This window comes from Tachypleus tridentatus, chromosome 5 (assembly GCF_004210375.1).
Source record: "Tachypleus tridentatus isolate NWPU-2018 chromosome 5, ASM421037v1, whole genome shotgun sequence".
Taxonomy (NCBI): Eukaryota; Metazoa; Arthropoda; class Merostomata; order Xiphosura; family Limulidae; genus Tachypleus; species Tachypleus tridentatus.
In genome coordinates this window covers 16,297,468-16,369,556 of record NC_134829.1, presented here as the reverse complement: position 1 = coordinate 16,369,556, position 72,089 = coordinate 16,297,468, and the positions used below count along the sequence as shown (strand labels likewise).

At 33.6% G+C, this 72,089-nt stretch overlaps 2 protein-coding genes across 2 annotated transcripts in view; one reads left to right on the top strand and one right to left on the bottom strand.

Annotated features, from left to right (window-relative positions):
* The window catches only part of LOC143250601 (carbohydrate sulfotransferase 11), a 20,340-nt gene extending 5,110 nt beyond the window's left edge, over positions 1-15,230 (top strand). The window contains exons 2-4 of the mRNA XM_076501411.1: positions 6,925-6,965; positions 7,257-7,424; positions 12,355-15,230. Coding sequence (XP_076357526.1) covers positions 6,925-6,965; positions 7,257-7,424; positions 12,355-13,023 — 878 coding nt within the window. The 3' untranslated portion in view covers positions 13,024-15,230. The remainder of the gene's footprint in view (positions 1-6,924; positions 6,966-7,256; positions 7,425-12,354) is intronic.
* A 32,023-nt stretch (positions 15,231-47,253) lies between these two features.
* On the bottom strand, positions 47,254-55,317 carry LOC143250600 (F-box/LRR-repeat protein 14-like). The gene has a single exon (XM_076501410.1). It carries the CDS (start codon positions 55,146-55,148, stop codon positions 53,886-53,888), a length of 1,263 nt encoding a protein of 420 aa, XP_076357525.1. The 5' UTR covers positions 55,149-55,317; the 3' UTR covers positions 47,254-53,885.
* Positions 55,318-72,089: the final 16,772 nt, after the last annotated feature.

Below are 72,089 nucleotides of genomic sequence, written 5' to 3'. Positions count from 1 at the left end.
AATGTAATGGGCAATCACCAACAGTACTAAGAGGCTAACCAGTGGGTTCCAGTCTGGTGAGAGCTTGACTGTGTGATTTGTTACCTTTTGGCAATCTTTCACTACAGGTTCTTTGGGTTTTATCAGAAGGACTTGTCCTACTATTTCTTTCCCCACCTTTTTGTCTTTGGTACCATTTTCTTTTGCCATAATTTAGGATCCTGTCATCAGCCACCATCGGCTCAAGGAAGTACAAGATCCTCTGTCTTAATAACGAATGCACTTGTTCATCATTATTTTCCAGACTGTTTGTTGTCATCACAAAGAATTAGACTGGCAGCCTCTAGTAGGTTTGTCCTGCCTTATTTTACCTTGGAGTTGTTTCTCCTTCTAGGGGTGAGTTTTTTCTCCAGGTTTACAGATGACCAAGAGCATTGTCATGTATTTTTATTTGTCTATCCTGATAATTCATCACTCACATCCCTCTCAGGGTTGTTTATCTGTTTTTGGCACTGCCCCTCAGACATTACTTGGCCCTGTATGTTTGTCAGGTGGTCAGAGCATTCATTTATTACTTATATTTTCCAGGTTGCACTTTCTCTACTCCTTTGGATGACTGGCTACTATTAACTTGTTTCAAACAGGGGTCTGCCTGTTACTCTTAACAGCTGCTTCTGGAGGTAGCTGTAGTGGGTTGATTAATCAAGTTGGAGAAATCTTTACTACAGCCTATCTAATATCTTGTCTATTTTAATGTTTTTCTTTTCCAACACCCTTTTCTTCAGCTTCATTTGATGGATTTTTAGTTCTGTTACAACTCCCAAGGTTATATCACTTTTGGAGATGTGATCTTCCATGGCAGCTTTTATATCCTTCAGTCAGACTCATATGCAAGCTTTTTTTTATGAGCTTTTTAGAACCAGTGGAATCTTTTTAGGGATTTTTCTATTGGCTCCTGTTATCCTTCCTCCTACCCATGTCACTGATTGGTATTGGTGATTAGACATGGCTTGCACATCAGCAGGAGTCCTGCTTCTTCTTCCACATTTGGATCTACACATTTCATGGATGCATCTCTTTTGTGGATGAAGGGCACAGGTTAGTGAAAAGGAAGCTGTGGAGTTTTGATCTGTGGCTGAGAGGTCTAATCAACATTCTGGAGCTTCTTGCTGTCAGTCGTGTTTTGATTCATTTTCTTTATCTGGCCAGATATCATCTGATAATGATCCATTCTGACTTTTCCTCGGTGGTTGATTATTGCAATACAAATGAAACTATTTCTGCCATTGATTTCTGGGTACAGAATTTTCCCTTATCAAACCACTGTTCTTTGTAATGTGTCACATGACATTTATATTGGGAGTTCTTTTGTCTTCTCAGCCTTGGACTTTCAGGCAGCCTTGTCTCATGCCTTTAGTTTTTTTTTCTAATACCACAAGTATTTTCTCTCCTACACTTTATCTGTTAATATGTTCTTTCTGGATTTTTCATCCACTATGGTGGAATTCCAGTTGGGGATATTAATGTGATTCTGTACTGCCTCACTTTGCCTATATTCAATACACTTTCCCAGTGCTCTTTGTTCCATCTTCCCTTATGTCTTCCATTCTTTTCCTTTTTGCTATGGATGACAGTGGTCTGTTTATTTGCCATCAATGTATCATGTACTCTTTATCCTTCCACAAATCTTCTCCTTTCTCTGAATTGTCTTTCCTACCTAACTCTTTGGTGGTTCTTGCAGATAGCTCTTCCATTTAGCTGCTTTCTCTCCTTTTTGTTTCATACCTTTATCCACTACCTCATCTGGATAAGCTTCTATGTGTTGTACATTCTCATCTCTGTTATATACCTCTTTCTTCCTTGGAAGCCATCCTCTTTTTGTGATTTTTCTCATTTCACTTATGTCAGTTGGGTTTGACTTTTAATTTAATTGGCTTCTTCTTTTTAATCATTTTTCTCCTGTGCTTTGTTCTGGAAGGTACTTTTTCAATCAGGTATGTGGATCACCAATAATATGTTCATCTCACTTTTTGCATTGGATTGGGGTATTTTCCTCCCATCTGTAACAGTTCTTTAGAATTCAGAGAAACTTTGACTATTAAGTTATAATTTCTTTTTCAGGGGCTTTTTTCCTTTATATTATTGCTCATTGTTTGATACCTCTCTGTGACAAGTGGTGCCTGATCAGGTATTCTTTAACATGTCAAATCCACACTGTAAGACCATATGCAGACATTTTCAGTTCTAAATGTCTTTCTAAATCTTGTATCTCCAAGTCCTAATATTTTTACCATTAAACATGAAAAATGATCTTGCATCAATCCTATCAATGCCTTATTAATTCCGAACACTAATGAAATCTTCACTAGCTTCTCCTTTTCCATGATAAAATAATTTTAAGGACTGTTAAGTTCTTGTATGACACTCTTCATACTAGTAGCCATCTTTTGAATCCTTTCTAAACAATGGTATCCTCAAAGCAAGGAGCCCATGACCAAACAAATACTGTAATTGAGGCTATTTTTTTTTACTGGTATTCTGTATTCCTATAGAATAGTATAGATGAACAAAGTAAAATGATATTTGTTTTCCCACTTGCAGTAACACTGTCTAGAAGAATTAAGAGCATGATTACCACAGTGTATAGAACCTTCTCTTTTGTAATACTATTGAGCTGATTTCTAAAATGTTGGTAACTGCAGTTGAAAATAGCTCACACACATTACTTTGTACTTCGCATAATGCCATATATTTGACAAGTGATCCAAATCCATCTATACATAAAACAACACCTTCCTCCTCACAGGTAAACACATCCAAAAGTAATGTCATTGGCAAACATAATTTGACCAATTTTTTTTTACCATTTCTTTGTCAGTACTGTTAATTTATTTACTCTTATATCTTATGATGTTTAAGTACTAAATGTAACATAATATTAAAACCACAATTATTTATTATTGCAAAAACAAAAATATTTTGCTACATGTTTTGGGCACATTCAGATACAATTGTAGGAAAAAATAGCAAATTAGGAGTAGGAATCAAGTAAGCAAGAAGTAAGAAAAAAAAAAGATATAAAAAGAACCTAACTTTAGAACTTAATGGCAAAAGTAATATATCACTTATAAAATCTAATTATAAATTGCAATACTTTTCAACCAAGAAGCAAGGAATATCCAGTCTATGCTGTATGCATTTGAGCATCAACATTTTAGTATTTGGTACTCTTTGCTTTAATATTTTATTATGCTGATTACAAATCAGTATACACAGAGTGATATACTAATTGACCAATGGTCATATCACTATAACTATTGTAACCATGAAGTAAGCCCCATTTCTGAATTGGCATGGTACATTATTGAACTCAGGAGAAAGCAATGATATGATAAAAGGAAAAGTGTATAATTATAAAGACAGAAACTATTAGCAAGGTGGTATTCTTTCATTTATGTTAAATACCATCATTTTTTATGACCCAACCTCCAATTTAACATTTTGTTTCACTATTACATACTGTAAAAAAAAACTTGCTGGTTTAACATTATTGGCCAGCTGTTTCTCATATGTCCATCTTGATTTCCCAATTCTTGTTTTTTAATCAAGTCTGCAGCTTTCGTACAGTTTTATAGATCGTCTATCCTGTTGTAAATGTAAACTGTGTTGACTTACAGGTTTTATTCCTGGTTTTGTTCTTCATATTCTTGGTAAGTAAGGCGTGATCTTTCAAATTCTTTTTTTTTTTTTTTTTTGGAGCATGTCTATTTATAATATAGCTTTGAAAAATTTCTTTTTATTCAACATATAGTTACTAAATGTCAGACCTGAACTTGTAGTGACCACTCTTCACCAAATGTTCCCCCACTTCATCATGTGTATAAACCATAAAGATAATTATCTAACTTGTTATATTTTACGGTATGCTTAATCAAATATCCTTTTATAAATAAAACTGCAACATATTGTCTGCTAACATGCTGGGTATATTCTTGTTTCAGACTCTTTTTCCATAGCATCATAGATTGCAGTAATTATGAATATTCTTTGAAGTTTTTAGTTTATTACCCTTTATAACAGGGCTCAATTTTAAGGAAATTCCCAGGTTCTCCTCTCAACAATGTAACCCATATCAGAACTTATTTGGATGTCTGTACTGAGTATCTGAAAAAAAAACCAAACAATATAGACCCTCAAAAGAAGATCCAACTTCAACAATATAGATATACAAAGGCATCAAAAAAAGATCCATTTACAATAATTTTGATGTTTTTACATTATTTCCAAAAAGTATAAATAATGTTTATTTGGCAATTTTGTATCTTTATTAAACTGAATATGCCTTCTTCTCTCCCGACGTGGAATTCCTGGAAGGGCTGTCTTGCTTGCTCTGAAGACAGTTGCCACAGATATGCAGCACTGGTGGAGTCAAAATCTCCCCAGCAGTCATAATGGAGGGCAACTCCTCGCTTCCCTAACCCATTCATAACAGATAAAATGTCTAATTTTTGACACCTTATTTTCTGGGAAGTTTTGATCATTGGAAAAAATAAGCCCAGTTGAAGTTAATGCTATATACTATCTTATGAAAACAAACAGTCAATGACTTATAGAACTTTTAAACAGAATAGTAATCTTAACCAGTCATGTTAAATGTTTTTATTCTATTCAGCTTTGTCTGATACCAAGAACAGTAAAGTGTGACTTATATTAGGACTTGGATCAGAACTTTCATACATACTGTACCATAATACGTACACAATGTCCAAGTCTATATATGTACACACACACGTATTGTTGTTCATATTCATAACTTGTACTGACATGGAGAGAGGTTATTTATTGTTATTCTTGTTTGCAGTTATCATTATTATGCCCTGTTATTTTATGGACTTTCCTGCTCTTCTATGCCTTCCATATTTGCATTGATCCTGTCTGTATGATGTTAGTCTTAGGCCTGTACATGTATAATTGAAAATGGATTGGTATTTCAACTGGAAAATTAATGATGAAAATTAGGAGTTTGATTTTATAATTTTTTTGTTGTTGTTGTTTATTTTAGTAGCCTGCCAAAGGTTTATTGGTAAGATACTGAGACAGCCATGTTAGTTTTATTATCATAAGTATCTATTGTAGAAATTAATCTTACTAAATATTTATGCTATTGGCATTTATTTTGATTGAAAATTCTTTCCAACTCATATGCATACAAACATCACACAATGCAGTTTGTGGTAATGTAACTGAGTTGTATATACTACTGTGTTACAACACACAGCTATCCATACTCAGTTGAACACTATAAACAATATATGCACATAAAACAACACAAAGGTGAATCTTGCCCACAATAGAAAGTTTAGTGATTAAACAGCATTATTAGCCATTCACAAAAGAAAATGTTTCCTAATGTTTGCAGCATCTTTTGGTGAATTATACCAACATTTATCTTATAAAAAAGTACAATCATTTTTAAACTAAGAAATGAAACAATAGATATTTTTTGCAGGTGGTTTATATTTTTGAGCTTGTATTTGAAAATTTGCTTATGATTTTGGTTGAGGTACAGAGTCAGCATTACGTTCTACTGTACAGTTATCATGTGTGGACATGATAAGTGTACAGTAGACTGTGATGCTGTCTTGAGTAGTCTGTTCATGGATGCTAGTTGTTTAAAGATGTGTTTAGTAATCATGGATGACCGTTAGAAAAATCAAACTTTTCTTTACAATCAGACTACAAAGTAAAATGCTGTTTATCTATCCATCTATATATATAGACACACACACATATAAGTCTGTCTTTCTCTTTCTATGACTCTGTTCTTTGCACTAGAAACTCCAAACTGGGATACAACTTAAAGCAGAAGTATGGCAGCTATGTGGCTTTGGCTACAAATAGAGGCCAAATTGATTAATTTGTCATTAATTGAAAAGGCTATATATATATATTTTGTGAGGTGTAATCTTCTCTGAGTGATGACTTCTCCTTATCATTATATTCTTGATCAGTTCTATGTTAAAATGATTTTAAAACTTCACAGAGTCTTCATTTGTGTTCTTTCCCTCCCTCGCTCTTTCTTTTACACATACATTACTACTTTACAACTCTCATTAACTGAGAAAGGCTGATGTTTTTTCTCAAATGTGTGTACACTTCCTCAGCTAAATAGGCTTGCTTCAGCCATATATTTTGCTTTGCTTGCATATAATTGCAAGAATCAGATGTACAGTGATGTTACAAGTATATTTAGTATCAACAAGCTTTCATTTATGTTGTGCTGCCAAAAGAAGGGAATAAATTACTTCTTCATTAAGTGGAATGATAAAAAATCTGAATATTCTGCAAACAACACTTGACCACACAGCAGAAATCAGGATGCTAAAAAGTTTTATAAAGCAATAGATCACTTTAATTAAAATAGCTTTAGCAAATTTTATATTTTATTCATTTGTACATATTTATTTTTTATTGATTTTAATCAAAGTACTTAGATGAATAAATCATTTTGATTTTTTTTTGCAAAAAAATCATGATTAATATGGTTGATTTAATCAAAACAACTCAGGATATCTGAAGCCATTTGCATCCCAACAATGCCTGTTAGGTGCAATTTGGAGGATATGTTGAAATATGAGTGTTTTATATGCACGAATGTGTAGGTATGGCTAATTTATAGTAGTATTGGATAGAGCTATGTGATTAAGGAAACTGGATAGTTAACTTACCATTGGACTGATTGCATTATTACATTCAGTTTATTTATTATTCTTGCATGAGACATGGATTGTTGGAATAATTAAATATAGTTGATAATCTTACATTATACCAATTGATCAATTTGATGCAGTAGGTAGTTTGTTATATATATTGAAATCTGGTATTGAACCTATTACATATAGTTGGACAAAACTGCACTTAATTTTTGTATTTTTCTTCTCATAGAACCTGGTAGAAAGAAAAATCTATGGTTGTTTCAAGAAAAGGTAAGTTATAGAATAATTTGAAGTGAAACTTCTATAAAGTTTTATTTTTATACAAACTTTTTTCTGATAGTTGATACATTTTTACACTTAATTTAGAATTCTAATTGAAGAAGTAACAATTTCTTTGTAATCATAATATAATTTGTTATAAGGTAGAACTTTATTAAATATGCAAAGTAAAAATGGTGAAGTTAATTGAAGTTATTTTTGTATTTTTAGTTATATAGTACTGCATAGTATCATTTTATGTGTATTTATTTATCTATAAGTTTCTCATTTCCTGAAACACAGATTCTTCCAAAAGTTGAGCAGGAACAAATTCAAAGACACCAGAACTTGATACAAATCTGCCAAAAGATGGGCTATAATGATACATCTCTGGAGAATATTAATCAGGATCAGCTTAGTCATCTGATAGTAGATCAAAATTATAAACTAATTTACTGCTATGTTCCAAAGGTAAAATTTTTTATTTCTTTGATAGTCTCCAAGCACTTTTAATTAGAGTAAAAAAAAGTGTAGTAGTTTAATACTTTAGATGAAATTGTAGATTAGTTTAATAACTCATCAATGAGGAGTGGCTCAACCTTAAACTGAAGCTGAGGCCAATCAGTGGGAAGTTGATTGAGGCTTTAACAGAAGTTCTATAACAGTTCAATAACTAGTCAGTATCAAGCATATCAAGACTTTCATTGAAGCTGTAGAGCTGTATAATAGCTATTCAATACGGAGCGGCTCAAGCATTTAACTGAAGCTTTAGAATATTTACTAAATATTCAAGTAGATCAAGGATTTAGCTGAAGTTGAAGAATAATTAAACACTAGTTGTCATTTGGGATCAGATCATGGGAGAGAATGGATCAACATTTAACAGCAGCTGTAAAAACATTTAGTAACTAAACAATATGAAATGGATAAAGCATTTAACAAAAGCTGTAGAAACTGTTAATTTGGATAGTTAATCAGTAGGAGGTGGAAAAAGCATTTAACAGTAGCTGTAGAACAGCGCAATGACTAGTCAGTACAGCATAGACCAAGCTTTTAATTGAAGCAGTTGGAGTGTTTAATAAGCAGTAAGCAGAATGTTGGCCAAGTCTTTTGTTGAATCACTTTAAATGTTTATCGACTTATCAGTAGGAAGTACCAAGCCTTTAACTGAGGTAATTGAACTGTTTAATAAGTTATCAATTGGAAATTACTTCTTTTAGTGAAGCCGTGGAACAGTTAAAGGACTAAGTTGATGACGAGGAACCCGCTTCGAGATTGATAAAGTTTGGATATGACTTGTTGAATTGGTAACAAAGAAAACTTCATTAGAAGTGTCAAATATTAAAAAACGTTTGATAACACTTGTTGATGAAACTTTATCAAAACATTGTACAAGTTTCTTTTTTACCCATTTAAGACATCTCCAAAGTTTTTGAAACAAACTACTAATTTATAATAAGTCAACCAAATCTCTACTTAGAGCAACTAAACAGTTTAATAACTTATCAATAGGAAATTACTTCTTTTAGTGAAGCTGTGGAACAGTTAAACGACTAAGTTGATAATGAGGAACCTCCCTCGAATAAAGACAGTAAAGAAAAAATACGTGGTAGTAAGCAGAAGGGTTCTCCACCCATTTGGAGAAATGGGTCTGGGATACTTTTCATAGGTATCCCACATTCTTGCACTGCATCGCTTTCCAGCAGACCTGTGCACATGCTCGGTGGGTGAGACGTTAAAGCCAGATAGAATCTTGGATTAAGTTCACAACCAGCATATCATTTACCATCAGTTCCAAAGTCATATGGGACAAGATTTGAAAGGTCAGAGGGCAATATAATTCTGTCCCCTTCTTGATCTTGCTCTCCAATAGCCAGGAAGTGGCTGATACCCGGAGCATCGCCAATACTCTAAGTAAAATCGTTTGCCAGGTATCTAGCACTTGTGCTTCTTCCTCCATGTTCTCAGCCATCAAGACTCAAGCAGAGTGATCACCTCTTTCCTTTCGAGCTGATTGTACCTGTGACTATAATTGTCCCTTTACACTGGTGGAACTGAAATTGGACCTTCATTGGTCTGGCACTGAATCGGTTGGCACTGATGATGTACATTATGAAATGCTGCACCATTTATCTCTTGCTATTCTTCTGATTGTTTTTAACCAGATCTGGCAGGAGAAGGTTTTTCCTGATGCCTGGCACCAGGCTACTGTCCTACCTTTTCTAAGCCTGGGAAGGATCCCAAGATTCCTTCAAACTATCGTCCAATTGCTTTGACAAGCTGTCTCTCTAAAACCTTCGAGAGGATGGTTAATTGTCGTCGTGTTTGGTTCCTTGAATCAAACAATCTCCTCTCGCCCACCCAGTGTGGGTTCCAACAACAGCACTTCACTGTGGATCACCTAATTCGACTTGAAATGTCAATCAGAGAAGCCCTTCTCAAACTACATCTTGTATCAGTATTCTTTGACATTGAGAAGGCTTATGACACAACATGGAGGTAAGGCATTTTGTGAGACCTCCATATATATGGGTTACGTGGCCATTTACCCATTTTTATTAAAAAATTTTTAACGGACAGGAGATTCCAAGTTCGTGTGGGTTAGACACTTTCCTGTTCTTTCCAACAGGAACTTGGAGTCCCTCAGGGTTGTGTTTTGAGTGTCACACTTTTCAGTATAAAGACTGCGATCACTGAACAACTCAATCTTACTGTTGCAAAAGGGCTTTATGTTGACGACTTTCACATCTCATATCAGTTGTCGAACATGAGATATATTTAATGGCAGCTACAGACTGCCCTCATGCAAAGGACTTTAACTTCTCTCTCTCTAAAACAGTTTCCATGCACTTTTGCCACCAACAGAGTATTCACCCTGATCAAGAACTCTGTATTGGTGAAGTTGTGCTGTCTGTGGTCCGTAGGGGCTTATGTTTGACCATAAGCTGACCTTTATACCACACATCAAACAGCTATGGGTCAAATGTACAAAAGCACTGAAAATTCTCTGTGTCCTCTCTTCCATCACTTGAGGAGCAGATTGATGTTTTATGCTAAAGATATATCGTGCTCTTATTTGATCAAAACTCAACTATGGATAACTGGTCTATGGCTCTGCCAGGACCTTGGTCTTAAAGATGCTGGACCATATTCATGATCAAGGACTTTGGCTCTGCACTGGGGCTTTATGCACTTCCTCATTCCAGAGCTTATACACAGTCTCATGAGCCTTCTTTGCACCTTCAACATTTGCAACTCTCTTTACTATATGCTTTGAAACTTCATTCCTTATCAAAGCATCCCACCTGGGGTTGTGTTTTCCTTTATCGGTAGGCCATACTTTTTTCAGAACAGATGATCTGCCATTGTTCCTTTTAGTCTTCTTATCCCAGTGCAGTTGGATGAATTGAGTTTATCCTTGTTTAACATTGCTGTATCAAGTGATCAGCCCATCCCACCGTGGCTTCTTACAATCCCCAAATGTGACATATCTTTAAGTCATCTGAGAAAAGTAGACACTCCCAATTGGAAATACTGTCTGTTATTTGCTGAACATCTTTTGAACCATTCTTCCATTCCTATTTATACAGATGGTTCAAAATCAGGTGACTGTGTGGGCTCTGCCATGGTTTGTTGTGGTTTGGTGGTTGCACACAGAATCCCCTCTACAGCTTTTGTGTTCACTGCTGAACTGTATGCCATTTCTCTTGCCCTGGTTCACATAGAAGCTTAGCAGTACTCAAACTGCACTATTTACACTGACTTGCTTAGTTCTGTACTGGCCCTGGAATTGCTTTATGTTTGTTCACATCCCGTTATCGCTGATATTCAAAACCGACTAGCCAATTGCTCTTTAACATCTACTTCTTCCAGTTTTTCTGGATACCGGGCCATGTTGGTATTTGTGGGAACGAGCTCTCCGACACCACAGCTAAATCTATCTGCTCTGGCACCATCACTGCTGTGCCTGTTCCGTATATGGACTATGGTCCTGTATTCAAGGCTTGGCTCCCGTGCCAGTTGACAGTCGACTTGGAATAAGCAACGTGAAAACAAGCTTTTCCAAATAAAACCTTGACTGTCTTGTTTCTGTAAGGATTGGAAGGAGGAAGATTCCAAATTAGACTACACATTGGTCACAGTTTTTTAAGTCATTGTTTTCTTTTATCTGGGACTGATGCACCAATGTGTTGTCTGTGTAACATTCAGGTCACAATAAGCCACATTTTACATGTCTTGCCATCATTATGACTTTCAACAACGACACCATTTTAAACATGTTCTATCCCAAGGTTTATCCATAATGCTAGCCAGTGTTTATTGGTGATGGTGACACTGTCCATGTTTTCAGTTTTTTTAAAGGCCATTAATCTTTATAATGCTACTTAAGTTTTTTAATTTATACATTAGACCTTTTTTAATGTGATTCCCTTTTAAGAATCAAAGTCCATTTAGTTTGATTTGAAATTAGAGAATGGCCATGACGTCAAATAACTCGAAACCAGGACTGGAAAGACCAACTTCAGGTGACTAATGCTGCTGTTTGAACTACCCATTAGTCATCCTTGTGCATTACAATTAAAATTTTGCTGCAAGTCTTTTAAAACTTTTATTACTTTAGTTTCTGAAAATGGCCATAACATCAAATAACTTGGAACCAGGACTAGAAAGGCCAACTTCAGGTGACTGATGATGGTTTCTGGACTTACCTGTTAATCTTCCTGGCAAGTTATGATAATTACAATTATGCTACAGAAAGTCCTTTACAACTTGTATTACTGTAGTTTTTACAACTGTAGACTGGAAGTAAACATTGGTTTTAATGCTATTTATGTTTGTTTTTAAACTTTGTTTTGTTTTACCTTAATTTCCTTTTATGAATTTTACTAAATTTACTTTAATTTCAACTTTTTACTGAATGTTTGGCACAGATAGCCAACCTGCTTTGTGCCATAAAACACCAAACCAACCAACCAACCCATTTAAGCCATCTCCAAAGTTTTTGAAATAAACTACTAACCTTTAATAAGTCAATCAAATCTCTGCTTAGAGCAAGTAAAATGTTTAATAATTTATCAATAGGAACTGAGTATTCAGATGTAAAACAACCAAATTACTGCTCATTAGAAAGAAGCTTAAATGCTATAATTGCTATGAGTAGTGTTTTCAGTATAAATTCTTTTTGTTTATAATTAGTCTGTGTCAAAATGGAAAATCAACCTCGAAAGTAAGGGTGTAATGATATCATTTATTCTTGACACTAATTGAATTTCATAATTAGAAAACAGGGTAACTAAAAATGAGATAACCACGATATATGTTTTTGTTATTATCATACTCCATTGAGTGTTTGATACTTTAGATGTTCTGATACACAATGTGAAATGATTCTGACTTGCAGGTTGCTTGTACTAACTGGAAGAGGATATTGATGGTGTTAAAGGGTAATGAGGTAAAAAAACCATTAGACATTCTAGGAAATGAAACTCATGCACATAATTTCAAGACTCTTAACAAGGTATCTATACAAGAAGCTTGGAGCATGTTGAAAACGTACTTGAAATTCTTGTTTGTAAGACATCCTTATGAGAGGCTATTATCAGCCTACAGAAACAAGTTTGAAAATCGTTACAGTGATTACTTCACTAGTCGCTTTGGTCGCAAAATAATCCAAAGGTATCGAACTAATGCCTCTCAAGTGTCTCTCAAAAAGGGTCATGATGTAACATTTGAAGAATTTGTGCAGTATATTTCTGAATTGGATCCAGTTCAGAAGTCAACCTTTAATGAGCACTGGAGACCTATTTTCGACTTGTGTCTGCCATGTTCTTTGAATTACAAAGTCATAGGGAAATATGAAACTTTAAAAGATGATTCAGATTACGTGCTCTGGAAGGCTGGTCTGTTACAGAAGATTGATTTCCCTCAAAGAGAACAAAGCTACAAGATGGAGCCAACAGCTGTACTACTGAAGAAATACTTTAACCAAATTTCCCAAGATGTAAAAGATAAATTATATACTATCTACCAAGCAGATTTTACTATCTTTGGTTATAAAAATCCCTTTTAGAAATTTTAACATTTGGTAATTATGACCTCTGACTGATTTTGACAACGTGTTTTAAAAGTTTTCTTTCCAACTATATCTAACACTTTTCCCTTACCTTGGAAACTTAGAAATTATTCATTATGCACAAATTAAATATCCAAAAAGTATAAGATAGTAATTTGATTTGATTTTCTGAAAACTTTATTATGGTAATGGGTTGATAACTGGTTGATATAATAACACACCACAATAAGGCCTGTAGAAGATTTATCTACCTTATTTATCTGGTATAGAATGTTAATGTGACTAAGTTTATAGATGATGATTGTTACCATCATATATTCTCTGTTACTGTTTTAACATTGTCATGTAATTTGGCATTAGTTAGTTCAATAGTTAATTGAGTTCTAAAACCTAACTGAATATTTTCTAAACTTATGTTACTTGTAATTTAGTAATGTTAATATATTGTTGAAGCTACTTTTTATTGAAAAATATAAATTCTACAATGAGCATGTTGGTCTTTTTATAAAATTAAAATATTATACACTACAAGATTTTCTGCCAATATTACTAAAAAGAATAAGCCTAAACATGCCTGATGTACTTTCAAAGCCAAGAAAGTTGTAAACAACCACTGTTGCCTGTAACTTCCCTAACTCCATATATTGTAAAATGCAAAATTACCACTTCTAGCTGTTTTAAGTTGTTTAATCATATTTTTTTTATTAAAAACCATTTATAATATCCTTAAGTGTTGTGAACAATTGATATAGATATTTGCACTTGCAAGTATATCAAGTTTGCAAATGATAGTTTATTGTCTTAAGATATCTGAGAATGCTTTGGGCTTTAAGTATATTATTTAAACCTGTACTTTTTACACTTCAACTATTATGTACATACATATATTGATTGATTGAGCTTATTTTAGGAATATTTTTAGATAGTATAAGAATTTTTTGTTGTTGGATAAGAAAATAACCTGGTATATGTGGTTCCCAGAATTAAAATCTCAGTCAGTGTAAAAAAGTACAATTTTATATACACTTTGTAGTTTTTTATATATATAAACTAAAAACTTCATCTAAGAACTGTTAGTGTAAATTAGCATTTTGTATAAAAGAAATACTTTCATTTTAAAATTCTTAAAAAAGATATTGCATAAAAATGTAGGCTTGAAATATAAAGGTTAACAAATGATATTTCATTTGTTGAATGTTCAAATTTTTTAACATATATATATATGTATATTTTTATACCATAATGAAAATGAGTGTTTATGCTCTTGTAACCTGAAATTATTGTTTAATATTCAAACTTCTAGTGTAATAATATGTAAAAAGAACATCTTTTGAGAGCAAATATTAAGCCTATACTGTATTTAACCTGATTATTGAGGGGTACGTGGATAATATTCTGGAGTATGCATCTGTCTTGTGTGTTTTAAGTCTAGAAGATCAGAAAAACACAATGAGATATGAAATAACAACTGAATTTTGAATAAAAGATATCTTTGTAAAATAAACATACAAACATGAAATAACAATATCTAAATTTTAATATTTGTGTTTTAAGAGATTATTTAAATATTTTTTTTTTGGTGCAGTCATCTTACATTTAAATTCAGATTTTTTCTCACTTAGAAATTAACAATTTTCTGTTTCATTCTCTGTTAGATTTTTTTGCAATTTGTCATTCTATACATCTGATGTTGAAAGATGATAAATATATTTAGTTATGTAACATCTTTTTATATATCTGTTTTCTAAGGAAGAAGTGTGTGTGTGTGTGTAAATACATGCAACTGAAAACCATTTTTACATATTGTTTTGCCTTCATTCTTGTAACTTATAATAATAATAAATGCCAAGTTTATGATTCAAAGAGAGTAAAACAAGTGCTTGTTGTACTGAAGAAGTGTAGGGAAAGGAAAAAATTAAGTCCAATATTGAATAGTTTAATAATTTTGGAATTGTGAATTTCTAATTATTTAACCAAATATGTAAAATATGCTTTTCTTTGTTTCTTAAGACAAAGTTCATGACAGTACATAGTAACTCATTGGAGGTGTTGTGCTAAATCTCTCTTTTGTTGCAAAGGATATTTATATTTCCATTTTAAAATTGCAGGTACTACTAATTTGCTATAGTTATTATAGCTAGTTTATTATTGCTTCATTTGACAGCATATTTGTACATATTGTTAATAAAAAAAGCTGATCTGTCTGTATTGTGTATTGTTTGGAGGGCATTTGTGTTGGTGATTGTATGTAAATGCAATGTTTGAATTTATTCATGTAAACATAAACTAACATTTATCAATGTTTCACTTAGAAAAGACAAGTGGAAGGGTCCATATTGTTCAGCTCGGCACGGCCAGGTGGTTAAGGCACTCAACTCATAATCCAAGGGTCTCGGGTTCGAATTCCTGTCACATCAAACATGCTCACACTTTCAGCCGTGGGGTGTTATAATGTGATGGTCAATTCCACTTTTCGTTGGTAAATGAGTAGCCCAAGAGTTGGCAGTGGGTGGTAATGACTAGCTGCCTTCCCTCGAGTCTTACACTGCAAAATTAGGGATGGCTAGTGCAGATTGCCCTCATGTAGCTTTGCGCAGAATTCAAAACAAATGAAATCATATTGTTCATTTTCGTTTAATATTTGATATTATTAGGTGTGGGGAAGGTCACACTTTATCAAATTCTAAGTACTTGCCTGCTGTGCCTCATACCATATTTATATATATCAGTATTTTATATGAAATTTGAATTTATTTATTATTATTATTTGGAGAATTAGCCTGTTAATGAAAAAAACAACAAAACAAAACAGACAAAACTCCTAGAACAGTATAAAATGTAATAATAGGGCTAAATGGTTTGTATGATACTATAAGGCTATTTTACTGTGTATTTCCCTTTTTGAAGCATAGCAACTATAATTTTCTAAATTAAACCTTCAAGTCACTAAGTATGTGAATAATTATGATCAGTCATGCCAAGACATGAACAGATCATTCCAGCTATAAACTTTTATTTTTTCCCTTTTACAAGACTACTTGATGGTGTTTGTGCTAATTTTTGATCATTGTATACTAATCTAAATAATGTAAGGTAAACATTATTTTCTTATTACATTGTTTATACCATTAGTGAGCTAATAGTAAAATATCTAAGATATTCAGTTGTGTTTTAAGAGCATTGGATCAGAAGTAGCCAAATGTTTAGTGCAACCAATGCTTTGTATCTAAGGAGTTCATGGTTTGCAACCTTTTACTTTAAAAATGTGTTCTGTACACTGGAAACATGGTTGCACTGTAAGATTGACTGTCAAATTCCACTTTCTAGTTAGGAAAGAATTGACAGTGGGTACTGCCTTTGTCTAGTTGATGCACCCCGCTAGTACAGCGGTATGTCTCCGGATTTACAACGCTAAAATCAGGGGTTCGATTCCCCTCGGTGGGCTGAGCAGATAGCCCCATGTGGCTTTGCTAAAAGAAAAACACACACACACGTCTAGTTGATCAGTTGAAAAGTATGACCATGTGCACTTAATCCTTGTATAGTTTTCCTCAAGATATTTAAGGTCAATTTAATACAACAACCTCGATTTCAAAGTCACAATACTATGTAAAAAATAAAACATATATGTATAAAAAAATTGGGAAAATGCTGCGATTCTCATTCAGTAATCCCTTAAAAACGTGAAAGTTTTTTGAACGTGTAATATTTGCACTAAAAAGTACTTGTCTAGATTATTATTTTGTAAAGTAATACTTATTTTAATTTGGTGAGGCAGCTTGAAGTAAAGCCTTTTTGTAAAAGTTTTAAATACTTACAGTTGCATAATACGGAGGGTTGAGTACATTATATTACACGATCAAATATTCCAAGTAAGTTGTATGTTTTGGAAGATAAGTATCAGCCCTTTTTAGTGCAATCTGATAGTAAAGACATGTTCAGGTCCAGAATTTAGACCACAGTTCTTAATGTCACTGAAAAAATCAATTTGGGGCACCAGGCCTGCAACATGTCCAACCTTAGAATGCAAAGTGGCATCTCGTGACAGATGAGAATCCAAGAATACAAAAACCAGTGGTAAAAACTGGTCCACTTATCCCAGGTAACAGTACAACAACATAATCAAGAAAAAACTTCTGATATGAGAAAGCGACACAAGCTGCTTCCACAGCACATACATTCAATTATTGAATACTTTAAGTAGCTGGAGTATGAAGTGGGTATTCATGCTATTCCTCTATGTAAGTACGTATCGGTCAGAATGTATTCGGCTATTTTGTAATTCCTCTGAGTCGTGAAAATGCATAAGTTGTAAATACTTGATTATGTGTGTTAAAATAAACAAAACGATCTCCAACCACACTGTATTTATGTTATTTTACTTTTATGAGTTACAGGATCCAGGACTGATGATATTCATGAATTTAGGATTTGTATTTTCGATTATAACGTTTCTGACTGTACGCCTGATCATTATAGTTCCGACGAGGAATACACACATGCCCATTAAGACGCACGGTATCGTCTCGTGTGGTCAAAACATCACATAAGACATTAAATAAGAGAGAGATAAAATTTCCGATACTGAGTTTCTTCGTGTTTTTTTACACTGAAAGTGTGGAAACTTTATTTGATAGAAAAACATATTTACCTTTCGTGGATTTGTTTTCAAATTTGATACACTGGTAGATCTTTACAACCAATATTTAGGTGTCAAATATAATCTAAACATAAGCCACAAGTGCAGAGGTATTCAAGAACCAAGAAAGAATCCTCAATAGTCGAGGCTCTTGAAACCCTTTCAGGCAGGATTAGATTATTTAATAAGTCTTTTTTTTTTTCTCACTTTATATTCGCTATATTTTTGTTCGTTGTTAATACCAAGCGTATGGTGTGCGTATATTTGATTCACTTGTATTACTCATTAAGATCTATACCAGGCTACCCTCAAATTGAAATTCTTTTAAGCAGGATTAGAGTAAATTAATCTATGAGACTTTGGGTATAGTCACATGTATCAATCGAAAGGCTTTCAACCTACTGAGTCCAAAACTGTAATTAGATCTCAAATCATTCAAGAGATGATTGGTCTACGAGTTAAAAGTTTGTACTTGAAAAAAAAAATCTGAGCCATTCTACAAGTCGTGGCTAAAACCCGCTTAGCTTTGACCAAATTTTTTGTACAAAAAAAGTGACATAAGCTATCGGTATAAAATGTTTACTACGGCTTCATCTAACAGTAAAGATGGACTGTTTTCAGTTGTTGTTTTTTGTCATTCAATTAAAGATGGACGATTTAGAGCGCCAAAATTACAGGATGATGGGAAGTGAAGATACATTTGTATTCGTTATGCCAAGGAAATCAGATTAGCAGTTTCCAGCTCGAGTGTTCAAGAGTATCATACTGGTAAAGGTGGACTGTTTTCAGTTGTTGTTTTTTGTCATTCAATTAAAGATGGACGATTTAGAGCGTCAAAATTACAGGATGATGGGAAGTGAAGATACATTTGTATTCGTTATGCCAAGGAAATCAGATTAGCAGTTTCCAGCTCGAGTGTTCAAGAGGATCATACTGGTAGATGGTTATTAATCATTGCCACCTTTTTCGCATGCATCTGTTAAAAATGAAATCCGCCTAATTGAAGAGCTTTTAATATCATACGATATTAGCTTAAGAAAGAGCATAAGTAATTAAGATTGATATACCAAGTGCATGCGTGGATGAAAAGAAACTGTTAATCTAGATTCCAAAGCGTATGCATAAAGAAAGTTGTTGGACTGTTCTAGGTGGGGAAAATCTACCACCATATATTTTATAGAACCTAGTTCGTTTTGTAAGGTATAGGTTTATTCTGAATAATAGGGTTTCGATCCTAAGGATAATATTGGTTATTATCGAATATCACTAACTTTTTGATGCAGTTGGTTTGTTTGTATTAACAACAAATTTATGTAATCAAAAACATCTTGGGTGTGAAAAAAAGTTGCTGCCAAACTAGAAGTTACACCTATAATATTGATAAGAGTTTTACAGCAAATACTATTTTATTAATTAGCCAATCCGAGTATTATGTGTTACTCATCATCATGTCCCAAGTTAAATAAAAAATGCGGCCTGGCTAACTAAAGAATGAATATTTGCTGCTAAGTTATTATTAATGCTACAAGTTGTAGCTACCTGTTTGGCCACAAATTTTGATTTCATTCCGTTTATGACTGTACCGTTTGTTTGTTTTTTCGTGTTTTTTTTTTTCATACCAAAGGTGTTTTCGACTGCATATTACACACAACATTTTAAAACTTTAGCGATGTATCAACGTCTGTGTTATTAGTGATTATTACTATAGCAATTACATGCAGTTCGAAAAACTAGCAACCATTTTGTAACATGCTTTCCAACTCAACTATCCTCTGGCAGAAAATCAGTATCATACCATAACACTACTTAATAGTGTCGTATCATGTTCAACTGATTCAACAAACAATGCCTTGACAGGAAATCAGTATCATACCATAACACTACTTAATAGTGTCGTATCATGTTCAACTGATTCAACAAACAATGCCTTGACAGAAAATCAGTATCATACCATAACACTACTTAATAGTGTCGTATCATGTTCAACTGATTCAACAAACAATGCTTTGACAGGAAATCAGTATCATACTTATAGAGGTTTTGCGTGTGACGTCACTCTTACCTAGTTACTGCTGACCGCCATGATGGGTGGCACGCTCGGCGTGTTTATATTCCAACACAAGGGTGATTCATAGTCAAAAGTGCGCGATGGTACACTCGTGTTGTGCATTTAACTGTTCAAATCGACATGGACAGGTGGAAAATGTGTCATACTACAGATTTCTTAAAGATCCCGACCGAAGAAGACGATGGATTGCAGCTGTCAATAGGAAAAACTGGACACCCACAGAGCACACCAGACTTTGTAGTAAACATTTTGTGTCAGGTATGTATAATTCATCTATAGCCAGGCTGAATAAATTGAAACTTACATGCATATGTATAGCAGAACTGTTTCGAAGATGCTACTTTTGCAAATGACGGCGAGAAGGTCAAATACTGTACACGTCTGCCGTCATATGCAGTGATGATGATCATATTCAACCATATTTACAGATATTTCCGAGATACACATGGCGGGAGCATATACGGGTCTCCTACACCCAGTTCCTTCACTTTTTCCTCATACCTGGCCTTTTCAGCACCTGTCAGGTGTGCTACAATGATGAAAAGCCAGCGGCAGCCATTTACATGTGAATAGTACTGAATACAGCAGTTGTTAACTCGTTCAGTCATGCGGGACACTTGCCACCCAATATGGCGGTATGTTTACAAACCTAGTTGTGGTCACGTGACACTAATAGGTTCACGCAAAACCTCTATAGTATAAAAGCCCTTTAAAAATGAAGGGAAACCATTGTTGAATGATTAAAGAAAATCATATAATTTAACTAAAACGATTTTGTTTGTACTTCCAGGCCCGGCATGGCCAAGCGTGTTAAGGCGTGCGACTCGTAATCTGAGGGTCGCGCGTTCGCATCCCCATCGCGCCAAACATGCTCGCCCTTTCAGCGTGGGGGCGAAATAATGTTACGGTCAGTCCCACTATTCGTTGGTAAAAGAGTAGCCCAAGAATTGGCGGTGGGTGGTGATAACTAGCTGCCTTCCTTCTAGTCTTACACTGCTAAATTAGGGACGGCTAGTACAGATAGCCCTCGAGTAGCTTTATGCGAAATTCAAAAAAACAAACAAACATTGTACTTCCAAAATACACTTAATTAATCATTCTCGAAGTAATTATTTAGTCACCACATTTTTATTAAAATCTGCGCAGAAAAATGAAATGTTATCATGTTCAAAAATACGCGTGCGCTATGAAAGAAACTTAAAAACACTCTTGAAGTAGTAAACGTAGTGCGAACATTCCGTCCGACACAAATTTTTAACATTCTCGACTGTACAAAGGATGGAAGACATTTTGTAGTGATAAACGTAGCTTTTTTTCTTTGTTTTATTTAAACAATTTTGTTCTTCATTATTGCGTCATTTTCACTTTCATTGGTGATGCTTTTATTCTCCTGCTGGCCAAATCTTTGTTCATAAAATCACTAATGATGGAAGTCAGTTTCTTTCTTTATGAGACCTGGCATGGCCTAGCGCGTTAAGGCGTGCGCTTCGTAATCTGAGGGTCGCGGGTTCGCGCCCGAGTCGCACCAAACATGCTCGCCCTCCCAGCCGTGGGGGCGTTATAATGTGACGGTCAATCCCACTTTTCGTTGGTAAAAGAGTAGCCCAAGAGTTGGCGGTGGGTGGTGATGACTAGCTGCCTTCCCTCTAGTCTTACACTGCTAAATTAGGGACGGCTAGCACAGATAGCCTTCGAGTAGCTTTGTGCGAAATTCCAAAACAAAAAATTCTTTCTTTATCACGTAATAAAAACTCATAGACTACCTGGTGACAAAATGGTTAAAGTTCAGTTTTGATAATGAAGACAAAACGTCGTCTATGGTAGTAAAGTTTACTCAAGAAGAAAGTAGTAGCTGAATTTAAATAGAACAGCGAGCTTAATAAGCTAATTCAGTAGCTGTTTTCTTTAGCACGTGGTACTAATAAATATTGTATTGTATATTTTAAACTATTGTCAATAGATGACACTACATAAACTAGAGGTAATTGAATAATAATTATCTTGTTTAATCTCAGCTGTTAATGCAAACAGTTACTTATCTTGTCGGCCAATTCGAATGCAGACTAATTTCGATTTACAAAATTTATTTATATTGTGTTTAGTTTATAATACATATCAAGCGTGCACGTAATATATGCACATGAATTGTATATTAGAACCAACCAAATACATACGAAAATAACAGATGAGTTTAAGTGGATTTAAAGTGGAAATCTGGAGCCACCTACTAAACCTAACATTTCAAAATCAACTATGTAATACAACATAGAATGGAGAAAGAATGGTAATTATCAGTTCTGATGACAACCAGAGTAATACAATATTGGACAACTCTGCGTCGCAAGGTAAAATTTACGTCACCACGTCAATCGTTCCCAGATCCACATAAGTGTGGATAGTTAGCCCAAATTTTAACCATGTTTAGTGATACAAAATTTAGCGTATGACAGTAAGCCCATCATTGTAGTTCTTTCACAAAACTTAACTCTTTTTCATCTTTTCTCGAGCCCTTGTTTCATTCAAAATATGAGGCCAAGGTTGAGCCAACATTGGATGAATATCTTTTCTTCTTCATCTTTGGCACTCGTAAAGCTACATTAGCCCAACGTCTGCTAACTATTATGTGAACGACGTTTTGGTAACTGATAACTGAAACAGAAGTTGCATTAGCAACAACGGCAGTTGACGCGTTGATCCTTAGTTGGGAAAAGTTATCGATTCATCATTTGCACAGTGGTGGTAGGCATACAATTTTTATCAGCACCTAGTAGTGTAGTAACTGAACACAGTATGTGAAGGAATGAATTAATAAAGCAGTACAAATAAATTAAGTGATATATTGTTTCAAACTCTTTATATAGTGCCAGTTAAATCGTAAACAAATCTAATTTAATACGAAGTTCAGATACAGTTTTACAACACTTGAACAAATATTCTATCAATATTTCCATTATTTTTTACTCATATGCAAAGTGTGAAACCAAAGACTAAAAGAAGAACATCAACCTACGTGGAATATTACATTTGTTTTAGTAAAAATGTTATATCTAGTGTAGAAACTTTAAATTCAAGATTCCTCAACGTCAAACTTGCAAAATTCTACAAAGGTTTAATAGTTGTTTCAAACTAAAAACAAAACAAAAGCTACTTAACTATCAATGCTTAGACGAATTTACAACGCTAACATCAGTAGTTCGATTCCCCTCGGTAGACTTAGTAGATGGCTCGATGTGGCTTTGCTATAAGAAAACACACACACACACATCAATGCTTAGATTTCTGAATAATATTCCATTTAAGTGTCCATATTGTTTTAATCATGGAGTAGAATGTTCTCTTCAGTAACTGGTTGTAAAACCATCTACCATTTATATCTATACTTAATGAAACACTTAGATGCACATCTATGCCAAAGTTTCTTATGAGAAACCACGTTACAGCAGTGAAGGAGATGTGGTACAATAACATCCTTTAAATCATGCTTAACTTCATTCCCTCTAAATCTATTAAACTAGTGAAAAAAAAAACGTTTGAGGAAGGTTTATTTTAAAGTGGATATAAAACTACCAGAAACGTTTTCCTGACATTGTGGAACACTTGATACAGAATAGTCTGAGAAACAGTGATGTGAAGCAAATTGGTGGACGTTATTCATAAAAGGTAAAGAACTGCATATAATGATTTGTTTTTATTTTTTAAAAGCTAACACTTTTCTGTGTCAATTGTTTGGACTATCTTATCTTCAAAGACCACACACGTGGAGTACTTTTGCGATGTGTGAAACAGTTTTGGCGGAGAAGTATTTGTTAATGAAAGTATATAAAAAAGAACTAATATAACATCACGTACGAAATATTGTACCTTAGTAATTCACTCCATGGCTTTGCGAATGCAAATTAAATGACATGTTGCCAGAGTAAAATATTAAGGTTTTATAACTTATGGCAGAGCTGTGTCTAAACACGTTCAGGAACCTCCACTTCTCTTTCTATTTGTTGGTTTGACAAGGAACTGGAAGAAACCCACTGCTTGCTTCTTTGTTGAAGAACCTATAGTAGGGTTTCAATTCAGTCTATTAGAACATCATTAAACATTCTTCAAGAAGCAAGTTTCCCTACGTGGGGTCTCACACGTGATGGAGCTCCAGGATATATCATAAGCCTGAAAATTCTTTGAAAAACATTAATAAGTCATTTATTAATTCCCAGAATGGCATGTTAGGTGCAAGCTATGTGGTAAACCTTATTTAAAAATTCTTCATCAGATTTAACATTATTCATAAATCAAAGGATAAGAGTTAAATGTAGGTATTTACAAAACATATGAAATCCAAGAACAAGAAGGATTCAGTGGATTAAGTTTCAGGCACATACAGTGTCTCTCTTGCTTTCCAAACATCTAGTTCCTCAGTCGCTGAAATTATTGATTTTCTTATGTGTGATGTTACACATCCTTATTTTGATATATTTTCAGTAACTGAAGTTGACTTGTAAAGCAGATCTACCAATTGTATTACCAACATCATGATGTGATATATTTACTACACCTGCCTATTTCGATGTTCTTATTTGCAAGTAATAAATTTGTTGTAGTTTTTTATTGTTCACTTTAAAGATTTTAGCAATAAGTATCGAGTGATGGTTTTCGCTTGAGATTTTTGCTTTTCTTCTGATAATTACGGTTAAGACAGACAATTTCACCAACTTAGTTTTAGTTTCCCAATATGAAGTCGTATATTGTTTCATTTGACCTTGTTTTTCTTGTAAATAAGTTGCTAGTCACACACTTTTTTTTTCTGTATACCTTTAGTGCAAGATTACTGTTTAATGTGTGGAACATTTCTGACAAGATTAAATGTTTTCTAGCTCTATTGGCACTGAGCATTTCTTTTTGATGTCGCTTTTACTATATGTGAACTATCTGTACTTGAACATATATAAATATGCTTTAAACTGAAATAATAAACAATTTTTCATTTATATTAAACTTAAGTGTTGGTGACTGTTTCTGACAAATTCCTACCTGGGTCTGATTAAGGCACTATAAAGTACAAGTACACTACACAGTTCCACCTAGTGGCGAGTTATAACGAAATCATCTTTTTTCTTTACTGGTTAGATACACTGCTGGCCAAAATCTTAAGGCCAATGAACATAAAGAAAAATTATGCATTTTGCGCTGTTAGACTCAATCACTTATTTGAGTAGAGCTTTGAAATATGAAAATAAGAAAAGGGAAAATAAAAATTAAAACTTTTTTTAACATTTAATAGGTAAAATGTGAGCACTATGAAATTAGCCTAAATACGTACAAAACATTACGCTGGAAATAAATAAATAAAATATATGTTGTTAATGAGAACATATAAACAAATGTGTAATAGAGAATTGCACTCTAGTTATTTATTTACAGAATGTTTGTTTGTTTGTTTGTTTTTAATTTCGCGCAATGCTACACGAGGGCTATCTGCGCTAACCGTCCCTAATTTAGCAGTGTAAGACTAGAGGGAAGGCAGCTAGTCATCATCACCCACCGTCAACTCTTGGGCTACTCTTTTACCAACGAATAGTGGGATTGACCGTCACATCATAACGCCCCTACGGCTGAAAGTGCGAGCATGTTTGATTGAAGGGGATTCGAACCCGCGACCCTCGAATGCCTTATCCACCTGACCATGCCGGGTCAATTTACAGTAATATTAATGCGTATAAAAACTGACAAGCAATTCTTTGTTAAATGTTATTGTGAGGAACAGTCATTTCATCGTCATATAGCTACTCCTATAGCGACAGGTTACAGGTCAAAAGCCATGTCATCGCTTTTGTTGTCTTTCATTCAAAATATTATTGAACTACTATTTTATGACTTTATCTCTTTAAGTTTAGTGTCAAACTGTATAATTATAATTTTCATATTATTCATTATTTAATTTTTAATTTAAAATTAAATATTAAACAAATAAAAATTATACAGTTCTGTACGAAACAGGAACTCAAATTACCAATATTGACAAACTAGAATATCAAATAAAAATCTTTTATCTTTTCTCCTTGCTGAGCTATCACTGTGAATCAAACAGAGTGCCCACCCACCCCCGCGCACACCTCTTTCCATTTTTAGAAACGGTCCCTTATATATACTTACTTCTTTGTATGACATGTAAATAACTAGTCGAAAACTCAGAATGTCTATTTAGTGTTTTTCCTCATCCATTTTGAAATACAACGGCAACATCTCTTTCTTTAGAGATAAACCTTCGTGCTCGAAACGTTGTTTTGATAATTCATCAGTAAATTTATCTTAATTTGGCGAGAATTTCATCTTATTTGTTGTTGTTGTTCTATTAGATAATTTTTTTACTTTTCTTGCCCATGCAATTTTTTTACTAGAATCTCGTACAATAGTGGCTCAGCAGTAAGTCTCAGAACTTACAACACTAAAATCCGAGCTTCAATACTCAAAATAGTCATAGAACGGGTAGCCTGATACGTAGGTTTGTACTTAATAAATAATAAAAACAACATACAATGTAGACAAGGATATTTGTTCAATACGTATTAAATTAACATTTCATAAACTAACACCTTTTTAAAAATAAGTAGGCTGGTACATTTCAGCACTTTTTATGATGGGTCATTTACAAAAGTCCTATTATGTTTTCTTTATCATTATTATTATTAGTATGCGATCGTATTTAATGTCCATCACCTTGGCCATTTACCTTTATAGGTAAATTTTTATGAGCTTTGCCTTCTGGTTAAAGTTTTAAGACAGAAACCTCACTGAACAGTAAAGAAAACAGATGTTTTCTTCAAAAGTTGTTTCAACGTAAAATTGTAAATAATTAGTCTTATGGATTTGTGTTTTGTTGTTGTTTTTTCACAATATATTCTCTCCTAAAAGCAATTCATAAGTGACTTTATTGTCGGGCTTCACTAGATCGAAGTGATTAGCGTGCTCGACTTTGTAACGAAAATTGAATAGCTCGTGTCCTGTTGTAAATAGATAATTTCCCCAAAGGCACAACTGCATGTCTGCGGACTACAAACGCTAGGAACCGGGTTTTGATACCCGTGGTGGGCAGAGCACAAATAGCTCATTGTGTAGCTTTGCGCTAAACTACCACAAACAAAATAACTCTAATAAAAGACACTTTAGGTGTGAAAAAATGTAATCAAAATAAAATTCAGCATGCTATTTAATGGAAGGAAATAAAAAAATGGCAGCTATACTGGTATCTACACTTGTATACATAACCTTATTGTTAGATACAGATCTATACTTTACAGAACCAACCAAATACCTTAAAATATATGCTGGTAGTTTTTCCTCTCTAAAACAGTGTTAATAGCTTCTTACATGCTAACGCCACAGAATTTAGAATAACAGTTTATTGTTATCCCCCAATATTATTTATGCAAATTGATTAAGCTAATATCATGTGGCACTAAACACTCTTTATTTAGGATAACTGCATAAGATTATTAAATTTCAATTGAATAATTGGCAATGAATAATCAACAACAACTGTCCTCTCATATAAATGTTTTGAAAACTTGAGTTAGAAACTGCTAATTTAGTTTTCTCGGGCTAGCCAATAATTATGTATCTATCCGTCCTTTCACTTCACAGTTTTGCTACTTTAAATGACATGTCTTTAATGCGAATAACAAAAACTAAAATAGTCCGCTTTTACTTTTAGGTGAAGCTGTAGTAAAAATGTTATACTGGTAGCTCACGTGACGTTTTGCGTAGGCGTACACAAAAATGTTCGTTAAATTTGAGCGGTTTTTGTTGAATAACTTTGCACACGTGGCTTATATTTATACCAAACTAAACTCCTAATTATAGGTTGTATAGATCTATCTGTGTACAGAATCTGAAAACAAAATCAAAAATTAAATAGGTTTTTCTATCAATAATGTTTACGTAATTTTGGTGCAAAGAAAAAAAAACAGGAAGAAACTTAATCAAAATTTGGGATGCTATATCTCAGATCCTTTTTAATGGATTCCTTGAAATTTGGTGCGTGAAGTAAGAGTCCAATACACCACTCCCATTGAAAATACGTAAACATAGACTGAGAAATAGAGAATGAGAAATCGCTAGACTATCTCTCCTGTTAATAACACACTGTCATGCATGTTTTTTGTTGTTGTTGTTGCAAGACAAATTACAGCGTGTCTTGTCTTGATAAAATAACCAGTAATTCACATTATTTAATTAAAACTGGCGATAGGCTCTATTGATTAGTTGTCTTCACTTTAAAATTAGGAACAGTTAACACAAATCTTTCGACTAGCATTGTACCAACTTCAACAACAAACGAGTAGGTTTCTTATAACGGAACTCTTAACTACGAATGTACGTATGCTGACATAGTATAGAGATTAAGATTACATTGAATATTAATAATTTTCGTTGCATAAAGTACAACCAATATTACGATAATATTGCTGTGAAGCAATATTCACAGAACTAAACACAATAGTTTTGTTAATTTTAACATGTAAAAGGAAAACATTATAATGCAACAGCATTTCCATATTTCAATAATTTTATTTCAATTATCAAATTATCGACTGTTTTTTTGCCGTTAAATACCTGTCTGAACTACTTACTACACCATATTAGGTAATTTATGTTTTTGCTTGCTACAACAAATATTGGATGAAATCACATATTGTCTACCTAAAACACCTATGAGACCCTTATATAATAATTAGTGGGAATAATTGTAATCATTATAGTATTTTTTCTTACATTTTTTGTGAGACCCAATAATTATCAGGGCCAAAAACTTAACCAGAAAAGTCATAGATCCAAAAGTAAATTGGAGAGTAAAAAGCTTGGATGTTTATGTTGAAAAAATCAAATGGGGGCATTTCCGTGACTCTGAGTTTAGGAACTAAGGTAGATAACCTGCATGTTGGATGACATGTCTTGCTTCTTAACATCGCACAGTCAAGTTCCAATTTCACCTGTTTATCCACACAGTTGGTCGAATGTAAAAGGCATCTTTTCGTTCGTCTACGAGACGTTTCTTCATAATTATTAGTCCTAAGTATCTCCTTCGTTTTTATCACTTTAAAAGCTTAAATTGTACTAACCACTAGATAATGCAAGATCGAATCAAAAGTGAAACATAAATAAAGTGCCAAAGGCTTTGCAAAGAAATACATATTGTACATATTTGAAAACTACATTTCGTTTTCTTATAACCACTCAAGTTAAAGATTCATTTTATGAAATGGGTAAAACTGTTCAAACACATCATGAACACATAAAGTGCACGTATTCAATATAAACATGAAAAATATTAAAACATAATACATCCGTTTAGTTTTTAATGTAATAGCTTGTTTCATGTTAAGCACAAACAAGCACTACAGATTACATCCTTTGTATCAATCGCAGGAATTGAATCTTGAATTTTAGTATTGCTAGTTTTTTATCTTCTTGTTGAGCAACCGAGAGCAGAAAAACTATTAATAAATATAACTTCGTAACAGAATTATAAAATATTATGTAATAAGCTAATGTATAAGGATAATATGATTATCCTCAAGCACTCATATTGTGAAGGCAGAAAATTCAGCATAGTAACCAAATTGTCTTTCAAAACAGTCCAACAAACTTGAAAAAAGAAAGCAGGATAGAGTTTTAAACAATATCTAACAAATCCTGAAAATCTCTCTATGAATTTCAAAATGGTGTAAAAAAATGTTTATTGTTTTGAATTTCACGCAAAGGTACACGAGAGCTATCTGTGCTAGCCGTTCTTAATTTAGCAGTGTAAGATTAGAGGGAAGGCAGCTAGTCATTACCACCCACCGCCAACACTTGGGCTACTCTTTTACGAACGAATAGTGGGGTTGCTGTTACATTATAACGCTCCCACGGCTGAAAGGACGAGCATGTTTGGTGTGATGAGGATTTCAACCCGCGACTTTCAGATTACGAGTTGAACCCCATAACCCACCTGGCTATGCCGGCCGTAAAAAAGTTGAGGTCTGAAAAAGAGAAATGAAGTCAGCATAAAAACTAAATCGTTGCCCAAGAAATGAATTAGTCTAAAGAAGGAACCAACAAAGTACTTAAAACGTCATTCAAGAAATCTAGATAAATTGAAGAACTGAGCATGGAGGTCAAAACGCAAACAAAATATTCAGATTGAAAGAACGGGTTATTTCGCAATTTGAATCTTACTTGAAAAAACACAACCAAGATTTTAGAAAATAGTTGAACAGAGTCAGAAGTCCACCTGGTGTTGAGATGAGAATGTTTTCAACAAAGCTAGAAAAACTGAAGATGACCCAGTCGTAAAATATGAAATTCATCAGTTATACTGCTATTAACACAGCTTACGTTTTATAACTTCTCTTTACGATATACTTTCACTCTGGTACCACACATATACACACAGAGATATATATATATATATACATTATTTTACACATAATGTGTTGCCCTATGTATGATAAGTACAGCCATCTCTTTCATGTTATTTTAATCGAACGAATACATATCTATTTATTCTTGCAAACTTATAACGTGAGTATGAAAATTGGTAATAGATATATATATTAATATCTTGTAAAACAGCTTGTCATGTTTATTGAAATGAGATTGAAATATACCTTTATCCGACTTAAGGCCAGAATGTGATAATATTTAATAACTGAAATTAATAACTGGCTGAGTGTAAATATTTTAAAGTTTGTAATAATTAATACATTTTTTTCAATAAAATATTTAAGATTTAGGGTTAGCATATAAAATCACTGTTCTTAAAACTTTCAAGTTACTCGGTCCCAGGGCGGTGATCCAACCATGAACTCCCCTACTTGCATCAACATCCTGCAGTATATTACACTGGCGGGCTAAGCAAAAGAACATTATAGCACTCACGTAATATTTTATTGGGCTTACAAACAATTACATCCAATAAATAGCTTATCAACCTAAACAACCTGAATTGTCACTAGTTTACTAGTAATCTGTGGGCCCCTTCTTAGCCTCCCCGTCCGCCTCATCTCTTAATCCAACCCTGCTTGAAAGTATTTCCGTTCAAAACGAGACTTTAATCCTCGAAGTGAAGACGAATATCCAACATTGGTTTTAGCTGAGTGCAAGGGCAGTCCTTGAAATACGATCTTAAATAACCTTTATTGTTCGATAAACATTACAGGTAATTGAAAATTACTCATCATTTAATCTCAGGGATATTGGTTCATGTTTCTTGCAATTCACATACAGATTAATTAATGAGACTGTAATGTAATAACAATTTCGCCAACGAATCAAACGAAATTTTAAGACTGTCTAGTCACACTAGAGTGTACTAACTTGGCGAGCTTTATATGAAATAACATTAAGCATACGTCATTTATAAGTACGCACAAGTATACCAATTATAGAAATCAATTCTTATCTTATTCATGGCCCAACGATTAAGGTATTTTTCTCGCAACTTGTGAGCCACGAAGTCGAATCTTATCTGGAACATACTCTCCGTTTTCAGTTGCGCGGTCATTGTAACGTAACGGTCAATCCCACTTTTCGTTGTTAAGACAGTAACCCAAGTGTTGGTGTTGATGACTAGCTAATTTTTATCTACTCTGTCCTTCAAGCGGTTATTAGCGAAATTTCAAAACCAAACTTATCCTTTTTTTTAACATAAACGTCCAGACATCGTTTAAGATGTTTTTCATAGCACAAAACGGACAGTATATTGACGTACCGCTGATTTGTTTTGTGTTTTTTTTTAATTTCGCGCAAAGTTACACGAGGGCTATCTGCGCTAGTCGTCCTTAATTTAGCAGTGTAAGATTAGAGGGAATGCAGCTAGTCATTACCACCCACCGACAACTCTTGGACTACTCTTTTACCAACGAATAGTGGGATTGACCGTCACATTATAACGCTCCACGGCTGAAAGGGCGAACATGTTTGGTGTGACGGGGATACGAACCTGCAACCCCTCGGATTACGAGTCGAGTGCCTTAACCACCTGGCCATGCTGGGCCAACAAACAACAAATAAACAAAGTTGAAGCAGGGCAGCAACTACTTTGTTTAGAGTGACACTCATAGGAAAAGTCTTGGAGAAGTAAGTTAAAAAAGTAACTTGTATAAAGGAAGCTGTTTCTTCCATCTTCAGGTCGGCTTACAACTTTCTGAAATTGAAATTCTGTTTACCTGTCTTGCCTGAAAGATGTAGTACAGAGTCTTTGTGAAAAAAGAAACAATAAAAGGGATCAAAGAATCCAACCAAATTTTAAGAAGATAAAAAATCCAGTACTAAAAATCTAATGTGTGTGTAGTGGTGAAACAATAGGAGTATTCTGAGAAAAACCCACTTTCGATGGTCGTTAACTGACTATTGTACTGGATCAGTCAGCGTCCAAATTTTGAAAATAGATTGGGAAAAAATTCCACATTAATGAGAAGAAACCTACATGTATTACTATGTTGGTGACTCAAATGGTTATAATCAATTTATTAATAAAAACGAAAAGTGTTTTTGGTAGTGGGATCGTCATAGGAATCATCACTCAGGGTACATGCTAAGCAGTTGTGTGATCGAAGGGGTTAACACAATCAAAGTATTGTCTTTAGAGTCTTCTTAGTTGTTGTCAGAAACATATATGTTAAGCTTAGGCTTACATTACCCCTTCTCCAGTTTTTGCATTTTTTTTTAATAATTGTGTTTGTCATGGACTTCTGGCTCTGGACCTGTATGCATGAGGGTTGGGTTTATTTACTTTGGGTACTTGTCTTGGTCTTTTTTCAACAGTTGGACGTAGTAGGTTATTCCATGGATGTGTCTATGCTTTGGTTCTCTATAGCAGCATTTTTGTCTACTTATCTTTCATTGTGGTCCATTGTAGTTTTATCTTCATTGGTTGATACTTGAGTTTCTTGGTAAGTTATAGAGGTACAGCGTGCGAGAAACTTGGCTTTGTGATGTGATTCTGGTAACAATGTGTTGAACTTCCGTAAACTGTACAATATTTTTCTTTGTTGAACCGGTATTTTTTAGAAATGATTTTTCTGCTCTGCAGTGTGAATACGCCATAAAACATCCTTGTAGAGTATTCTGTCAGTTAACTGGAATTAATAATAACTTTAATTAAATGATTTATCTTTCTTGCTCTCTTAGACAATATTACACAAACCATCTGAATTTTTGTGAATAAGTCTTTTTCTATGGCTTGTTTAATTTCCAAAGTAACATTGACATTTCTCAGGAAAATGCTTAAGAGGCTGTTACCACTGGCTGGCAGATTACAACACAATTCTAGTGGAAAGTTCCATGATGGACAAAGGTATTTAAAATCTTCAAGCAATTAATGAAACCCCCGTTGCAATGATATCTTCTTCAAAGTGATTATGGCTTCTCGACTGAACTTGCTGATAAATTTACAGGCTTGTCGTATTAAGTAGGTGTAAGACAAACAGTTGATTATTCCTTGAATGACATGAAATCAACTATGTATGTTCTGTACCTTTTCTGCTGAGGCCTAGTTCTTCTCTATTTCAGCGTTGTCAGCTCGTACCAATATTTTTAACGGTTTGTACAGTATCCGAGAGGATTAAAACAGGTAGAACGAGATTCATGTAATGAATGATGATTTAATAAACAGTAGCCACAAATTACTTATTTATAGGCCTAAGTCTGCTTAGCGATGGTTTTATCGTGTTATGTAGAAAGACTGTATGTTTTTTGTAGTTTTCTAGAATATGTCTGAGTCTGTGTTCCAGTCTATTTTATGTCTATTCAACATGGGATGTTCTAAAATGATTGAATTTTGATTCTTATCAATGTTGTACAGTCCTCATGCCCTTTTATTCCAGCTGTAAAGTATATTCTAGTTTTTCCAGCATATGTATATTTATAGGAACATGGTATTTCAGAAATAAAGTTTTTCGTTTTTTTAATGGTTAGCATTTGCTTAGTTTTGAAAATGATTGATCTGGGTGTTCTATAGAATTTCAAGGGAGCATCAGTTTTAAAGATTTTTGCTACACATTTGACTAACTTAGGTTTTTGGACATACAGAATATAAACGGTGCTTAATAATACTTCTTTTAATCTGAGGTAGGTGATAAGGCTGAAGATTTCAGTTTCTGTTAGTATGAGTTGGTTTTCTGTATATGGTTGTAGTGAGGTTGTCATTCCGCCTGCTGATAAAGTTATCAAGGAACATCAGGCTGTTATTGTTCTCTATTTGCTTGGTGAAGTGAATTACATTGCCTATGGAATTAATGGTTTGTATGGCTATGGAGTCAGTTAATGTATGTGAAAGTTGGGTTTATGTTGGTAAAGGTGTTAAGAATCTTCCATTAAAATACCTTCTTAAACTAGAGATATTGTTTATTCTATGACTAGACCACCTGTTTGTATATTTCTAAAACAACTAGAAGCTTGAAACATTTAGAACCTCACATAGTATAGAGAAAATTCCAAAGTAAAGTTTGTGAGATACAGTGAAATAAGTATATAAATATATTGTTGTTTAACAGCGACACGAATATGCACGCGTGAAAAACATTACCTATTGTTAAGGTGAGCATTTAACATGAACATCAAGTGATATTGCATTTGGAATTATATATTAACCTCTACATTTCTTGATAAATACAAGTTTCTTTATAGATCCAAAATGTAGAGGTTAATATATAATTCCAAAATACAAGTTTCTTTATAGATCCAAAATGTAGAGGTTAATATATAATTCCAAAATACAAGTTTCTTTATAGATCCAAAATGTAGAGGTTAATATATACTTCCAAAATACAAGTTTCTTTATAGATCCAAAATGTAGAGGTGAATATATGATTCCAAAATACAAGTTTCCTTATAGATCCAAAATGTAGAGGTTAATATATATGATTCCAAAATACAAGTTTCGTTATAGATCCAAAATGTAGAGGTTAATATATAATTCCAAAATACAAGTTTCTTTATAGATCCAAAATGTAGAGGTTAATATATAATTCCAAAATACAAGTTTCTTTATAGATCCAAAATGTAGAGGTTAATATATGATTCCAAAATACAAGTTTCTTTATAGATCCAAAATGTAGAGGTTAATATATGATTCCAAAATACAAGTTTCTTTATAGATCCAAAATGTAGAGGTTAATATATGATTCCAAAATACAAGTTTCTTTATAAAATACCCTTAGTTCCAATGTAAATTGAGAGTTACTCCATATTACCATTTCATACACACGCATATGTGCGATCTTATAACAACAAGCAAATGACAAATATTTGAATCACACCTTTTACCTGTGTAAATTTGTAATTTAAAATGTGTGAGATGTTGAGTATTGAAATGTATATAGTCCTATTTATTTATAAGAAAGAGAAGAGCCTTTAAACATCTGTATAAAACAGCTAGTGTAAGTGTGAATTACTAATATGAAAATAATTATCTATTACATATTAGAACATACTCTACCTAAACATTTCTGGGAAATACAAGAAATTAGTTATTCCCGCATCGACCATCCAAAGAATGATAACTCAGTGTGGGTCGCCAGGTGAGTGGAAAACAAAGATTGCTGCTACAGAGGTACAAATCTCTTACATCATACGAAAGTCATGTTGACACCTGAGGGTTACATAACAACTATGTAACATATATACAGCTGAAGGTTACATAGCTTAATATGCAAAAATACTGTAGTTTGAGTGCTCCTCATCAGAGGGCACGTTGTTAGGTTTACATGACACTTTACAGGAAAAAGTGTTCTGCTACAAGGGTTGGTATGATAAACATATGAATATTAGATGACGTGAACTTTATAGTAAGAATCAAAGTCTCGAAATCGATCATTTTATCTAATTTACGTAACAATTTGTTTAATTTTTGCTTTGAAATTAAAACATTAAACATGCTATTTTAATGTTATCAACTTTATAATTTCTCTTATACAGGGTGTTCGAAAAGTCACTGTGCAGTTTTGTAATAATATTTTATTCAGTCTATTTCAAGCCAGCAACTGATAGCGGTGTTTAGAAACAAAATAAGAAGGATCCAGGCCTGTATTGATGCCAACGGGGGTCACTTTCAACATTGTTTATAATTGTCATTCATATTTATCTCCTGTATTCTATATTGAAACATGTCTGTTAATAAATATATAAGTGCACAGTGACTTTCCCAACACCCTGTATGTTGTATATATTTTTGAAAAGCTGTGTTAGTAAAAATGGTGTTTCTATAAATCGATAATTCAATAGCAGGAAGAGCTTAACTTTATTACACATCTTTTTATAGACCGTCAGAGTTACTAACACATTAAATGTGAAACTTTTTATCACATCCAATGTATAATTTTCATAAATATTGAATGGGAAACCAATTGTGTTTTTTATGATATAGTATACGTTTAATGTCCTGATTATAATTTTTGCTTCCATATCTAATTTGCATAACATGCATTTTTGTTATAAAATACTTACTACTAATTCATTTCTACAATTAATATATTGTATAACATCTACCAATTCTGAAAAGGAAGTTCACTTAAATCTCATGTTTAGCTTTTATAATTTTATTCGTTCCACTAAAGGATCTATGTTTATAACTATGTTTAACCATTAGTAGAAAATTATAATCTTATTCTTATGTTAAAAAAATGTTCATAAATCTTCTTTTTTTGACAAATTAGGCATAATGCTGGATAATTTCTACTAAAATATATTAGCAAAATATAAATGATATTTCTTCTGAAACGGACGTTAAGCACACGATACAATGTCCGTAATTACTATATGCTAAAACTACTGACAGTTTAAATGTGTGTCACAGAAAGGTCAATGCTTTGAAAGTAAATGTCTAGAAGTGGAAAATTTTGTGATACACACACGTACATAAATATGTAGTTTGTAATTATGTGTATAAAACTAAAGTAGTGACACTTTCAAATGTATATATTTGTTGAGACTCACAGCTTCTGTTACACTATAACAAATCAACTTATTTACTAATCAACAACAGGAAGGAACTTTACATGTAGTGTGGAATTCTTGTATTTCAACTGTACTTTACAGCAAAATCATTTTAAGCTCACTACTCTGTAAAATTAAACTGTATGGATGTGCAACAACTGGTCAAAAGTTCAGAAAGAGATAGCCTTCAAATATTTCGAATTTGTAGCTTAGAATATTTTTGAAAATGGAAGCTAGATTGGCTATAATCAATTCAGTTTTACCTGTTACTTTAATATTTGCAAAATCTACTTAGACTTAAAAACTACACGAACTTTACAGACTTGTGAAATGTATGAGATTTACGGTTTGATTATAAAATGAATTATATTTGCATGTATTCAATTGGTAACAGAGTGTTACAACAGATTGTATGGCAATATAACAGGTTGATTATCTAGCTGAGATCAAAGACACTCAATCATCTTATATTGATAACTAACTCTCTTGGAAAGAAAGATTAAATCCTAGATAATTATGTACCTTAGTTTTTCATGATAAATTACACTCTATGAATATCAGTTCCTAACAAGTATGCTTAAACATCTAATACAAATCTTTATTTATATTTTTTATATAAAACTTATGTTTCATCATAGACCAATATGCTATCATTAATATATGCAATCAAAATCACAGACTTCAAAAGTGTTATATATACTGAAACATTTAGTAACAGAATTTCAATGCTGAAACCGTTGTTAACAAATTTCAAAGCATAGTAATGTGCTATTTAGGAAAATATATTTGTTTATAAAATATTAATCTACAACTCAATATAATAATACCTGAGGATATATTTGTTCTGCTATGTTATTAGTCAAACAAATTAAATCACCATAAATGAAACATAAGAGATATTCTTCAAAATTAATAGATCTAATATTATCACAGAAAGCAAATTTATTTAGAAATTCTATACCAGTCGAGATGGACTTAAAACTTTTTGCTTTTCTCACTACCGTCCCATATAGCTTAAAACTGACATGTTTTATCATATCTAATAGGTTTAATTGTTATAGTATAATAGAATCTCTGATTCGTCAACAAGTATATATATACATTTGAAAAGTGTATCATACATATAGTTACAAACTAGTAATACATATTTTGTTACATTTTGTGAGTATTCGTTACAAAACGTTCTAATTCTAGACATTCACTTTCAAAGCTATTAGGCCCGGCATGGCCAAGCGTGTTAAGGCGTGATCTGAGGGTCGCGGATTCGCATCCCCGTCGCGCCAAACATACTCGCCCTCCCAGCCGTGAGGGCGTTATAATGTGACGATCAATCCCACTATTCGTTGGTAAAAGAGTAGCCCAAGAGTTGGCGGTGGGTGGTGATGACTAGCTGCCTTCCTTCTAGTCTTACACTGATAAATTAGGGACGGCTAGCACAGATAGCCCTCGTGTAGCTTTGTGCGAAAAAAACAAAAACAAAAAACAAACATTCAAAACTATTGACATCTAAATAAATTCTATTATTGGATATTTCTTTAAAATGTCAGTTATCATGAATCTAGGAGAGTATTTGACTATTATTTGCATCCTGTGTTGTGGCCTTAACGTCCATTGCAGAAAGAAAAAGATCACTTATATCTGTACTGGTATGTTTTGTAGAAATCATTTAGCAATATGACTAATCCATCAAGAAACAAGATTTGTGAAAATTTTCAACAGAAAAATAAGATTATAATTTTCTAGCAATGGTTAGATAGTTATTTACATTCATCCTTTGAACTATAGTGGAACAAATGAATTTATAAAAGCTAAACATTAGATGTAAATAAGCGTTCTTTTCAGAATTGGTAGATGCTATACAATATATTAATTATAGAAATGAATTAGTGATAAGCATTTTATCCATAAAATTTCAGAAACTGCAAAAAGTGTGCCATGCGAATTAGACATTGAAGCAAAAACTATAATCAGTACGTCCAATGCATACTAATTCATAAAGACACAATTGACTCTTTTGTTTATGAAAATGATACAGTGGGTATGACACAAATGTCTCATCAGTACATTAAATTAGTAGCACTAACTGCCTGTAAAAGTTATCTAAGAAAGTTAAATATATAAATTAAAACTATAAAAATAAGATTGTTTATGAATTTTGCGCAAAATATACGAGGGCTATCTGTGCTAGCTGTCCCTAATTTAGCAGTGTAAGACTAGAGGAAAGGCAGCTAGTCATTACCACCCATTGCTAACCCTTGGGTTACTCTTTTACCAACAAATACTTCAAGGGTCGACGTGTTGTACGTTCAGAGATGTTCTTCTGCACACCACTGCTGTAAAGAGTGGTCATTTGAGGACTTGTGACTTTCCTGTTAATTTGAATGAGTCTGGCCATTGTCCTCTGCCCTTTCTCATTAACAAGGTGTTTTCACGCACAGAAATGCTGCTCACTGGATTTTTTTCACACCATTCTTTGTAAACTCTAGAGACTGTAGTGCGTGAAAATTCCAAGATATCACAGTTTCTGAAATACTGGAACAACCACGTCTTGCACCAACAATCATTACATGGTCAAAGTTGCTTAAAAGGTGCATCTTTTTCATTCTAATGTTTGGTCGAACAGCAACTGTACCTCTTTACTGCGACTGCATGCTTTATATATTGAGTTGCAGCCATATAATTTGCTGTTTGGCTACTTGTGCTAATAAGCAGGTGTACCTAATAAAGTGGCCACTAAATGTATACAGTAACTTGCAAAAGTATTCGCTCCTACCAGTAATGTCACATTAAGTTGCTTTTATTCAAAACTCTAATGATCACAATGTTATGTGTGAAGAAGGTTGTATGTCAGCAAAACCTGCAAAGAAAATACTCATATATATATGTGTTGAAATTTACTGAATACTATTCAGCCCATAACTCAATACTGTTGTGAGTCTATTTGGATAGATCTCTATCAGCTTAGTAAAATGGGGTAGTATAATTTTTGCCATTTTTTCCTGGCAAAATTGCTTCAATTATGACAATTTCATAGGAGATTCTTAAAGGACTGGAATATTTAAGTCTCTCCATAGGTATTCTATTGAATTTAAGTCAAGACTTTGACTGGGCTACTCCAGGATATTCACTCTATTTTTTTGAAATCACTCCAGTGTGGCTTTAACACTGTGCTTCGGTCATCGTCCTGTTGAAATATAAATTTTCGATTTATGACCTAGTTTTATAATTATTGGCTGACTTAAGCAAGTTGTCCTTTAGGATTCGCCTGCACTTGCACCACCCACCTTCCCCTCAACCCAGACAGGTTTCCCAGTCCCTGATAATGAGAAACATCCCAATAACATGATGTTACTACCACTATGTTTGACAGTTAGGATGGTGTTGACTAAATAATGTGCTGTGTTGGACTTGTACTAGACGCAACACTTTGGATTTAGGCAATCAAAAATTTCAATTTTTATCTCATCTGATTGTAAAGTCTGCTGCCGCTTGTCTACAGTATCAATCACATGCTCTGTCACAGAATCCATACCACATATCCAGAATATATCCTAATATATCCAGAATATATCCTAATATATCCAGAATATATCTGGATATCCCAAATATCCAGAACGTCAATTATTCAACTATTACTACTGTGAAATTCATATTTAAAAGAGAAAACCTTCAGACACTTATAATCTCACCAGTTTCCGTCTCGAAATTTGATGTGTTGATACTGTATAACTATGTGACACATACATAAACTCTGCATTTTATCAAGTACATAAACATTATATTTTTTACAAACTGTACATTTTTTTAACAAATACACGAAGCTTCGAAAATACATGACACCACCTTCTGCAAGTGTAAACTTCCAAACAGAATATTATGCAATATTTGGTATTGAAATATGTATATACCTGTACACGATCCATTGAGCACTTGCAATACCTCTTATTTTGGAAGTTGACTCTTGAAAAACGTGCAGGTTTATATATATACCTAAATATAAACCTGTACGTTTCTCAATAAGGCACAAAACTTCTTTTATTTAGAATACCATCTACTACGAATATAAATTTCTAATCAGAACATAATTCAATATTTTGTACGGAAATATGTATTTATATATCTTTACGATCCTGAACATTTTCAATAAAGGGTAACCTTAATTTATAAACAACAAGAATACCAGCTTTTTTTAAAAGCTGGCTTAGTATTAAAACTTGTACTTTACTTAATGCACACTGAGATACGTGAGTAAGGAAGTACATCATATAATAATAAGTTGGTAAACAACGATTTATGAACATAATTAAGTTATTTATATTTTAGGAGGACGACACATTACATGTTTCGACAAAACATTGAATACCTGAAGAAGACAAACCAATGCTCTGCCATAAATCACTTCATTATGCTGGTAAATTGTTGTTTGTCAATTTATTATTGTATACCGGGATATACGCATATGCGTATGTGTAACATGTCATGATACATGTTAAATACCAAATGAAACTTGTTTAGCACCTCATAAACGAACTTTTATCTGAAGGCATGCAGAGCGTTCTGTTTGGTATAGTGAGAGTACTTCACATTACCTGTGCTATTATTTGTATACATTGTAATTGAAATATGTTAAATTTTATCATTTTAATTTCGTCCAATCGAGCTTTGTAACAAAAAAGCATCCTAGCACCTTATCAATCTGTAAAACATTACATAAAAAATATCATATGATGTTGTGGCAAAGCAAAGCGACATTTGGCTATTTGCTATGTCCATCGCGGGAATCGAACCACGGATTGTAGCGTTGTAAGTATGTAAACTAATTGCTGTCCCTCTGAGAAACAAAATTCATCTGAATATTCAAGATAAAAGTTGTATCAACACTGGCTTAAGAAATGTGTATTTATATATTTTAAGACACCATACACAAAACGAAATTATATGAATCAAAGTAAAGAAAAAATGATACAATGGCTTTTGCAATGTGGCTTCTTCTCTTTTGGAAATAAACCTTTCTTCTCCTGAAGATGAACATTCTTTATTCTGAAGATGGACCATTTTTCTTCTGAAAGTCTATTTTTCAAAGCGCTCAGGTTAGTCTTTCTTAATATTATTATTGTTTTCTTTCATCACATACAAGTGCGTCGTCCCAAAAGTTCTTATATAAACGAACTACCTGAGATCGTTTTTAATGTTTTCCAACTTACAAAAGTATTTGCTTTAAAGTTTATGTATGTGAAGAAAGCATCAAAGCTTTATAAATCACAATTGTGACAAGAAAATATGAATGAGCAGAGTTTTGAAAACCGTAACAGATTTTACTACTTTATAAACGATTACTATTTATCATGACGTAATAGAAATACCCTTGACGTATGTCTCGTTTATTCTTAACCTTGAAATAAAGTATTTTCCCAATAATTATAGGACAAGATTGTAAGGACTTAAAGAAAACAACAAAAAACAACCGAAGTCGGCTTTATTATCGGCTATTCAGCGTATATGTAACAAATGTGATAGAATGTACATGAACATGAGTGATCACATTAAGCCTGCATAGAAACAGTCGATTATTGACTGAGATTGTTCTCTATTTTCTATATTAAAAACAATATTTGATAATTCAAAAAAAAAACATTATATCTTATTTTGTTTGCTTTTAACATGAATTACATATTTGATAAATTAAAAAACAAAGCAATAACTGTATGGATTTTATGAATGATACTTTCCAGAAATGTGTGTGTTTGTAAAGGCATTGATTTTACAGCCATGGGGATGTTCTATATCCTTCTTAAAAATTATCAAGAGACTGAATAAATAATACAGTGTTAAACATATAATACACTTAATTATAATGTTTTACGAAAAGTAATGTTAATACGTGATACTATTTAACTTGAATTACATCCCTTTGAATCCTTACAATAAGTTATGATGTCGTTGCTTACAGAAAGGTTTGGTTCGACTTTTTGAATTTCGCGCAAAGCTATATGAGGACTATCTGCGCTAGCCGTCCCTAAATTAGCAGTGTAAGATTAGAAGGAGGGCAACTAGTCATCAACACCCACCGCCAACTCTTGGGCTACTCTTTTACGGATTCACCGTCACATTATAACGCCACCATGGCTAAAGGGGAGAACATGTTTGGTGCTACGGGGATTCGAAACTGCGACCGTCGGATTACGAATCGAATGCCTTAACCATCCAGCCATGCAGGACCGCTTACAGAGAGATGAGCAAAGCATTATTCTGTTTGATAAAACGTTGTTGCTTGCCAGTAAAATACAGTTAGTTAAAGTATTAACCTTGGCGTTTTCTAATGGGTCGATTTTTAAGTATAATACTATTTGCTAACCAAAGGTACAAAAGTAAAAATTTCAAAAATAGTTTATTGTTATTATTCATAAAGGTAAGTGTTCTAGTTAGGACGGAAGAGGGGTTCTTCTTTTCGGTACCTTTCTCTTCTATGAGATTAACGTTTGTATTAAAAATAATAATAATAATAATAAATTCACTGTTATGATGTGTACGCCTTTTCCAAGCTGGAGAATCATGATGGGTTCGAATGCTCATGACATCAAACATGTTCGCCCTTTCAGCCGTGAGGGCGTTATAATGTGACAATCAATCCCACTATTCGTTGGTAAAAGAGTAGCCCAAGAGTTGGCGGTGGGTGGTGATGACTAGCTGCCTTCCCTCTAGTCTTACACTGCTAAATTAGGGACTGCTAGCACAGATAGCCCTCGAGTAGCTTTGTGCGAAATTCCAAAACAAACAAACATTGTTAATTTACCTACAGGGTGATCAGCAAAAAATAAACGCAAAGTGTCAGGAAATGGGTTTAGAAAAATTTAAATTTTTAAAAAGGCTTTAGCTTCTCAGAGGGGGCCAAGCCCCTTTCATTCATTTGGAACCCCCCTCTTCTTTTTTAAAACCCTGATTTCCTCCCTGATTAAGCCTATTATATTCTTAACGCTGCAGTCTTTATCTAGGCTCTTACGAAGTTACAAGAGTATGTAAATAGCTTTTCGACCACTAGATAAAGAATGCTGTATAAAAATATTCTAGTCTGAATATTAGTGTGTCACGACAAGTATGGTTAATTATAACACTAACTTTTTAGCTTATATTACTGTAACATTAACTTGTAATCACGGAACCTTTCCAGTGTAGACGCAGCATGCTCTTTACTTAAGTCCCATCATTGTAGGTTGACCAAATTGCAATAGTAGCAACACTTGATTAAATGATTTTTAACATATGAAATGTCTTAACATCTTAGTAACGATTGAAGTTGAGAGAGGTGAGAAAGTGGTTGGCCACTGGCCGGTGTTTAAGGGATTACAATACTCTTCAGCCATTAGAAAATTATTGGAGTGAGCTGGTTGCGACAGCCTTTCCAAGTTCAGCTGGTATGGAGACCTTATGTGGTTAAGAAGCGTTACATTACAATAAATGTAAAACAAAACAAAACAGGTGCAAGGCCAAAACAGTTCGTTATGAGTTTGAGAAAGAAAGACAGGAATTAAATGAAGAAAAAATAGAGATAGAACGAATGAACCAAGAGAGGCGAATGAAGAAAGTAATATGTTACCAATTAGAAAGAGAACCTGTTTTATGTCTATGTGTTATTGATTACTCGTAATAAACAGTAGTTTATGTTTTAACTGGTATGAGTCAATTCCTGAGAGGAATTAGAGCACGATTTTTTAATACGTGACAGCAAAGTTGAAGTGAATGTCCAACTTTCATGATTTTCGCGAAAAAAAACCTAACACTCCTTCCTTGAAAAGAACATATTTCACTAACAGGACTCCTTATGACTGCTAAAAGGGGCACTTAATTGGAAAGAATGTGCCCGGCTTCGTTTCAATTATTATAATTTGTTCAATGTTAACCTTAACATTCCATAGACTGACTTGGACGTCGTAGCACAAGAAAATGTTTAAGAAGACATAAGAAGGAGACAAGGTGTAATTATCATCGCATAGTAAATTATTTTTCACATTTTGTTATAATGTACCAACTCTTAATATTTTCCAAATTATTATATATGTGTTACAAAAGCGCTCACTTCTAGTAAGGGTAAAATAGCTTTAATCAAAACCTTTCATTTTCTCTAAACTCGTTTTGAAAACGTTTTCTGAAACTCACTATACTTTAGTACTTGATTAATCCAAAACAAAGTGAATTACACCTAATAATATTCTTAGGAACTTTATTATATGTTAAGTATTATGTGGAAAAATCACAACTTGACGTAACAATCATTCTGGAAATTAAAAATTTGTTGATTTTAGCGACTTTCGAATTCTCTTGGGAAAAGTGACTTGTGTTGAAACAAAATAAATGCCAGCTGAAACGCCAAGGGATAATCGTTATAATGTTGCCATGGTTACCCGAGGCTGCCTCTGTCCACGTGTGCGGTGAATTCAAGTTTCCGCAGTTAGTTGAGAAGGTCTTGTTTTATGTAGATTCTTCGAAAAGCCCCGGTGAGGGAAATTAATCGTGATGGTTGGGAGTGTAGTACTTGAGTGGTTTAGCTGTAAAGGCAACGAAGTTCTATCGAGAGATATTATATCGCTGTATGAGAAATTGACATTTTTATTCCCAATAGACGCGTTCTATGAACGACTATGAAACATGTAAGAGTGGTATGACACTACTTTAACCACGCGGACAGACTCGACCACCATAAGAAATAGGGTCGTGGGTTGTTCTGGGATGCGAACTTCAATAAACAGATAAAAATGACGTCAATGAACACCATATAAAAGGTACTATTAACGTGATATTTGCTACTAAGTTTACCAGCTGTTTTCTAAGCTAGGGTGGTGTAATTTGACATTGTTCTCTGATAATGTTTGATATCTTGTTTAAAAAAAGACATCAATGCGACTTCAATTTTGTATCAAATTTTGTATCTTTTCTTATATTCTTGTCTCAAATTCCAATTACTTTAAAAACCTTTGCATTAGCTCTTAACACACACTGACACCCTAGTTTTATGTTTAGGATTTCAAAGCTCTTGAGTAGTGGCACATAAATTACCACAATTTTCAACCTTCATACGAGTAAAGGTTTTCCTAAGTGATTTTTCATTCATATAGAATGTATCAATCATCTTTTAGTAGAATAACAAAAGGTAATGTACTGTAGCATCTCTACTTTACTTACAAATCATGTGTGTTTATTTAATTAAATCCATTTTACATGAAACTTAGCAAAAGTGCTACGGACTCTTATTCATCCTATGTTGCTTAGCAACCTGAACTGTGTTAAATTCTACCAAAATATCTCCAACAATTTTGGAATCATTTGATCATTAGGATAAACAATAAGTAAGAATATAATGTTACTGACAATTGCCGTATCTGAACGGCACCGTAAGTGCCACGAACCAGTAAATACACAAGAATAAATTACTTGTAGCAAATGATTTCGACTTTCGATAACTGGCAACCTACCATCAGCATAAATGTCATGTTTTAAGTTATAACTTATACAGAAACATTTCTTGATATTGAATTCCAAGTATTTTGGGTGAAAAAAAGGCATTATGTCCTAAGACATTATAGACAGTAAAAGTAAAGACATGATTAGGACATCTTCAAAGCACAATAAAGACGATGAAAAACTTGTATCTTACATTATAACTTTAACTTAATATTATTTGTTTTTGTTTAGTGTTTGTTCTTTATGCGTTTTCCAATGTTCAGCTTGGTTCATTTATATTTACGAGTTAGTTAAAATAATCCACAGAAGTTATTTCTAAAATAAACTGAGCCCCTAAATTCGCAACAAGAGTAAATTATTTCAAAAATACAATAGCAACAACTTTCACAGTATGCAAGTGCTGATTATAATTATAATAATATTTGCAGACATGTTTATGAGTCACTGTAAGATAGAAAACTTTACTTGATTGGTCGATATGTAGCAATTATTAAAATACAGAACTTACCTACTGCTCTAAAAGTCACAATTATTGTATTTTTGAAATAATTATTCAATAGATTCTAAACAGAAGTAATAAATCTGTCACTAATCGAAAAACGGACGTGTTACTTTTTAAAAATAAAAAACAAACAATATACCGTAATTTATCAACGAATTTGAATATTACTATTCGGTGGGGAAAAAAAAAAAGTCATCCTTGTATGAAAGTAGTGCACTTTTCTTGTGACTTTGTATCATTTAGCTTCTCTAAGAATAAACAGAAAACCTAACACTGTTATATAAAAGTATACTTACTGAGAAAGTAACCCAATAATTATTTGTATGACGTTAAAACCTTAAGTGGAAAGACCAAAAAAACCATCCCATGTCTCCAGCGCCCGACACTTGGTCTACAATTCTCCATTTCTCCCCTTTATATTTTGTTTCTTTTCATGTAATAAATACACGGAACGACAAAGAAGCTGGATAGAACATGTATTCCAAGTGTAGGCGGTGGTTATAAAATATAATTAATGACACATCGCTTACAGTTGAATTTAACACCTTTCAAATTAGAACTTGTGACGAAAAGATAATGACACTACACACCAAGTAGTATTAATATAACAGTTTTATAAAGCAATTTAGGTTTACAAGGTTATACAATATGTACATATAAACAAACAAGTAACTTGCAAAGCACCAGTCATTATTCAAACAAGTTTCTTTGACACAGTATACATATGTTGTTTTCCATACTTTCTCGACAACGTTATGTTATGGTTTTCGTGCTGTAACGTTTTATTTTGCACAATTACATCTAAGAAGACTTTAAAAAAAAAGTTACTATTTTAAAAATTGCCTTCATCTTTACTGTTGTTTCAGAACTCGAAATATGATATACGTGGTAAAGTTCAAACAGATACTACGAGGTGACACAAAATGACATTTTATAAGACTCAGTATGACAGCTAAGCCAGGTATTTCCAGTTGAAGAATCTCTTGGAAAACAACAATAGCTGAAGAGAAAATATTCCCTAAGCTGCAGTTCACATTACGTGATGAAACACGCAAAAGTCTCTTTTCTGTGACAAAACGTAAGCAAAATGATAAGAAAAGCGTGTTTTGAAACGCTAACACTTACAAAGAACTAGCATTTCAAGGATAATATTAATTAATAAATATAGTGTGTAAACTCGGTATCAACCAACTTACGCGAACGGACAATATAAAACTTTTTTTTAGAATTTTATGTTAATACAAAGGAGATCGAAGACAAAATTTTTTCATGATCTAGTCTCATGTTGCTCATTTTCCAACTTTGTGAAACGTCATCAGCACAGATGGCAAACAACAAAATAATATACACATTTCACCTGTATTCAGCAGTGCTATAGTTAATACGTGGTCTGTTAAACTACAGTATTATCCTCACTGTACACGTCAGACTATCTTGATATGTTCACTTGCAGTTATACTGGTATGTTTCTCGCTTTTCTGTGTTTATAATCTCAGATCTGATGTTAAGGTCTAAACTGTTTAAAATTGTATCATATTTCTAAGTCTAAATTTTTTAAATATTCAAGACTCCGACAGCAAACTAATACATTTATCTTGATACAACTATTTGTTATTGAAAGCTGTTTAACCCTACAAGTAGGGTACTTTAGTTTGCTTGCTGTTTATATTTTGATGCTTGTTTAACTTGGTTTTACGGATAGAGGTTGTAAAGTTATCGAAATAAACAGGACGGCAATATAGTTCCATTATTATAAGATGTGTGTGCTATAATTGTTCTGTTGGGATAGGTCGTATGGCTTGAATTATATTATAATCCTTTTCTAGGATACCTTGACTTTGAAACTGCTACCGTGTTATTACCGCTACGCTCATAACTAGCTGCGTATCTAACTGATAGATCAACATGATGAGATAATGGGGATGTACGACTTTAGCCCTTATTATTATTACTCGTTTTCTTGTATGAAAGTAATTTACCTGAGATTTCAAAGTTATCCCAATGCATTTTGAGTGCTAATTTTGAAGAGTTTTGTTTGGTTGTTGTTAAGAACAAAGCTAAACAGTGGTCTATCTGTGCTGTGACCAACGCGGGAATCAAAATTCGATTTCTAATGTTATAAGGGAGGGGAGAGAGCATTTCCAAACTAAACTTCCAAACTGATATTTTTCAGCTTTTCTGCGACTGGTACAGTTTGTTATGTGATTTTTTTTTCTCAGTACAATTTTAATATACATGTGATGCACATCTAACAGACGTATTTACGAAACTTGTTCAGAACGAAATTAGCATGTTCTTTAAAGTAAATAGCAAATTGTTTATCATCATTCTCAAACTACAACCTAACTTTTGATATTAAAGGAACAAAGTATAAAAAATTCTCTAAGTCAGGTTATATTTTTCAAATCAAGGAGTTATTATAACTGATTTATTTAAACTAGAAACTATCAAGAATATCTGGCTATACTTACACAGTAGCTTATGTGCAACCGATTGTCACAGATGTCATTATGCTATTCTAGCATTCTGTTCCTGGCGATTTCTCTCAGGAGTCTAAAGGAGTAATACAAAAATCTATGGGATTTTATTTTAAAATAAGCCACTTTTTATCCTCCATATAGCCAAAAAAAGCATTTTCAGCCGCATATAGATCACTGTAGTAATACGGAAGTCATTCTTCAAAATGACATTAAGTTCATTCAAGTATTAAATCCTATATTTTTAAATTACTTTACTTAGTGCTGAACCTAAAAGAACATTATTTGCAGTGATATATGGAATTATAACCAAGTGGATATAATAAGGGTTGATTACGAGCCAAAAGTTGCAGAGTGATTTATCTGTGCTCTTCAAAGGGATTTAACCCTCAATTTTGGCATTTATAAACCCTCAAGCTTATTGATTGAATCATATATTTATAAAGCAATTAACTTGGCTAACGAAAAACATCTTAATGCAAAAATATTGCACAATATTATATCTATTTCCTAATTTTATTAGAACGTAAACTATGATTTCTCTTTCAATATTACATACTACGAACAAATTACAAACCAACACTATCAAACAATACATTTCTTGAAAATTCCTGTGAGAACTCTAACCTCCTCTCGCTATGCTTTTCTGAGTCACCGTTCATTTCAATTTTCTCATCACAAATAAAACATTCTCATTCATCTACTGTATAATTTCATGTACTGAGAATTTGTAACTCATTCCAACACTACTCTAAAAAAATAAAAATAAAAATAAAACGATAGAATGAATTCTAGGGTTACGTTTGAATTTTCAGCAAAGAAATACTAGAGCTACGAAGTGTTTAGCTGTAAAACTTACTGTATCACAGAGGCAAAAACATATTATTTATACCAGTTTTTATTTATTAGTTCCTAAATTAATTCAATAAGAAAACGTTATATTCGGAAAACTCTCACGAACAATGCAATTTATTAATAAATCACGCTGTCAAAAACTGCGTATAGCAATAATATGAAACACTCGTACATTATGAAAACTTTCTCGCGTTTCGACCAAATAAGAAGCGAATGTAATTAGGAAGAAATAACGGAAATAGATATAACTTAGAAACAAGAGACTACGGTTTGGCGACTAATTCCACGTCTGACTATATACCAATAAGCTCATGTGAAATAATTCATCAAGAAATACACGTACTTCAGTTTTCTATCGAAATTCATCACCAACATATATTTCAAGCAGATATAATGTTGTTGTTTTTTTGTTTTTTGAATTTTGTACAAAGCTACTCGAGGGCTATCTGTGCTAGCTGTCCCTAATTTAGTAGTGTAAGACTAGAGGGAAGGCAGCTAGTCATCACCACCCACCGCCAACTCTTGGACTCTTCTTTTACCAACGAATAGTGGGATCACAAAAGAAACGTTTTATGCTATTTTAAATAACTATAGAAAAGAACATTTCACTGATTTTTTTTCTTTTCAAATAATATACTACAGATGATATACCAAACCGAAATAACCATAAATAATATACTGCAGATGATATACCAAACCGAAATAAACCATAAACAATATACTACAGATAATATACCAAACCGAAATAAACCATAAACAATATACTCCAGGTGATATACTAAACCGAAATAAACCATATACCAAATGTTTTAATTTACAATAATTAATTCAGTAGTATATTGTTAAATTACCAAAACGAATGGAAAATTTCACTAATAGTATTTTAAATATTGTTCAGATAAATTAAAACGAAAGGTAAAAACAAATTCAAGATTTCACTACAATAACTAAGTTGTGTTTTTTGGATAATTTATAAAGGCAAAGTCTCAACCTATGTACGGAACAATTATTCAAACTATTAGATACTTCTATTTGGAGTTCAAATAAAAAGTCAATTTGACGTTTCGTCTTCAGTGTAGCAGGTTACATAAGTAATTCTGAAGGTTAAGATATACTAAGTTTATGTTTTAGATCATTTAACTTGTAAGAAAAAAGTTCACATTTAAATTTCTTAATATAAATACATCTACTGTTTCACATTTATTTCTAGTTCTATAGTTTCCCTTGTTAATTATTACAATAAAATATTTCGTTGGTGTCATTGCAGCTTGCTAATTACGTTTACGGATATAAAACGTTGTTTTTACTATTCCAATTTGATATAATTTTTTGTCAATCCTATCATTTGGGAGTTCAGCTCAACGAAAATTATACACAACGTACGAATGGTCGAAAAAAACGTGCAGTTGCTGGTAAAACAAAACGTTACGACATTATTAAAGATTTATTCCAAGAGCATTCTGAACATTTTTTTTCAAACTTCGAATTACAGTTACGCTGTAACAAGACCCTTCCACCCTTCCCACACGCAAATAAAACATTGTAAATATAAAGAATGAAGTCCAAACTACGAATTCCTGATCGAAGTGTTGCAAACTAATAGTAAATATATAGAAAAAAAAAACTGTGGCATTCAAGACTTCCTACAGTTTCTGGTAAGTCGCATTAATGTTACTAGCGAGTTGATTAAAACCTTGTTAAATGTATAACTAACTCCTCAAGTATTATTCACTGCTACGTGTCAGCCAAGCATCTTTTAGTTCAGAGACTAGGATGGTCAACAGGTATCATTCCGAAAACCGGTAATTTGGTGTTATTTCGAGATATCTTAATGAATAAAACTCGAAAAAACTTGTAAAACTACACAAACAACGAGAAACAATTAAATATTAATGAAAATATGCATGATAAAATATATATGGATTATACTATGGAGATGCCATACCGAGCATTACACAATCCTTCTTATATTTACTCTTCATTGCAAAAAAGGGCATTTTTAATTTGAGAATAACTAAGGAAATCATCTTATAAAGCATCTGTTTCAACTTCAACACTGCATATTTGGGCTTTACTGTGTCGTTAGTTTTACAAAATATTAAAACTAATGACTTATTATGTATGATTCCAACCCCCCCTTTCCGAAAATAACGCTATTATTGTGCTCGTTTTTTGTTGTTGCTGTCAATGCAGTAATCAGTTGACGAATCTTCAATTCAACTGATATATCAAGTGGATTGGGATATCTTTGATATATCATCCGAGCTGGACCAATAGTCTAGCTTAATCGCTATATTTAAACCACCACACATCAAGAATACTTCAAGCATGTGTCATTACTACTATTTGTTCTTCTTTACACTTAAGAAGTTAATTTCTCTATGTTGGTTATCATGGTTTTGGATTAGATGAAGGAGATGGTCCAACAATCCAGACTTCGAAAACAGTGCTTAACTTCATCTTTTGTCTAATCAATACAACCTAATCCTTTCTGGAATGACTTGTTTTTTGGATCCACTTCAAAATGCCGGGTCGGCTCGTGTGGCAAGTGTTAAAATTAATTTAAGAGGTAACTTTAATGGAGTATAGTTTTAAATTATATAAAAACTGTTTTGTTAGTTAACAACCATTGAATGTTTGAAATATTAAGATTCAAATGTAAAGGTCATTCTCATGCTTTGGATATAAACATACCCACAGTATGAGGGAAATAAAAGCAGCTTATATTCTGGCCGCATGGAAGGGTCACCTGTTTTACCCTCTCACACCACCATACAGTACTGTTGTCTGTCAGTCATCCAGTAAACACTAACACGACCTCACATAACGGATGCTTAACGGTGCAATTTCTACTGTCGTGACGTCAGTAAAACGTGCGTATACCATGTATCACGAGAAGAATTATGTATTCTCTAGGTTACAGCACAACATGATATATGAACTTGAAAAGCAAAAAGTAAAAATATTTGTTACTCTTAATTTGGATGTTATTTACTCTTGAAACAAAACACTTTCAGAAACCCTGCAGAAGTACATCTACTATACTGAACTAGGCACTATAAGATCCACATTCCAAATAAGGATGAGAAATAAGTTCAAATAACTGTATTTTACATCACATGAAGTATTAAGTAATAATACTTAATAATACAAAAAATAATTTGTACAAAATAATTTAAACTCTATTTTGCAACAGATTTCTCGTTACTGGAGTATCAAAAAGACATCTATGTATCATATAGTACCCTGGATAGTCTCGACTCTCATTTCTTATCTTTCAGTTTTATTATATCCTCAGGTAAAAAACACATATTTAAAGCACTAATTTTTTTCATTACTAAAAGTTTTCTTTTGCAAAAGCTAATGTTTTTATAGTTTTAAAATTCAACGATAGAACTAAAAGCCCAGAATTTGATAAATATTCCATCTATCGCTAATCCGTTTTTAATGAAGATACATGAAAACTACAGTACAGTACTAGTAGTTATTTCGAAGACCACGAGTTAACTTATAATGACATGTTTCACGTGTTTAATGTTCATGTTAAAAAGTTGCAGTTTTTCTTGTTTTTAAAGAGAAATGATCACAACAGTTTAATATTCAACACACACACACACACACACATATCCATTATTCATAACTCAAACACTTGTCTCACGATTACGATCACAAACACTTGCTCAACCCCACTTCACTTTCGCAATATTAAGCTAAGACTTGGGCGGTTGATAAAAGTTACATCAAACCTTCTCTCGCTAGGTTTTAAAATAATAGCTGATGTACCAGATAGTACGGATATTTATCGTTACATATACATTTATAATTATATACTTTATATATGTACTATATATATATATATATGAAACAGGTACGCGCACGCACGCACATACACGTTTAGTTATCACTGACAGGCTTTAACGTTTTAAAGTTTTCGGTATCGATACCTTTTTGCCACAAACCTAAATTTAAAACGGAAAGTAAAGGAAGCTGCATGATTCTCTCCAGCCCCACTGTGGTGATCTTGGTGCAACCGTACAAGTCGATACTTCGGAGCTGATGAAGGTGGTCAGCGATAAGACTGAGACCCTTATCGGTCACTCGGGAGCACTGACCAATGTTTAAGGTGTGCAGGTCTGATAATGTGCGCGCTATACGACTTAAACCTTCGTCGCTGATAGGGCAGGCATTAAGGCTGAGACTATGTAGATTGAAGAGTCCTTGGGAGATGTGAAGCAGACCTTGGTCTCCTACCTTGTCACAGAAACTGACATCCAACGTTGTTAAACGCGAGCCGCCCTCGGCCAAGAAAGCCATACCCACGTCAGAGATGTTGTCGCAGCTGCTTATATTTAACTCACGTAGTTCGGACATTCGCGCTAAGTTCTTCAGGCCTACTTCAGTTATACTCGCACAAAAACTTAGATTGATGCTCTTTAGGTGATGAAGGCCAAGACTCATATGCTTCAGGGCGTCGTCAGTAAGTTTCTGGCAGTCCTGAAGTCCCAAATGTTCTAAGGCTAAAGTTCCATCAGCTGCTTCAGGCGTTAAACCGGCTAGATGACCAATTCCTGTGTCGGACACATGTCGAGAACTGCGTAGATTCAGACTACGGAGTCGCCTGAGTCCCCAGGCCACTAAAAGCAACCCTGTATTAGTAATATTACAACACCCACCCAAGTCTAAAAATTCCAAATTCTGCAGGTGTTGAGCGATACGTCCTAAACTCGAGTCCGTGATTTGTTTACACATGCTGAGATTCAACTCTGTCAGAGATGGCATAGCGTGAACCATTGCATGACTAAGCCAAGAGTCGCCCAAGTTGTAGCACCCGCTTAAATTTAAAGACTCCACGTTTGGCACACCTAAAACAACATCGCGAAGGCTTCTTCGTAGACTAAGAACTTGTATTCGATGGATACCTCGACGCACTAAACTTGGAAACAAGGAGGGGTTAGATCGCCGCAGGTGCAACCGTGCACATACTCCGCGCCAGACGGATTTGTGGAAACTCGCTTCCCTCCAGGCCGCACAGACTTGCGCCGCTCGTCCCTTGTCCCGTACATTTAGGTAGCTGAAAATCAGGGCTAAGATCTCTGGGTATAAACACGAGATATGAGCCGTATTTTGGCCAAATGTATTTCTTTCCTTATTGTCCATGATAATTTTGAAAGTTGCTATTTAATCGTATTTATCACATACTTTTCAAGGATATATGGTCTTTATACACTCGCATAATCCAATAATACGAGAACACCAGTATTCACACGCATCTACACACTTCAGACTCAGTTCAGTGCAGCACGTTCTCGTTGAATCTCATCCATTTGCCGAGAGTATAAAGTCACGTGAGGTGTGGCCTTCGGTGATTCGATACGCTTCAGGGAGGGAAAATTTCGCGTGTTTTAGGTTACATAGTATGATAGCTTGTTGTAAAGTACAGGTTGCCCACTGACAGCAACTGAAAAGCCGGAAATGGAAGGATTCGCTTTTAGACAAATTTTCATCACGTACACTCTTCACTTTAAATAATTATTCAAATATTTAATTTTTACAATACAAGTACAACTAACGAGAATGTAGAGACAAGAGTACTGATAAAAACAATTATTAACAGGCAACACTGATAACAATAAAAAAGCTGTAAATTTTTTCCATCTGCGAAACTGTTTTTCTATGTATTTCATAAAGATAAGAAAAATGTTTTGGGATATAAAAAATTATGTATTAACATTTTTCTTATCTTTATGAAATACACCAGTAAAGTGAGAATAAGGCTCTTCTGTAGTGAGAGGAATGCAAATAACATTAACATCTAAAGTTAAAAAAATACAGAAATGAAAATTATAAACAATTTGCGTGACGTCAGGTTTCACCGAAATATAGGCATTACCATCTATATCTCCTAAAGGTTAACAGTAGCCTACAATCCTCTCCTATTAATCAACTTGAGCTACGTTTCCTACCCAAATATTAATACTCGTTTGCGAGAAATAATGTGACGGTGGTATGTGTGTTTTTTGCCAATCTCAGTCAGTATAGCATCAGTTGGAACCCCAGAAAGAAAGATTTATCTTTGGAAATCGTTTACATTATATGTTGGTTTTTTTTATTTTTCTCTTTCGTGGGTTGTTAGAACCTTAGTGTTTTCTTAACTTTACGAACGTAGAATAGTATTTATGTTTTGTTAAACTTAATCATAAATTAAGTATCTGTATTCTTGCTAGAAGTATCTGTACAAATATAACACATGACAGAAACGAGTTGTATTTGTACTATTTGAAGGCATACTTTAAAATAAACAAGACATATAATAAATAATAAAAAGTGAACAAAAATGATAATCGACGAGAAAAACTAGGAGGAATGAAACTGATAAAAGAACTGTGGACGGAACTGAATAGCAAAATTGTCCAATGAAACAAACACAAATCTATCATCAATATTGCTTGAGAGAAACGTGCGTGGCATATAAGAGGTCAAGTGTCAGTTTTGTAAGCATTAGCCTTAAAATCGTGAGTCCGTTTATAAATTTCCATGTTGTTGTGCAAATGTTCGGAAGAGAAGAATCTGGTGTTAGTAAAGTTTTAACAGTAGTGTTCATTATTTTGTTAAAACGCTATATCAAAAATTATCTACACCTGCATTAGGAAAAAGAAAATTTGATAGATAAATTTCTCACATCAAACTTTGCACAAGTTTAGGGATAGATCTCTGTTGTTATTTTCCTGGTTTTTTTACGAAAAACGATATAGAACTCTCAAAGTGTTATTTCAGTCTTGAAGAGGCCCGACATAGCCAGGTGGATAAGGCACTCGACTCGTAACCTGAAGACCGCGGATTTGAATTCCCGTTGCGCCAAACATGCTTGCCCTTTCAGCCGTGGGAAGTTATAATGTTACGGTCAGTCCCACTATTCGTTGGTAAAAGAGTAGCCCAAAAGTTGGCGGTGGGTGGTGATGACAAGCTTCCTTTCCTCTAGTCTCACACTGTGAAATTAGGGATAGCTAGCGCGGATAGCCCTCATGTAGCTTTGCGTGAAATAAAAAAACAAGAACAACAAAATCCAGACCAAACACTCTTGAAGAACGTCTTTCGAAAGGAAACTCTTTTACTCAGGCCTATCTCATCTTGACCTTGATGGTTTTTAACATGTTAATAACATCCAGTACATTCAGCGCTCTTAGTAGAAAGATAGTAAGTGTTCTACATCAATGTCTTATGACTTACAAAGTCTGTACCGAACGATCTAAGAAGGTGAACGTGTCTGCAGTGAGAGGAACAAACTATGTATTATTCTCATTGGCCCTTATGCATAGCTTAGTTTTTATTATTTTTTGTCTTCTTTCAAATAGATTGTAACAATTTTGGACGATTTTTCATTCTGACTTTTTAAAACTTGAACAGGAACACCTAACTAGACTATGACAAACTTCGTTTTCACAGAGATATTCTTTCAGTGTTAACTGATTAGGTGCAGATAACCTAGCTGCTTTGTGCCATAAACATTAACTGATTAGGTTAACACACAAACCGGTTATCTACGTAAACAGCTTTGCAAAAAGAAATCTACTTTCCTCAAAATCTTTGCACAATTAAACATGATTCGGAAGAGTTGATTTGCAAAGTAAAAGATAAACCTATAAGCACAACAGTCATTGTTTGAAAGCACTGATACCACATTAAAGTTGAAAGGAAATTATTTACCTGATACTGTGATGACTAAAACAGATAATAACGTTTGAGTTCTAAAGTTCAAACAAATACTGAAGGAAATTAAAATTAATTTTAAGAAAACTAAACACTTACCATTTAAAAACTAAACATTAATTTTAAGAAAACTAAACATTTACCATTTAAAAACTAAACATTTACCATTTCGGCAAAACGGCCTTTCGTTCAATTTTCAGATTTTCTCACGCCGTAGCTTTCTTCAATTACAGTTCATATTAATTTGATAAATATTAATGATAACCCCCAAAATATTATGTGTACTAAAACTTCATCATTACAACAAACTGATTATTTGTTACCCCATAACAAATGTTCTGTAATCTATCGTAAATTTAGATATATTTGAAAGTCAAGTGAACGAAAACTGATAATTTGCATTAAACTACAAAAACAACACTTTGCAAAGAAACATTGTAAAAATTGAACATTAAACTAAAGAAACATAGTTTAAAAATTAAACATTAAACTAAATAAACATAGTTTAAAACTTGAACATTAAACTGAAGAAACATAATTAAAAACTGAATGTGAAACTAAAGCAACATAGTTAAAAAATTGAACATGAATTAATTAAATTGTCAGGTCGCACCATCATGATACATGTTAATTGTCAGGTCACACCACCATGATACATGTTAATTGTCAGGTCGCACCACCATGATATATGTTGTCAGGTCGCACCACCATAGTACATGTTAATTTGATTTTGGAACAGGCGAAAGTGTACTCTACATTTGAACGCATATATTTCAGTAGTTACTGGACGTAATTATGCAACGTGATTTACATCACATGCGAATAACTAGCTGAAACAAAGATACTTAGGGCGATTTTCATTACGAATTATATTTAGATAATCTTGGAATATTCTACTCTTATCAACGGGAAGGAATTTTATTTCAATATAAACTTTTCTTTATATTTATTGCGCCCAATATTTCACAAAACCATATTAATATACAAGTTTAAATAATAAGTCCAGTTTCATGATCACATTGACGTATCTAACTAGAGTCAGTTACATATTTGAACCACGACTTAAAACAGGTAACTTACAAACAATAATCTATAGTAATAGTCTCTATATTTCCTAATAAAAGGACCAATGCAAGTTATATTACTAAGAGTTGCTTATATGCGGAGATAAATCGTTTAATCTGAGGTGTCAGTTTGTGAATGACAAACTCTCGTTTTTATGATTCATCACTGGCCCATGCAAGGATCTTAAATTAATTTGAATGGACGACTATGTCACAATCATCTAGTTCAACTACACTGGACCTATTCGTGGATCTAAAATGTACATGTTCTTTCACATGGGTTATCATTTTCCATTTAGTGTAATATGGTTTATTCAACGACTAGACTACATCAGAGAATAGACAAAGTATAACACGAAATTTGTATTTAAATGGCCATTATGTGTAAGAAGAGGGAAGTTTTAGTGTTTATTCTTGTCGGTGAAGGAGTAAGTTTTAGGTTTAAGTTAGGATGTATTTAGCTCTTTAGTATTTTATTTTCCTATAATGTATTTGTATGTTAGTTTTACAGTTTGTCAGGTTTTCATTACGATTTATTTAGTTTATTAGTTTCTTAATAGGGCGATTACTTTATGTACTTGTGGGATAGTTTTTATTATTTTTTGAACACATTATAAATGACTTCCTTTTAAGCAGACTCTAGTCAAATGTTTTGATCTTGTTCTAACTTGGAATCATTTACATATTCCAACTATGACCGATATCCGACAGTCTTTAGTTATTTCTAGTCACTTCTTATAAACATCTAGAGACAGTTAGGTTATTCATCTCTAATCACTTCTTATAAACATCTAGAGACAGTTAGGTTATTCATCTCTAATCATTTCTTATAAACATCTAGAGACAGTTAGGTTATTCATCTCTAATCACTTCTTATAAACATCTAGAGACAGTTAGGTTATTCATCTCTAGTTACTTCTTATAAACATCTAGAGACAGTTAGGGTATTCATCTCTAGTTACTTCTTATAAACATCTAGAGACAGTTAGGGTATTCATCTCTAGTCACTTCTTATAAACATCTAGAGACAGTTAGGTTATTCATCTCTAATCACTTCTTATAAACATCTAGAGACAGTTAGGTTATTCATCTCTAGTCACTTCTTATAAACATCTAGAGACAGTTAGGGTATTCATCTCTAGTCACTTCTTATAAACATCTAGAGACAGTTAGGTTATTCATCTCTAATCACTTCTTATAAACATCTAGAGACAGTTAGGTTATTCATCTCTAATCACTTCTTATAAACATCTAGAGACAGTTAGGTTATTCATCTCTAATCACTTCTTATAAACATCTAGAGACAGTTAGGTTATTCATCTCTAATCACTTCTTATAAACATCTAGAGACAGTTAGGTTATTCATCTCTAATCACTTCTTATAAACATCTAGAGACAGTTAGGTTATTCATCTCTAATCACTTCTTATAAACATCTAGAGACAGTTAGGTTATTCATCTCTAATCACTTCTTATAAACATCTAGAGACAGTTAGGTTATTCATCTCTAATCACTTCTTATAAACATCTGGAGACAGTTAGGGTATCCATCTCTAGTCACTTCTTATAAACATCTAGAGACAGTTAGGTTATTCATCGATGATTTAGAATTGAAGTTACATAGTGTTTAATCACTACCTTTCTTTTCTTGTTGTTATTTGTAGTCAGTTAGTCGTTTCATTGTTTGTTTGTTTGTTTTAAATTTCGCGCAAAGCTAAACGAGGGCTATCTACACTAGTCGTTCCTAATTTAGCAGTGTAAGACTAGAGGGAAGGCAGCTAGTCATCACCACCCACCGCCAACTCTTGGGCTACTCTTTTACCAACGAATAGTGGGATTGACCGTAATATTATAACGTAAGATTATAGCTCCTTGTATTCTGCAGTTTCGTTAATGAAAAGCAACAAACAGAAACACAGAGTTAAATGGAAATATACTTTCCACAAAAGTAAAATTGTTTATTTTAATATTCATATCTTAAAATATCAAATTATTTTCTATTTTTGCTTATTTTGTTGTTGCATTTTACTGCCGTGTAGAATAAATTTTGTTCATTTTTGACATACTTTCCTAGAATTTGTTAACTTGTCTTTAGCTCTGTGGTATAATACGAGAGACACAGAGTTAGATGCATGTTTAAGAGCTCAGTTGGTCACTTGTGTATCTAAAGTTTCTCGAGTCACTTAAATATCCAAGAAAAGAGGTAGAGTTCGTTGTGTAGTAAATGGAAAACGTGTATTACTGACATACGAACTGTTACTACATTTGCTTGAAGACTACATATACGCCAAAATGTACCTTTCCAAAACAATTCGCATTGCGTATCTATTTTTATGAAGCACAACCTTGAACCTTGGAGACAACAGGTGTCAAATAGCGCGATCAGTATAATTTAATAGAACAAACTGTTTCATTTCTATATATATACGTAGACAAAGACAGGGCACTGCGTCAGATGGCTAACGTGGATAAAGGCTTTGAACTTGCTATGTATGCTACCTCCGTCACCAAAAATGGACGACGATTACATTTTCACTAAAGGTGTAGCGATACAGTGAAACTGTGATACCACTGTATCATTACATCGTTTGTTTGTTTGTTTTCGAATTTCGCGCAAAGCTGCACAAGAGCTATCTGCGCTACCCGTCTAATTTAGCAGTGTAAAATTAGAGGGAAGGCAGCAATTTACCACCACCCACCGCCAATTTTTGGGATACTTTTTTACCAACGAATAGTGGGATTGACCACGGCTGAAAGAGTGAGCATTTGGTGTGACGGCGATTCGAGTCCGTGGCCCTCAGATTACGAGTCGAGTGCCTTAACCATCTCGTCATGCCAAGCCATCGTTCGATACGATTTTTATTGTTTTGTTTGTTTTTGGAATTTCGCACAAAGCTACTCGAGGGCTATCTGTGCTAGCCGTCCCTAATTTCGCAGTGTAAGACTAGAGGGAAGGAGCTAGTCATCACCACCCACCGCCAACTCTTGGACTACTCTTTTGGGCTACGCCCCCACGACTGGGAGGGCGAGCATGTTTAGCGCGACGCGGGCGCGAACCCGCGACCCTCGGATTACGAGTCGCACGCCTTACGCGCTTGCGATTTTTATATCTTCACGTAATTTGACAAGCTTTCAATAAACATATCCGGAAATAATCAGAATTTCTGATACCTTATTTTCGTTAATATGTAATGATTCATTAAAGGAAGATAAATATTATGTACCACGTGTTATCTTCATTTCTCTTATCAAAAACATTACATGCAAAGTAACATAAATAACAAAATAGAAAGACAAATATTAGCTTTTGCATTTTATCTCTCTTTCCAGCTACCATTTAGCTGATCAAACCCGACAATTAAAAAATCAAAACAAAACATAGTGATTGGAACCCGCGAACATTTTATCTCTCTTTCCAGCTACCATTTAGCTGATTAAACCCGACAATTAAAAAAACAAAAACAAAAAACACAGCGATTGGAACCCGCGAACATTTTTTTTTTATTTAAAAATAATTCAACAACTATATACAATCCACAAAATTATAATAAACCCGCGAACATTAGATTGGAAGTCGAGCGCTCCAACCACCCGGTCATGCCGGGGATCGAAAACACACACAATTCAAAGTATTTCTACTTGAAATGTTTCGCAATTAGAGATAACTTGAGCTTATTTCAATCCAATGGAGACCAAGAGATTGGATAGAAATCAGAGGGAAAAGCACAAGAAATTTAATGCAAAACTGAGCCATTTAATAGCCAACTTACATAAAATTATATTTTTTACTTTAATCTTTTTTTATCTCATGTTTTGCTCCAAAATAACCCAGCAATAAGCTTTAGAGCTTATGCGTCAAAAAGTGAAGTTTGATCCTTAATTGGCAGAAAGTAAATAGCCCATTGTTTACCTTTGAACTTAAACCCAAAAAACATAACTATACATCTATCGCCACCTGTCAAACTTATTTTAATTTTTTTTTTTTGCAAAGGATTATCACAGACCAAAAACACAACTGAAATTTGAAAAGTCGTAAGCCTATCAAAAATTACAATGGGAGATTCCCAATATTGGAGATTGGGACTTCTGACATTTTCTGTTCCATTACGTACTGCGCAAATAAAAGTAATGTTTATTACAGTTTTACGTCAGACAGGAATCAAATTATGTTGTACCCTGAATCATGTTTCAGTTTTGTGTAATTATCTCATTTTATTTTAAACATATAGCTGAGAATTAACAAGAAAAAACTTTGCATGTTATCGATGCTTATACACATACTTATATATATATGTAAATTGTAGAAACTGTGTGTGATTTTAATGTTTTCTGTAGATATTAGATCTCAGCTTCATAGTCCAGAACTGATTATTTGTTTATCGTTTTCGCGCAAAGCTACTTAAAAGAGCTATTTTTATTGACCCTCACTAATACTGAAATGACAGACTAGAGGGTTTGTTTGTAATTAAGCACAACTCTGCACAATGGGCTCTCCGTGCTCTGCCCACAAAGGGAAGCCAGACTAAAAGGAAGACAGCTAGTCAACAGCATACAATGGCTGCTCTAAGACTATTATCGTCTGACTGAATAGCAACATTTGATGAACAGCGTTTTGAGTAAACAAGTCATAAGTCAGGAATCCTTGTATTCACGGTAGCTAGTAAGCCATATCCAACCTGGTTCAGAGTTAAGCCTAGTTTTTTATCTCTCACAATACTCATCCACCAGTTTAACTAATCTTACGGAAGTGTTTTTACGTCTATTCCTGAACTCTCGTTAAGTGATAGAACAAGGTTGGTATAAAATCATGTTTACACTATTTACAACTTTTAAAGTTAAGAGTAACAGATACTGAAACATTGAAATTTTTCTCCTTCAGTCAAGAGTATTGAAATTTCACAAAATATCCCAATAAAGGAACTTGTCTTAATTCAAACATAAGTAATTTGTTTAGTTATTTATTTGTTTGTTGAGAATTTCGCGCAAAGCTACACGAGGGCTATCTGCGCTAGCCGTCCCTAATTTAGGAGTGTAAGAATAGAGGGAAGGTAGCTAGTCATCACCACCCACCACCAACTCTTGGGCTACTCTTTTACCAGCGTATAGTGGGACTGATCGTCACATCATAACGCTCCTACGGCTGAAAGAGCGAGCATGTTTAGTGTGACGGGGATTCGAACCCGCGACCCTCAGATAACGTTTATTTGTTTGAGAGCAAAGCCGAATTAGGCTATTTTCTGTATTTACCGCAGGAAATCGAACCCAAAATTTTAGTGTTATAAGTCCGCAAACTTACTGATTTCAAACTGTAGGACTGATAATACAATAACATAAAAATATAGCATATATATTTTATCATATAGATAAAACAAAACCTGCTGACAAGAAAATTTTTTTATTAAAAAACGAGATCACATAGAAATTATTGACAAAGGGAAGAAGAGATCGGGATAGATGAAATATCGTTAATATAAGAAATATGGAATTTTCGACCTAAACAAGTATTATTACAACTGGCCCGGCATGGCTAGGTAGTTAGTTCGAATTCCCGTCACACCAAACATTCTCGCTCTTCCAGCCATGGGGGTGTCGCAATCTGATGGTCACTCCCACTATTCGTTGGTAAGAGAGTAGCCTAAGAATCAGGAATGGGTGGTGATGATTAGCTATATTCCCTCTAGTCTTACACTGCTAAATTAGGGACGGCTAGTTTTATATAACTTTGCGTGAAGTTCGAAACAAACAAACAAATTATTACTACAGCATAATATCGTTTATCTCACAGAACGTAGAACGACTAATTGTTATTTGCTTTAGATATTTTAGCTACATTTACGTAATTATCGTGCTGAAACGATTTTGTTTAAATGTTACTATCAACATGATTGCAACCATGCTCTACAACAGCAATGATGGTTTAATTCAGTCTGTTAAAACAAGTCCAAACACTACCAGTTATCACCTCCAACATCTTGTTTGCTTGTTTTAAATTAAGCAGAAATCTACACAATGGGTTATCTGTGATCTACCTAACACAGGTATCGAAACTCGGTTTCTAGCAGTGGGAGTCCGCAGACACGCCATTGTGCCACTGGGGAGCAGGCTCTAAGAGTACCAATTATTGTTCATATAGATATTTGCCAATACTTCTCATTTTTAACCAACGTTGATGTACTTAGAAACTTTCTTTCTATTAGCTGTATGCATAATGCAAATATGATTGTGGAATACAAATACATCTTGCTATATGTTTATAGCAGCAATTACAAATTTTGCATGTATGTATACACATGAATACGTACTTCTGTGCTACTCTGTTTAGAAAGAAGCATCAAAATTGTCTACCTTTCTCTACAGCTTCAACATTCGTGTCTTTTAAATTTTCGTTTGATACAACACATTTTAACCCTTCGTTAAATGAAAATACAGTGGTACCTCGGTTCTCGAACTTAATCCGTTCCAGAAGGCTGTTCGAAAACAATCAATTTTTCCCATAAGAAATACTGTAAATTAAATTAATCCCTTACAGACCTCCAAAAATTACGCATTATGAAGCATTTTAAGTGAAAATATTGCTTATTTATACCTGTATAATAATACTTACATGCATAAAGTCAACCACAAAAACTATAAACACAATAAAAAAACAATAAATGAAAATTTAACTGCACTTTACTTGTGCTGAGGAGAGCTGATGGCGTAAGTGAAAGATGGTTTCATTATCCTTCTTTGATCCCATGGTGGCTTATTTAATCAGAATATTTAGAAAAACAACAAAAAGAAAAACGAGAACGTTCACAGCAGATTTTAGCGTGGGTGTAGACTGAGCGACAGGTGAGGGTAAAATGTTTTGGGCAAGCTTGGCGTGAGCCGAAAATGGTCGAAGGGTCGTTCGGGTCATCAGTCGGGTTACTTCGGGGGTTCGGGCTACGACAGCTTGGTTCGGGAACCGAGTTTATGTTCGACAACCGATACATTATTTTCTCAAACAATATGTTCGAAAACCAAATTGTTCGAGAACCGAGGTACCACTGTATACTAATTCATTATTAGTTTGCTGGTGCTCCTCAATACGGTCTCTAACAGTCGTTGTGAATGAATGAGCATAACAATAAATCATAACAAAGCATACATCAATAACACTTTCCTTTTATGGCTCTGTTGGTTAACCTACAGGGCATACGTCAGCAACGCTTCCATTTTAAGGCTCCGTTGTTTTACGTGGCTTTGTGAGACTGCTGAAAAAACATAGCTTAAAAATAAACTACTCCATCTTGTAATGGCTTTTGTTTCTATCATGAACTGAAAATGATATTGTATCACTAGTTGTTGTAACTTTATTCTTCTTCTAATGTATAGGCTGAACGATCCCAAACTATTTGGGAAAGTTCTCAATGTACATTCTATGAAAATCCACCTATGTTTTAAGAAGGCTATCTGCGCTAGTCGTCCTTAGTTTAGCAGTGTAACAATAGAGGGAAGGCGACTAGTCATCACCACCTACCACCAACTCTTGGGCTACTCTTTTACCAACTAATAGTGGGATTGTCCGTCACATTATATGGCCAGGTGGGTAAGGCACATCGACTCGTAATCCGAAGGTCGCGGGTTCGAATCCCCTTCACACCAAACATGCTCACCCTTTCAGCCGTGGGGGCGTTATGATGTGACGGTCAATCCCACTAATCGTTGGTAAAAGAGTAGCCCAAGATTTGGCGGTGGGTGGTGATGACTAGCTGCCTTTCCTCTAGCCTTACACTGCTAAACAGGGACGGCTAGTGCAGATAGCCATGTAGTTTTGCACGATATTCAAAAACAAAAGAAAACAAAAAAACAAGCCGTCACATTACAACGCTGCCACGGCTGAAAGCGCGAGCATGTTTGGTGTGACGGGGATTCGAATCCGCCATCCTCGGATTAGAGTCAAGCGCCCTAACCAGCTGGCCATGCACGACCTACTGCAAAAAAAAAAAAAAGAATAAAAAACATTAATAAGAAACCAGAACAATAAAACATGATTGTTATACCTTTGAAACAGCAATGAGAGATGACTGCTAAAATCATTCTTTATTTTTATTATAACTTTAAATGTTTTGATACATAGTTGTATAATTACAATAAAAAACCCTTATATTTCTCTTTCAGACGGAATCTGTGTATTACATGTACTCGAGTTAAACCGTACTGAGGCTGTATGAACGTTTTAAAACTTCCACCTTTTGAAATTCTCGGACCTACTCCACAAGTTTAATTACAATCCATGTTAGAGATGTTGTACTCCAAATAATATAATCTTCTGTACTTCCTGAAATTCTATCTTTCATGGAACAAAGTCGCGGATAAAAGAAAATTTGTTTACTAATTGAACAAAAAGTTTAAAACCTCTAGAAACTGTTGGTAGGGTATTTCTCCTATTACCAAAACAACTGGTTTTAACACGACTTCATTCTTAAACAAATTTCTTCTTCAAGCCTACAAAAGCAGTTAATAGTTTTTGTTAGGCTACAGTGTTTAATGTTTCTGAAAATGATACCACTAGAACCGCCCAGTACTTCTCATCCAAGGGAGTGTGAGAAATATAAACACAACAACCGAATTTATAAATTAAAGCCAATGTTTGATCATAGTAATTAATGGTAGTAAAGCTCTGGAAACCTTAAGGTACTGTAGTCTCGAGAAGCATTTTTTTTCTAAAGAAGTGAAAAACAGGTTTGTGAGATTAAAACCCACTCTAAGATGGGGATCCATTCTTGAATAAAATACCTAACTGCTACGAGGGAACATTTTAGCAACTCAAAATAACAATGAAAATACGTTGACCCAGGTATAACGTTACCATTAAGTTTAACCTCTGTAAACCAAGTAAAGAACTTTACTTGAGATATCGCAGTGTAAATTTTCGTGAAGCTCGTGACTGTCCCATTTTCTAAGCTGACAAGTAGTGGTGTTTTAGAAAAACCTAAATATGTAGATATTTGCATTCCATTTTGCAGCTTAATCGACTGACTGGGAGAAAACCAAGCAAAAACAGAGAGCAAGAGATATAAAAATCAACTACAAGTTCTTTCATTTTTTGCTCTAAGTTATACTACTGAGGTAGGGTTAATTGTCTGGGTCAGGATGAGGCGGCTCGATCATCAGCTTAGTTCTCGGAACCAACGAGAAACCAACTCCTGACTCGGTTAGTTCATCCGCCATATAGAAGCCCAGCTCGACAGCTTTGCTTGGAAGATTAAGTAGAGAGAGAAATAAAACAAAGACACCAAGGTGACCCACATTGAGAAAAACTCACGTATACTAAAACTACGTCCCTAATTCACTGTTAAAACCTGGATAACAGCAAAGTATGAACTACTAAAACTACATCCCTAATTCGCTGTTAAAACCTGGATAACAGTAAAGTATGAAATACGTCTTTGTTCACATTGAGCTCTACTTTATTACTAATATTTAACCAAAAAAAACAAGGTTGACAGTTTTGTTTGTTCTTGTTTATTTACTTTTGACGTAACAATAAAAAATAGATACAATTAACAAGTAAAAAGTTCTTAGTGAATGTAAGAAAGTAACAACATAAGTTAAGCCTAATGGCTTAAATTTTTATCCTTTGCCAGAGTTTAGCCATAATTACGATACAATGTTCATGTTCTGAGTCATCACTTTTTATCGCAAAATATTTCTTTTTTACAACTCCTTTAACTCTCAATACAGTATTTCAAAAGCGGTATTTACACCAATCTTCGATAAGCTCCCGTTTATTGTCCAGGAAGCATAAGTTATAAAATGAGGACTCAGTGGCGAGACAAGACCTACAACAGCCAACATGCTGTAGAACAAAGGAAATCAATAAGAAGTTCTTTAAAATGTTCGTTTTAAAATCATCAGGAACTAGCAGCATAAAACATATAATCTCATAAGAAACAAATGTGTAAATTCATAACTTTGAAAATACAGTGTCGATAAAATGAGTTGTACAGGAAAAACAAAACTAAATATGTTACTATGTTTCGATTGGACTAGGAACTTCCAAGTTTTAAAAATTCACGACCCAGAAAAGCAGTCAAGGTATTTTGAAAGAATCATGGTCAGCAGATAGAAGGAAGAAGGAGGCTAGTGCTCTAGTTACATTTCATTAAAGCCTGATAATGCTGTTAGAATAATTACAAAACATAAATAACTTTATGTATTACTGTATACTTTATGATACTGCTTGTGACACACCAGTGGTTTTCGTATCATCAGTACAGGTTTAGAGGTTTTCTTGAACTGATATAAAATAAAATAATCACTCTATAGTTTTCTATTGTTATACAAATTTTCTTTCTGCCAGCTGAATATTTTTTGATACTTGAAATTCATCTAAACACCAGCACAAACGTTTAAAAGCAACGCCAGTTTGGAAAACGAAATCGTTGTTATTCTAATCCCAAGGCGGCCTGGAATAGCCCGGCTTGGCCAAATGTGTGAAGGCGTTCGACTCGTAATCCGAGGTTCGCGGGTTTAAATCCCCGTCACACTAAACATGTTTGCTCTTTCAGCCGTGGAGATGTTATAATGTGACGGCCAATCCCACTATTCGTTGGTAAAAGAGTAGCCCAAGAGTTGGCGGTGGGTGGTGATGACTAGCTGCCTTCTCTCTAGTCTTACACTGCTAAATTAGGGACGGCTAGCGCAGATAGCCCTCAAGTAGCTTTGCGCAAAATTTAAAAACAAACAAAAAACAAGCGGCCTGGAAGGGTCACCTGTTTTAACCACTCCCATTATTATACAGTAGCATATTGTCTGTCAGTCAGTCAGTAGACACCAATATGTAAATTTACTAAAATAATTACCTAGAGTTGGATCACTAGTTTAAATATACACTGTGTACTAGTAAAGTACAGATAGACCTAATGTCTCTTGTCCATAAAAGTTTGTTTAATCTTTTTGAGGTAGGTTCTTGTGCTTTGTCCCCAGTGAAAAGCAATAACTTCGTATTTCACTCGTGTAACATCTGTTGCAAACTTGGTGTTATCGTTCATTTCAAATAAATAAAACTGTTTAACAGATGTTATGCAGGTCAATTGTAATTTATCCTTGGTCACACCTCAACAACTCCAAAAATAGAGTTAAGACAGTTTCACAACTGACTTTCTGTATAAAATAAACTTTATATTTTCAGGAATCAGATTCATGCCTTCATTTTCAGCATACTGTTCAATTATTCTTGTTCTGCCATCCAGAACTTTTCTATGTTATTTTCAAAAATGTATGTTTATTTGAACTTAAGCACAAATTTGCACAATGGGTTATCTGTATTCTGCCCACCACAGGAATGAAAACTCAGTTTCTAGCACTGTGCTACTTTAGGGTTTCAAAAATGAATCAGTATAATTCTAAAAAAGAAACTGTCTTAGATTTATAGGAAAATGATAAATTTCAGAAATTTGCATTATCCTACAAGTGACACTCATCTGCATTTTTTTACCTTTTCAGTAACCTGTTGGTCAATAAATGCCCTCCACAGCTTTATAACATTATACTCACATTACTATTTCAGTTAAGAGCTATATTCTTCATTTGTGTAACATAATGTATAAACAAATACTGAATACATCACGTGTGACTCTTTTTAACATTGATTTTGAAACAATGTTATGGTAACATATGAGATGTGTTAACTCTTATTCTTATGCAAAGAACATCAAATTTTATTATTCTTTTTGTGAATTGCAATCAGTATTCTATCTCAAATGTAAAAAAATTGAACAAGTACACTCTAACCATAATTAAAGATCAAAGGCTAGATAATTTTGTGTCTAGCTTAAATTTGTATGAGAAACTTGAAAGGAAATACAAATAAACATTAAAGTAAGTTACTAAAATTTAAACAAGACACAGTCTTATATTTATCTAAACATATTTGAAAACTTATACATCCTTCTTTATTTGTTTTGAATGTTGCCCAAACCTACTTTGCTATCTGTTATTAATATAACCAATATAAACTAGAGGGAAATTCATATACAACAGCATTAACAAAGCTGGTTTCAATAAGGAAGATATATGAAACTTAGAAGAGCAGTCAGAAGATGAATACTAATGTTTATTGTGAATATTAGAGTGAGAATGTTTTCCATCAGTGGAGGTGTATGTGCAATTATAGCTTTCTCATTCTTCAGGGGTGACACACTGAAAAAGACCTTTACATTTCAATCATTTAAACAAAATAATTTATTCAGAAAAGAATATCTCACTTCTCTATCTTCAAGACAAATCTTCATTTGAAATACATTATGTTTATTATGTATAGCTCCAAGAACACATTGTAGTAATAATTAGGAAATATATAAATGTTCAATCAAATGACTGTGTAAATAAAATACATCTGTATCAGAGAAAAACAAGTATGACCTTTACCAAAATAATTTGCACAGGGATAATGATTATATGATTGTACATCTTGCAAATATTCACCACAAGGTGTATATTCATAACACATGACTATAATTATGTTTTTACATTAATTTTATAGACTTATATATGTGTATGTGTGTTTGTGCACAAGTTTTCTATTGTCTGCTTAATTGCCTAAAGGTATACTTTATAAAACACATGGTGTTTTCTTTTAACCTGAACTTACATTCAGTGGATGACATTTCAAGAATCTGATCATATCTGTTGTTTCTTTAATCTATAATGAGATATGGTGTGTTCATGCAACTCTGACTATAATTACCATAAAATATTGTCAATAATTAGTGTCACATTCTGTTTCTAGGCAAAATGAACATAAACTCATATTTTATTTATTTTATATTTCACCTTCAGGAAGTTGACAACATTATGTCCCACTTTATGAAACTAGACAACATTCTGTTTTAAACTATTATTATTTCCAATTATTCTCAGTACCTATCATCATGTAATGAGAATCTGTCATTACATATTATAATTAGATATGACTGATTCATGCAACCTATAATTACTGTCAATAATTGCTGTTTCAAACTATAGTTATCTCCAATAATTGTCAATAACTGGCATTTTAAAATATAATTATCCCAAATTATTGCCTCGAGGACCTGTTATTACATAAAATAATTAGATATTACTGGTTCATGCAACCTATAATTACTGTCAGTAATTGACATTTAAACTATGATTATGTCCAATTATTATCAATAACTGACAACACATTCAGTAATTATCTGTTATTTCTTTAATTTATAATTATATTATAATTGGTTATTATGATTAATTAACTCCCCCCCCTCCTTATATCCTGAAGTGGGAAAATATAAATAATAAAGATAAAAAATGTAAAATAAAAATAAACTGTATATGAA

Bases quoted from the DNA above. Each gene is read 5' to 3' on its own strand.
- LOC143250600 (XM_076501410.1), bottom strand. From the start codon at position 55,148: ATGGACAATAAGGAAAGAAATACATTTGGCCAAAATACGGCTCATATC.